This window comes from Gopherus flavomarginatus, chromosome 1, assembly GCF_025201925.1.
Source record: "Gopherus flavomarginatus isolate rGopFla2 chromosome 1, rGopFla2.mat.asm, whole genome shotgun sequence".
In the NCBI taxonomy this organism is placed as follows: domain Eukaryota; kingdom Metazoa; phylum Chordata; order Testudines; family Testudinidae; genus Gopherus; species Gopherus flavomarginatus.
In genome coordinates this window covers 52,507,861-52,579,949 of record NC_066617.1, presented here as the reverse complement: position 1 = coordinate 52,579,949, position 72,089 = coordinate 52,507,861, and the positions used below count along the sequence as shown (strand labels likewise).

At 40.3% G+C, this 72,089-nt stretch overlaps 1 protein-coding gene across 2 annotated transcripts; it reads right to left on the bottom strand.

The window, feature by feature from the left end:
• Positions 1-28,661: 28,661 nt before the first annotated feature.
• PPP1R3A (protein phosphatase 1 regulatory subunit 3A) lies at positions 28,662-68,685 on the bottom strand. Of its 2 annotated transcripts, none has more exons than XM_050936090.1 (4): positions 67,868-68,685; positions 34,943-35,001; positions 34,697-34,833; positions 28,662-32,486 (listed from the first exon to the last, which is right to left on the bottom strand). In XM_050936090.1, exons 1-4 carry the CDS (start codon positions 68,659-68,661, stop codon positions 29,571-29,573), a joined length of 3,906 nt encoding a protein of 1,301 aa, XP_050792047.1. In that variant the 5' UTR covers positions 68,662-68,685; the 3' UTR covers positions 28,662-29,570. The 2 variants fall into 2 exon arrangements, with proteins under 2 accessions (XP_050792047.1, XP_050792048.1); XM_050936091.1 differs by lacking the exon at positions 67,868-68,685 and adding an exon at positions 49,002-49,060.
• Positions 68,686-72,089: the final 3,404 nt, after the last annotated feature.

Sequence of the window (72,089 nt, the reverse complement as noted above, 5' to 3'; positions counted from 1 at the left end):
AGAGAACAGAAAAAAAAATTCTCTCTGGCTCTGTTTAAAACTACCCTTTCTCTCTGCATAAAAGCCCTAGCAGAGAAAAAGAAAATAATATTCCTACTGGCTTCTGGATTCGTTTCTTTCCACACCTCTGCCACTCATGTCATAACTCTCCTGCTCAGATCTGAACCTTAGAGTTCAGAACATGAGAAGCTAGCATGAGACCTCCAAAGCTTAATTACCAGCTCAGATCTGACATCGCTGCCACCAGCCAGAAGATTCCAGTGTCTGGCTCACTCTAGTCTCCCCAAAACCTTCCCTGGGGGACCCCAAGACTCAGATTCCTTGAGTCTCACAACAAAGGGGAATAAACCATTTCCCTTCCCCCTCTTCCCCTCCAGGTGTTCCCTCCCTGGGTTCCTGGAGAGATATACAGATTCAAGCTCCGTGAATCTAAACAAAGGGATTCCACCCTCTTTACCTCCTCCCAGATTTCCCCGCCCTGGAGACCCTAAGATACTCCCTGCTTCAAGTCCTTGAAACACAAGTACCGAGAGATCTAATCTCTCTCCCCCCTCACCGCCTCCCAAGGCTTGCCACCCCAGGCATGTGCTTGCTCTGCCAGGTTGAAGTGAATGGCTAGAAAACACTTTGTAAATAATGTTAACCATAAGGCATGCCTCTCTTTGCAGAACCAGAGGGTAAAATTGTCAGTGGAAAAATATGGAATATGGAAATCTTTCAAAAAAACTTTTAATGTTGCAACAAATTAAATGTTCTCTATTTTCATTATGAAGTTAGCAAAGAACCACTGTCTCCCTCTTCTAGTTCAGACCAAAAACCTCTGGGTCTGATTTAGCACTGTGGTGTTCCAGTTTTACGCCGCTGAAATTCACAGAGTTACAGCAGCATAAAAATGGAGTGGAGAATCAGGCTTTATGGCTCTTATTTTACCTTGCATAGGGAACTCTCAGCCTCCTGCTCAGCATTCCAGCAGAGGGAGGAGATTTGCTCTTCATGGGAGAGGTGGGGTGAGGTAAGGGGAGAGCATATGAGGTGCATTTCTCATTTCTGAAATAAAACAGGAAAATCCTGTCATATTTTTACCATTGTATTGCAGGTGAAAACCATTCTGACCCTCAATGACATTTGTGATGGCAATAGGTGTGAATTGATACTCCGTCTCTTAGTGTTTTCTATACAGTCCACCAGGACCCATTGCAGGGATCAGAGGACTGGGGTATTGTGCTCATGGCCCTGAGGAGTTGGGACACTGCATTCTGTATTGCTTCCAACTGACCCCCAGTCACAATGAATTACAGTAGTCTCCAGGCTGCTGGTGACAAAGAACTGGGTAATTGTGACCAAATCCTTAATGGAGAGGAATGGGCAAAACAGGCACTTCTCATATTCAAGTAGTTCAAAGGCTGAGCCCAAAGAACCCCTGGAGATTACTCATGCCATTCATAAGAACAATCCCAGCAAGGGAGGGTATATGCTAAAATACATTAAAGGAGGCTATGCTAAAATACACAGCTCATGCCCTCTGATCCTACGCCCAGCCCCAGAGTGCCCTCTCTATAGCTTTGGTCATAGAGGATGTGCAGAGCTTAGATTCAACAAATTTGGGGGGAATGTGCAAAAGCTGTGTCCCACAGTCTATCTTCCAAAACCTCTGGCTTTCAGACATGTGCATACATACAGCCCAAAGCCTGAATTTGACTCTGGATAAATAATGAGACTTTAAACCTAAATAACAGAAAAGGTAAGTATGGATTTACACTACTCATTTTATATATATTGATTGTGCTACATCTGCTATCTTCAGACTTCAAATGAAGCATCATGTTGAGTCCAGGATCTCCCCTTCAGGACTGGATAAGGAAATTAGGTTGGCTATAGGATAAAATGCAAGTTGGCAAATACCAAGAATATATTTTAAACACACTAAACAAAAAAAAAGTCAGAAGAAAACAAAGTTCTGTAATGTAAATCATACAGGTGTGTACATAACTATTATTGACAAAATATCTTTGTAATTATATTACTCAGTACAGAAGTATTTAATATTAATTTAGTTGTAACTAAACATTGTTATTCAAATGTGAAGATTCTTATTAATGGAGAGCTATATCTATTTACTTGTCCAGCTAGTCTAGATCCTTAGATTGTATGTACATTATTTACTGGCATCTTTCATTCTGGTATGTAATTTGCATATTCTACACAGTTAACTATGCACCCTGTGTACTACAATTATGTAAGGCTCTGGCTGGAAACACTTACGCACGTGGATAACTTTATACTCTATTGAATACATTGGAACTATTCATTTGTGTGTAGATATTCACAAGCGTGTTTGCAAGATTAGGACCTGAGACTGAATCTTGTTGGTTTAAATAAAATTAAAATATAATTTAGTGAGTATTTTAACCAAGGCATAGAAGGAAATAAGGACCTCATCTACTTGTGCAGCCCATGGCAGAGCCCAACTCATTTACTGCTCCACCATTCTGCACTCTAGATGTTTTCCCTTGGGAGCAACTTGGCAAGGGGACATGGTAAAGAATAGGCAGAGTCATGGCTCCTCTTCCCAGTGTACCAATCAGAGAGCTCTGGCTAGCCTCACAGGAGGAGTGTGCTGCACCCCAAAAAGGGGTATTGCATGTTACATGCCTTCCCTACCCTCAGGACAGCTGGAAAGCACTGTTCATGTCTGAGGCACAATATCTCAGGTGTTTCAACTGGTGCAGTATGGATTCCACAACCCTCCTTACTTCAGGTATAAATCAGGCCCTGACTATGAAATGATAATCAGAACTATTATCTTGGTGCTTTCTTTCCAATTTAGTAGCCAACATTTGTATTCCCCATGTTATGGGACAGAATGTGGGATGGCGAATGTTAATGACATTTGATTTAGCTGTGTGCCTGAAGCCACGTTGCTTGGCACATCCATGATAAAAGTCACAGCCTGCCAAAAGTAGTATGTCAAGGGCATTCAGTATAGTTTGTCTACTTCAAACATAAAGCAGCAAAAGCAGTTTGACATTAGGCTCAAATGCCAACAACCGCAGACCTCAGATTTCACATTCATTATGCACTTCACTAAAAAGAACTGCTGGGATGAAACGATATCCAAATCTGATCCAGAGAGGAGAAAAAAATGGAGAGGAAGATTCCCACCAGCTTCTGTTCAGATCGAAGTGGGATGGGCCTATATATGGCCAGCCATGATGGAAAAATAGTGGGTCAGAGATTCATAAAGCACAGTAGAGTGCTTCATCTCTTAGGAGAACAATAAAATCCCTGATATGTGCCATATCGCTTCCCCAGGAAAAGGCAGAAAGTTGAGGAAAATATTTGTTATTAATAACACTTAAAAGAAAATTAAATAATGTATTTATTAACTTTCTGGAGATGTTGTAAGATCCATCTTTTATCCCAGGCACTGGGATGAAGGTTGCCTGAGAATTTAGGGGAACTTGTATATTATTCTGGAATTTTATTTGCCATTTGGACCGTCACAGGTGTAAGATTTTATGTGAGGATGTAGAGATTTGTCTTTATAGCTATAATACTGATGAGAGTGTAATTTTAACTGTTATACAGTTGCAGATAGGATGCGTGCCTGTTGAACTGTAAACATTTTAACATGGATAAATAATTTCAAAACTGTTAGTTCCCCAAAATGTGACATCTAAGGCCTCTGTTCTGCAAACACATATTTACTTAATTTTACCCATTTGATTACCCCACTAACTTCAATAGAATTAGTCATATGAGTAAAATTAAGCATCTGCATAAGTGCTTGTAGACTTAAGTCTAAGGCTGGGGACTACGTAGAAAAATAAAATACAATAGAGATTATAAAATGATCTAGTTTAATACATGTGAACAATAGGAAGGTATAAATAACTTGACGTGAAGATCTTCAATAAATTTAAATGACCCAATTCAACTACCTTTACTCACAAGTTTATTATTAGTATTATTACTGTATTTATTATTTTTATTAGAGTAGTGTGTAGACACCCAAGCCAAGGCCATGCCCTGTTATGCTAGAGACAAGATAGGTGAGGTAATATCTTTTATTGGACTGTCTATTGGTGGAAGGCACAAGCTTTCAGGCTTCACAGAACAATCCCTCAGGTCTGGCGATGGTAACTAGAGTGGCCAAACTAAACACCACAGAAGTTGATCCAGTAAAAAGATATTACCTCATTACCTTGTCTCTCGCATATCTTGGGACCAACTAGGCTACAACCGCACTGCAAACTCCTTTGTGCTAGTCATTTTATAAACAACATTATAAGAGATGGTCCTTACCCAACAGAGCTTATACTTTAAATAACTCAGTAGAAGTCTGCTCGTGTGTATATGGTACTACCATTGGGAGTAAGGGGGACAGAATATGGCCTCAAAATGAGGGGGAAACAACTTCCTTCATTGAAGTAACGGCTGAGAATCCTCACTTCCTCCCTATATGAGAGGGAAAGAAACTGTAATATTTAAGTTTAACGCTAGAGCTGTTCAGTTTGTTTCAACTACATTTTTCTCACCAAAAACTGGCTTTTTCATAAAAATTGAAATATCAGTGCAATATGTCCATTTTCAACAAATTTTTGAGACTTTCATAAAAAAGATTTTGTTTATTTTTGTTTTTTCAGCAACAGAACACCAAAAAATTTCAACTAACAACCAAAACCTTTTCCAGTTTTTACAGTCATTTTGACTGAAATATTCCATTTGTTGAAAACCAAAAAAATGTTCAGGCTTTGATTTATTTATAAAACCTTGGGAAAAAATGATGAAAACATTTTCATTTTTATGAAAATTGTTCACAGGATCCAAAAAAATTCCCAACCAGCTTTATTTAACACTGCTTGAGTTATACACATAACATAGTTTGTCTCATCGGGGTAATAGTTATAAAGATTGCGCAGAGTCACCTCCTAAGTTTCAATTATATAAGTACTCAAGAGGACTGGCTACTTAGCTGTGGAACTGGAGCGTATACTGAATTCACACTGTACCATCTATGTACAATTTATAAATTTCAGTTTCATTTTATGAACTCAGTGTATGTTTGTGTCATCAACTGTCTAGCATCACACTTCTTGTGTTAAAAAGAAGGGGCATGGCACCTGGGTGTCTGCCTCTGAATGAGATGATCATTAAGGACCATCAACAACTGAGTAAACCCTGCTCTAGCAGAACAGTGGTTATGCTCAAGACTGTGGCCAAATAACCCAGTATTTCAAGTCTGGACTTCAGGTGGGTGGTAATGAAGAAACAGAGTACTTGGCAGGGGACTCTGATTGGCTATGATGGGCTTGAGGCTGACCATAAGCATCACACGGTAGAGGGACTGGAAGGAATAAAAGAACCAGGTAGGCATGGAACAGCTTGCTCTTTCACTAACTGGAACACAATATTAAGCCAGTGCTGGAGGAGTGAGGTCCAGAAGAGGTTACCTGGAACCCTGAAAGGACATTGCCAAAATCACAAAGAATACGCAAGAGTGGTGAGAAAACTGAGGCAGGGAAGAATTGTATACAGTGTGTCTCTTATTTTGCATGGATGTTTATCCCTTGTGCTGTCTAAATATAAAGAGCAATGAGTTTAAAAATTCCTCTGCAAGATCTGCATCTTACTGGCTTCAACTATGATGTGTCCCTGAAGGGTTAAACTAAACCAAAGTACTCAGGTAGGTAAAGCTTGGGGGTGATTGTGCTTAAGCTATTGGTCACCCTTGAGGGATTCAGCATGGGTCCTGGGACCTGCAGCACCTGGACCACTTTTGAGACGAGGTGCCAGACAGAGAGGCTATACCTGAGGAGTAAGCCTAGATGCCGAAGAAAGAGGCAGTGCCTGAAGCTGTTTCAGTTCCTGGGATGCTTAAAAGCAACAGACCCAGTGTGTGGGTCTAAACACAGCAGCCTGGTGAGTTCCCAGCAGGAAAAGATTGAAGTGGTTATAACGAATCAGTTATCTGCTGAAGGTTCATCACCATGAGGAATTTTGTGAATGTTCTACAGGTATAAGTACAACTTTTATAGTGTAAGAATATTTTTTTTCAGTACAGCTAGGCAGTTATCTGATTATGTGACCACAGATCAAAACAAAATCTATGAAAAATACTGGTTTTCAGTAATATGCAACAGTACTATAGGCAAATGTATTGCAGTAACCAGAATCTAACTAAACTTTCCCAAAACACAATTACGCTTAATGGCTCTTATCCTGAGCCATTAAAGGAAAAGGGGGCTTTGCCATTGACTCCAATGAGAGGCAAATATGAGGATTCCAAGAACATCATTTCAACATCCCACATCAAAGTTTAGTTCACCATAAATCTTATTAAGGCTGAAACAATCTAAAAAACACAGTAAATATAAGTCCCTGTTTTCCCCCCTTGCTTGTTTGGTTATGCAACTCTAGCAAATAATCTGACAACACAAATATAAACCCTTTTAAATGTTGAAAGTGTCCTGATTACAAACGTATTAAATCTGTGTCCCTTTCCATAGGAACTTTGGTCTTGACAGGGACTAAAATGACGCTAAACCTCATCAGCTTTTTCAGTCAGATTTATACAGACCCTGCTGTGTGGCATCTACCACTAAGCTGACATGCCGAAACAGTGGCTAAACAAAGAAGAAACCATTGTAAATGTATTTATTTTCTAAATCTGCATAAAATGAGTATTTCAGGGATGTACCATTCAACCTCTGACTTTAAAGTTTTGTTACCCATAATCAGTCTTAAAAGTGGAGCATAATCACCAAATAGAAAAATTAGTAAAATTTTCATAATTCACTATGTAAAGCTGGTAAATTAACTGTTAATATCTTTTTTAAAAAACATTTTTGAATTTCCCCATAGCAATAAAATACAAATATGAATACTTTTTTCAGAGAAAATTAATGTACCTTGGGGACCAAATTACCCCCAGCTGCTGTTTTGCAAACCACGTTGTGTGGCAGCCTCCCCTACTTAGACATGCTAGAACAGTGCATGAACAAAGAGCAACTCTGGTACATGCATACATTTTTCCAAATTTACATAAAATTAGAATTTCCAGAATGTGTAATGTGCCAGCCATCTCAAAGTGTTGTTAGTTCAATTCTTCCTTGAACTGGTTGGGGCACTATTGATTATTGGGTTAAAAAAATGTTAGATTTTCCTACCATGCACACTGCAATTCAGAAAATGTCTCTAATATTTAAAATAATTGATTCAGTGTGGCATTTAGAAACATTAGGCATGTATTGTTTTACTCAGAAATTAATTTCTTCATCAGTTGTTTTGCATAGTGCTTTTCATTCCTTAAAAATGTTTAATATAGGAAGCCAGTCAGATTCTCTAACACAGATAGCTGCACAATCTGTTTCACTGACCACGATGGCATGCCTAGAGTATTTCCATCCAGAGAGGTGTCAGCTGTTTAATCACATTACCTGACTCTCTCTTCAGTTTCTCTGGGTTAGGGGCATTTCAGACATGAAGAACATAATGCTATTGTGAATGTTAGTTCGTGTCAGAATTTTAGATTACTTTTCAATATCTAGAAATGAAACCTACTGTATGATTTACTGTAGGTCTGGCCTAATGAGTGCTACTGGCAATGCTCATCTTCATTGCTGTTATTTTTAAGACAGACGCAGAAAGCGGGATTAGAGAAAGAAAGTATTTCTCTGCATTAAAAGTAGGGTAAGCTACTATTCTAAATAAAAAAATATACCAAATAAAAAAATCCAAATAAACATGATAGGCTAAAATAATCTGTTACACCAGTGTAAATCTGGAATAACTCAGTAGATATGACTTAAATCTTACTCACAGCTCAGCTGCACTACATACTGTCTGCTTTATTAGTGTATAATACAAGATTTGCTATAAAATCTTTCTATTTTCATTAATTTAAAGGAAATGACCCAAACAACGTAGATTTTCTGTGTCTTCTGTGAGAACTTTCTGTCCAGGAAATAACACTGTGTATTGGAAATAGACACTTGAAAATCTGCTCACTTTGTTAATATTTGCATGCAAAAATCTTGAGATAAGAAACCTGAATCTTTTGCAATTTTTTAAATTTGCACCAAAGAAATTTTTTACTATTTTTGTGATGGAAATGGCTACCCTTCTTATATAAAGAAGACGGTATTCCCATTCTAGTTTGGACCAAAAACCCATGGGCTTGATTTATCTTTGAAAACTCGTGGTGATTAGGAGAGCTCTCAGATGACTGGAAAAAAAGGCAAATATAGTGCCTATCTTTAAAAAAGGGAAGAAGGAGAATCTGGGGAACTACAGACCAGTCAGCCTCACCTCAGTCCCTGGAAAAATCATGGAGCAGATCCTCAAGGAATCCATTTTGAAGCACTAGGAGGTAAGGAAGGTGATCAGGAACAGTCAGCATGGATTCACCAAGGGTAAGTCATGCCTGACCAACCTGATTGCCTTCTATGATGAGATAACGGGCTCTGTGGATATGGGGAAAGTGGTGAATGTGATCTACCTTGACTTTAGCAAAGCTTTTGATATGGTCTCCCACAGTATTATTGCCAGCAAGTTAAAAAGGTATGGATTGGATGAATGGATAGAAAGCTGGCTGGATCGTCGGGCTCAATGTGTAGTGATCAACAGCTCCGTGTCTAGTTGGCAGCCGGTATCAAGTGGAATGTCCCACAGGTCTGTCCTGGGGCCAGTTTTGTTCAACATCTTCATTAATGATCTTGACGGATTACACCCTCAGCAAGTTTGCGGATGACACCAAGCTGGGGAGAGAGGCAGATACGCTGGAGTGCAACGATAGGGCCCAGAGTGACCTAGACAAATTGGAGGATTGAGCCAAAAGAAATCTGACGATGTTCAACAAGGACAAGTACAGAATCCTGCACTTAGGAAGGAAGAATACTATGCACCCCTACAGACTGGGGACTGACTGGCTAAGTGGCAATTCTGCAGAAAAGGACATAGGGATTATAGTGGACGAGAAGTTGGATATGAGTCAACAATGTGCCCTTGTTGCCAAGAAGGCTAATAGCATATTGGGCTGCATTATTAGGAGCACTGCCAGCAGATCAAGGGAAGTGATTATTCCCATCTATTCAGCACTGGTGAGGCCATATCTGGAGTATTGCATTCAGTTTTGGGCCCCCAACTACAGAAAGGATGTGGACAAATTGGAGAGTCCAGGGGAGAGCAATGAAGATGATTATGGGGCTGGAGCACATGACTTATGAGGCGAGGCTGAGGGAACTGGGCTTATTTAGTCTGCAGAAAAGAAGAGTGAGGGGGGAGTTGATAGCAGCCTTCAACTACCTGAAGAGGGTTTCCAAAGAGGGTGGAGCGAGGCTGTTCTCAGTGGTGGCAGATGACAGAACAAGAAGCAATGGTCTCAAGTTGCAGTGGGAGAGATCTAGGTTGGATGTTAGGAAAAACTATTTCACTAGGAGGGTGGTAAAGCACTGGAATAGGTTACCCTAGGGAGGTGGTGGAACCTCCATCCTTAGAGGTTTTTAAGGCCCGGCCTGACAAAGCCCTGGCTGGGATGATTTAGTTGATGTTGGTCCTGCTTTGAGCAGGGGGTTGGACTATATGATCTCCTGAGGTCTCTTCCAATCCTAATCTTCTATGATTCTATGATTCACCATTGTGTTATTCCATTTTTATTCCAGGGTAACTGCACTGATACAATTTGAAATTTCAACATACAAAAAATTTCATTCAGCTCTTTTGATTGGTTAAAAAAATTGGAGGGACTTTTCAAAAAAAATGTCATAAAATTTTCCCATTTATTAATTTCTTGACATTCCCAGCTCCTGGTAGTTTAGTGGGGTTTTCCACAGCAACCTTTTAATTGTTTGTCTTCCTGGGAGTTATTTATAAGACTCAAAATCCTGTATATCATTAGATGACTTTGTTTAAACCAGGTTTCAAAGGAAGAGAGGTAGCGTGACAGTTTCCACCATGTCTCCCAAGTAATTTGGTAGGTTCTTCCGTTTTTCAGTCCCAAGCCAGTACATACTATGGGTCTAGCTCTTGAGTATGTTTCATCTGATGGAAAATATTTGTTATGATCTGTAAAAATTATTTTTTTCAGTTTTGCTTAAACTATGATGCCCTTTATTTGGGATTTTGGGAAAACCGATTTTTTCCCAGATCAAATTTTCCAAACTGGAAGACATTTTTCATTTTTTATCAGACTTTTTTTTCCTGAATCTTACAACAAAACCAAAATCAATTTTCTGTAGATTTTAATTTTCAGTTGTTTCGCTCCTACTCCTCAGTATGCTTCTTACCAAGTCTTCTTTAGCAAATAAGAACTAAGATGTACATGCATGTTCTCTCTCACAACAAAAACTTTTGTTTTCACTTTTGCATTAACAAACTTTCCTTTTAGTTAATAGCACCCAAACTACCACTGAAATGAAAGATTCTGGGATCTCTGTTTATCCCTTTTTCTCAACTAGTCTCAACCTAACTGGTGGGGGAGGGGATAACATTTTTCAGAAGACATTCTAGTAATATATAGGGTATATACTGAGCAATTATTATACATAATTTCCTCACTCATGTGTGAAACCCTATAACTCACTAATGAGATCACTGCTTGTGAATTAGTAAGGCCTCTCCCTGCATATGGGTTAATCATATTTTATTGCCAATTGCATTTATCCCCTATTCATCTGTATTCATGCATGCTTTTTTATCTGTACATACTGTATTTATATTTTATGTACAGTTTATTATTTTGCTGCATTATAAAACTAAACCTACATCAATATTTTGGGGGATTTTTGATATATAGTATGTATCATCAGAATGCTGCTGCTAGTGCATTTATGCAAAACATGTTTAAAGATAACCTACAATACAAATAATCATTTTCTTTTCTTAAGCAATATTTAATGAATGCCTCCACTAGTCAGGGTAAGTGGGGTAGGTACAATCAGCACATAAACAATTACATTTACTTTTATTTTACTTTTTAAAGTCCCAAAAAGTCATAACGACAAGCCCCAGCTCAGTTGTAATGTTTTACAATGTATAATTTTGTATCATTACATGACAATTACCAAGAAATTCTGCTGTATTGTAGAACTAGTGCATAAGTTATTCTGTAAAGTGATTTATTTTCATACTCAGAACTATATATTCCATTCCCCAGCATAAACTAGTTATAGACAACAGGTAATGAGATGAGGCACGAAACACTTTGACAGTATTCTAATTCAGTGTAATGCAATACAACTTCCATGCTCACACTACAGCAGAAGTATGATGTTATAATAAGTTTTTAATGGTAGAGGATTTTTTAAATTAAGAGCTGGGGGAACGATGACAAGTGTGGAGGAGCACACGGTTTGGCTGAAGACATCCCTTAGGGATGAATTTATTAAAGGAGGAACTCTTGATCCTAGTAAAGAGGATAGAAAAGAAGTTGGTAAAGTACGGGTTGGAGATAGTGAGGAACAGTGAAATGTAAAAGGGTCCCATTTAAATATAACACATGAAGACAAGCAACTGAATATTGATAAAATGTAGACGTGCTTATATACAAATGCTAGAAGTCTAAATAATAAAATGGATAACAGTCTTCTTAGCATATGTGCAGTGTGCCCCAGTTAGCACATGGCCAGGATTCATCATTGAATTTGGTCCGCTGGTTAGATCACTAGCTACCCTGCCCAGGCTGGGTACTGACGGGAAGTGTGACATGAACCCTGTCCATGCCCCTGCCATGGACTAGAGTGCCTGGTATTAAATGAGGATATTGATATAATAGGCATCACAGAAACTTGGTGGAATGAGGATAATCAATGGTACACAGTAATATCAAGTACAACATATATAGGAATGACAGAGTATGTCGTACTGGTGTGGGAGTGGCACTGTATGTGAAAGAAAAAAAATAGAGTCAGAAATAAAGTAAAAATCTCAAATGAATCAAACTGTACTATGGAATCTCTAAGGATAAAAATTCCATCCTTGGACAATAAGAGTATAGCAATAGGAATATACTACCGACCACCTGACTAGCATGGTGATGGTGATTGTGAAATGCTCAGAGAGAATAGAAAGGATGCAAAGGCAGTGAACCCAATAATAATGGAGGGATTTCAACTGTCCTCGTATTGTCTGGGTATATGTCATCTCAGGAACAGATGCAGAAATAAAATTCCTAGACACCATTATTGACTGTTTTTTGGAGCAACTTTTCCTGGAACCCACAAGGAGAGAGGCAATTCTTGTTTTAGTCCTAAATGGAGCAGAAGATCTGGTCCAAGAGGTGAATATAGCTGAACCAGTCAGTAATAGCCACCATAATGTAATTGGGGGAAAAATGCCAGAGAACCCCACCACAGTAGCATTTATTTTCAGGAAGGGGAGCTACACAAAAATGAGGAGGCTAGTTAAACAGAAATAGGGTGAAATGTCTGCAAACGACGTAGAAACGTTTTTTAATAATGGAAGCTCAAATGAAATGTACACCCCAAATTAAAAAAAAACAACCACCAGCAAGTGGAACAAAAATTGTCACCATGGCTAAACAGCAGAGTAAAAGAGGCATTTAGGGGCAAAAATGCATGCTTTTTAAACTGGAAGTTAAATCCTAGTGAGGAAAATAAAAAGTAGCATAAATTCTGGCAAGTGAAATGTAAAAGTATATTAAGACAGGCCAAGAAAAAAGTTTGATGAGCAACTAGCTAAGACATAAAAACTAGCAGCATTTTTTAAAGTACAGTCAGTCAATCGGGCCAATGGTTGATCAAGTGGTAAAGGAGCACTCAAAGAAGACAAGGCCATTGTGGAGAAGTTAAATGAATTCTTTGCATCAGTCTCCACTGCAGAGGATATGGGGAAGAGCCCCACAATTGAGCCTTTTATTTTTAGGTGTCAAACCTGAGAAACTGTCCCAGATTGCAGTGTCAGTAGAGGAGTTGTAGGAACAAATTGATAAATTAAAGAGTAATAGATGTATTCACCCAAGCAGGGCCAGCTCCAGGTTTTCTGCCATCCCAAGTGGCAAAAAAAAATTAAATTAAATTAAAAAAAAGCTGCAGCAGCACGATTGCATCGCTCCGCTCTTTGGCGGCAATTCAGCAGCAAGTCCTTCGCTCCGAGAGGGACTGAGGAACCTGCCGCTGAATTGCCACCGAAGACCCGGACGTGGCGCCCCTGTCATAGTACAATTCCCAAATCTGGACCTTAGCGTCCAAAATATGGGTACTAGCATGAATTCCCCTAAGTTTAATTACCAGCTTAGATCTGCCACCAATCAGGATTCTGAGTACCTGATAAACTCTGGTCTCCCCAAACCTTCCCTGGGGACCCCAAGACCCAAATTCTTTGAGTCTCACAACAAAGGGAAATAAACCATTCCCTCTCCACTCTTTACCTCCTCCCAGCTCTTTCCCGCCCTGGGTACACTAGGAGATCACCGTGATTCAATTCCTTGAATCACCACATAGAGAGGAATGATATCTTCCCCCAGAGGCAATCCAGATTCAAGCTCCGTGAATCTAAAACAAAGGGATTCCACCCTTCCCCCTCCTTCTCCTTCCCTGTTAAGTACAGACTCAATTCCCTTGAGCCTCAACAAGGGGAAAAAAATCAGGCAGGTCTTAAAAGCAAAACTTTTAATAAAAAGAAAGAAAAAATAAAAAGGTCTATCTCTGCAATTTAGATGGTAAAAAGTTACAGGGTTTTTCAGCTTATAGACAATAGAAAGAAAGCTTTCTCCAGCAGAATTACAATTTAAAGTACTTTCACCCGAATACACATTAAAACTCTACCAGCCAGATACACAGTTGCAAATACAGAAAAACAATTAAAAAGACTAAACTGTCTTTCTACTTTTGTACTTACAAAATTGGAACAGAAGATTAGAGAGCCTGTAGGTATGTGTGGTCACTCTCAGAGTCTAGAGAGAACAAAGCAAAACCCAAAAACTACAAACAAAGGCTTCCCTCCACCGGGATTTGAAAGTATCTTGTCTCCTGATTGGTCCTCTGGTCAGGTGTTGCAGGTCACTGTTGGTTACCCTTTACAGGTGAAAGAGACATTAACCCTTAGCTATCTTTTTATGACAGCCCCAACAGCGGCTGGAGTGCCTCCCCTTGGTATTGGCTGCCCCAAGCACCTGCTTCTTCAGCTGATGCCTGGAGCCGGCCATGCACCCAAGAGTTTTGAAGAAATTCAGATATGAAATTATAGAACACCTAACTGTGCTATGTAACCTATAGCTTAAATCAGCTTCTGTACCAAATGAGTGGAGGGTAGCTAATGCCTATTTTTTTTAAAGGCCCAAAGGCAATCTTGGCAATTATAGACGAGTAAGCCTAACTTGAGTAGGGTAGAAATAAAAGGTCAGTTTCCACAATGGAGAGAGGTAAATAGTGGGGTCCATTGAGACTCTGTACTGGAACCTGTGCTGTTCCACAAATTCATAAATGATCTGGAAAAGGGAGTGAACCATGAGATGGCAACATTTGCAGATGACACAAACAATTGCTCAAGATAGTTAAGTCCAAAACAGACTGTGAAGAGTTACAAAGGAATTCGACTAAACTGGGTGATTGGGTGACAAAACAGCAGATGAAATTCAGTGTAGGCAAGTGCAAAGTAAAGCTCCTTGGAAAACATAATCCTAGCTATACATATAAAATAATGGGGTCTAAATTAGCTGTTACCACACAAGAAAGAGATCTTGGAGTCATTGTGGATAGTTCTCTGAAAACATCCCTTAATGTGCAGCAGCTGTCAAAAAAGCGAACAGAATGTTAGCACCATTAGGAAAGAGATGGATAATAAAACATAAAACATAATAATGTCACTATATAAATCCATGGTATGTCCACACCTTGAATGCCGTGGGCAGTTCTGATTGCCCCATCTCAAAAAAGACATATTAGAATTGTAAAAGATGCAAAGAAGGGCAATGGAAATGAATAGGGCGTATGGAATAGCTTCCATTCAAGGAGAAATAGACTGTTCACTTTAGAAAAGAGAGGAATGGGAGGGAGGTCTGATAGAAGTCTATAAAATCATGAATGGTGTGCAGAAAGGGAAGTATTATTTGGCTCTTTGTATGAAATATGAATTTGAATGAATAAATTAATTATAATTGTAATTAAATTAATATGAAATTTAATACTCAGCAAGTTTAAAACCAACAAAAGGAAGTACTTCTTCACACAATACACAGCCAAACTGTGGAACCTGTTTGCAGGGGAGGTTATGAAGGCCAAATTAATGACTGGGTTCAAAAAATAATTAGATACGTTCATGGATGATAGGTCCAGAAATGGCTATTAGCCAATATGGTCAGGGATGCAGCCCCATACTCTCGGTATCCCTAAACCTCTAACTGCCAGAAGCTGGGACTGGACAACAGGGGATGGATTACTCAAAATCACTCTGTTCTCTTCATTCCTCTTGAAGTATCTGGCACCGGCCTTCTTCGGAATCAGGATACTGGTGAGATAGACCATTTAGCTGACTGACTCAGTGTGGCTGTTCTTGTGGTCTCACGTTTTTGTAAACGTTGGCACCATACCTCCAGAGAAGATGCCAGTCATTATGGAACATGACTTATCACCCTGCAAATGCATTCTTCTGACCTGCCATTCCTTCACTGCCAGGGAACAAAGTAGAGCACAAACATTGTTCGTGACTGTACACATTTACATATGCTATTTCACTATATTTACATCTGTGTTCCACATTTCCTTAATCCCGTTCCATATAGTTGTATGATACTAAACAGCTGGCTTGATAATCACTGGAAACTCTTTCTCAGAGAAAAATGGTCTCTGCATTATCATTTCAATTTGCAACAAGCCCTTAAACCACAGAGTGTTGCTAAGATGCGAATGAAGCATAGGCTGCAAATGAGGCTCTGCACCAGTGCAGGTTCCCCCCTTGATAGATACAGTTGCAAGATGAAGTCATGAGGTACCAAGCCATAGAACAACTATCATTATCCTAGAGCAGTGTGTCTCACCTGGTAAGTCATGACCACCTGTGGACAAGAAAAGCAATCAGGGAAGTAATAAGGGGTTGGAAAATTCATTATAATTCTAATGCAAAGAAAATAAAATTTCCTGAATAAATTCTGAGTGGCCAAAACATTTATGAGGCTAAATATAGTAGCAGTTGTAGTAGCTCTAACCCTTTCATATCTGAATAAGCAATCTTCTGCCAGTGTAGCTCCTCCACACTCGACCCATACATCCTTACCGTCCAAATATTCTCTGTCAATCTCTAGGAACACATATACATACATACATTATATGGGGTCATTCTTACCACTGATTCATTATCTTACTTATATAATAAATGTAAGAGGATTACAAAACATTTTGATTTCAAATAAGAGATTGCCATGTTGACAGGGCGAAGAACTCTGGCCCTGAACAGAAAATAGATTATTAATGTTTCTGAAAAATATAGCACCTCAAGTCAAGTCAGTTGCCAGGAAAGCAATTAATAAAGAGCAAGACTAACAATATATTTTTGTTCTCAATGTTCACAAAAATGTCCTATATAGATATAGAATCAATCCTGCCATTGCCTTTCATTTCACAAGGCCCTGATGGAGAGAAGATGAATTGATTTAAGAGTGGTTTCCTATACAGTGGAAGTCTTGCACCGTAATCCATTAACGTCAAAGCAAAGGGATGCTACTGCAATGTATTAACTGAACAAGGAATGCTAGAAAGACTTCTCAAGTACCACTCACTATGGCGGATGTTACTAGCTTTAGATCCAAATGTAACAACATTTCACACAAATCAGATGCACCTATTGTAAGCTATTTACATCAGAAATTTAGAATGATTAAACATAGAAAATGCTGTTTAGTCTGAAGACATTTAGAAATATCTTATTAAGCCGTTGCATAACTTGTTTTTCTGTCGCTAAGGCTATGTCTATGCTACCATTTATGTTGGTGTAACTTATGTCACTCAGGGGTTTGAATAAGCCACCCCCTTGAGCAACATAAGTTACCCCAATCTAAGCCCCAGTGTGGACAGCGCTATGTCAGTGTTGCTCATTGGGGGTGGCTTAATTAAGTCAACAGGAGAGCTCTCTCCTCTCAGCTTTGAACAGCTACACTACAGTGCTTAAGGAGGTGCAGCTACATCAGTGCAGCTATGCCACTGTAAGTGCTCTAGTAGAGCCAGAACCTTTGTTTGCAGTTTTATATTACCTTGCATTCCCACACTGAGGTGTTGGCAAGACATGATTTAGGCCATGTCTACACTACCATTTACGTTAGCAAAGCTTATGTTGCTCAGGGGTGTGAGAAACACACACACACACACACACACACACCAAGCAACAAAAGTTTTGCCAGCATACGTGGTAGTGTGCACAGCACTGGGTCAGCGGGAGAGCTTCTCCTGATGACCTTCCTACTGCCGCTTATAGAAGTGGTTTTATTATGTCAGTACAGCTATGCCACTGTAAGCTCACTAGTGTAGACATGGCCTCGATCCTATTAACATTTTCCTTCTTGCACCATCAAAGGAAAGATTTCTGCTACCAGCTTTTCAATTGCTAATTTCATGTGAAATATGGGATCCCTATATCAATGGGTCTACTCACAGAGTAGTGTACTAATCAATCTTGGCATAGGTGGCAGCATTTGACCCTAAATTAACTTTTCTTCTTAAAGTAGATCTTGAAATGAAATGCATGGACACAAGTCATATTTATAGCGTTCATTCTAGCAGGACTTATTCGGTTCAAATTTGGTACCCCAAAAAGAAATTATTCTGAGTAACGATTGAATGATTGGATCCTGGCAAATTTTAAAGTTGTTTTAGAATAACAAACAGCAACTCTATTGGTTTTGCCCAGACAAACACAATAACAAATAGAATCAGGCCCTATTTGATAACCTGAGAGTACATTGCTGTTTAGTTGAGTGGAATGCCTGCTCTTAGGAATTCAAAGGACTCCGAATGTTAGTGTAGAAAAGGATGAGTACAATGCAAAGATGAAAGCTTCAATTACAGATGAGAAGGGAGTAAAGTGACCAGATGTCCCAATTTTATAGGGACAGTCCTGATTTTCGGGGCTTTTTCTTATATAGATACCTATTACCCCCCCCCTTCCCGATTTTTCACATTTGCTCTCTGGTCACCCTAGAAGGAGAGGAACTGAACAGTTACATAATGTCTAGTAGCATAAATTGAACAGCACCAATGTCCTCTTTGCTGAAATGCACTGCTGACAGAACACAAAAACCACAGGATCAAAAATGCTGGGCAATGAAACAAAGCCATTCATTGCTGTCAAACAGTTCTCAGCAGTTTTTGATTAATTGTTTTGATGCACTAACTATTCTTTTACTTGCATTGCATGTTTATTTTTGAAATCCATTGACAAAATGGATATTTTTTGTTATGAAGCAATACCAGTCTAATGTAATAATAACCTAAAAGCAGAAAGAACTCAGGTCCTAAAGGCAGAGAACTACAGATTACTAGGGGGAAAAATACTGCTAGTGTCCAAACCACAGATTACATGAGGATAGGTTTAATGAACACTGAATTTTTCCCATTAGAAATTTGCTTAATTTTTCAACAAGATTGTTTCTGTACTTTTGCCAGCTTTCATAAGCTGCATGGGAAAGAAAAACATATTTTGGTACTATGGGGCAGCAAAATGAATGAGTGGCTTGACCCCAGGTTTTTTTTAATGAGTATTTATCAATTCAGACAATAGCATAAAGACGTAAATGATGGAAAATTCACTTACAAACTTTGTCCATGTCTTTTGGTTTGTTGCTTAAAATGGATTAAGACTAATGGGATTGAAACTGTGAAGGAAATATACAAAAAGCTAATAAACGTGCATCAGTTAAAACAAAAGGCATTTTAATAGTCTTCTGTGTAGGCTATTTTTACAGTCTGAGCTCTGGCACACACATTCTATTTTAAAATGTTGAATTTTAATAAATTCACATAAAAATCCTAAATGCTCAATTTACAAATCCAAACAAAGGGGTTTTTTTGTTTTTTTTTCACTGACCACTTCGCCAACCCAATGAGTTTAGTTTATTCCATTGCAAGTTGTATTCTTTCTGTCTAATACAGTACATTGGCACCAGCATTAATCTTCTATCCATATATCTCTAGCTGGCATTTTTAAATGTGGCCATCACTATAGCATCCAGATAGAATATCTGATAGTTTTGTTAAAGATTCATGTTGGTGATAGGACACAGCTTGCGGTTCTACAGCTACATTGGTTCTACAGAGCTGACTAATAAAACATTGTTTTTCTCACTATGTTATGAGTCAGAAGGTACATCTTGCAGCAACAAGATGACATTTTTACAGAGTGAGCTTTCTGGACAATACTAAATTCAAAAATAATTTGTGGCCTAAAACTAACAATAAATGGATGTTCAAAATGAAAGCTCATATTCAGCTGCCATCTCCATGCCAATTCAGCTGTGACTTCTTATGGATTCTGCAACGATTATGATGTGCAAGATCATAGTCACTTTGAGGACCATTGTACAAACCATTCCAACCTCTGCCACTGACTGATATATCTTAATAGTTTTTTGCACAAATAAAGCACTTCACAAACGTTATTTAGGGCTTGATTCTGATTTTTCTTACACTGCCTTTTTTTACTAGTTACCACCATTGACGCCAATAGAGTTACTCATGATTTACACTGGTGTGACGTTAGGATCAAGTCTTTCCTATGCCAAGTGTCATTGGTCCATATTCTGTGCTCCCTTATAGCCCACACTAATCCACTTCTTCTTTCATATGGCTTGGGTAAGTATCAACAATTGCAAATTAATATCTAGATTTGTTAGCCAGCACATTGCTGCAGCAGTGAGGTGGTGAATGTCTTTCAGGCTGTGACCCACTGATTCCAATGTGGCTGCATTGTATGTAAGCCATCACAACCAATATTCCGAAAAGTAGCTACTGAGAAGGTACCTTTGCCTCATCCTTCATCTCCTTAATTCAAAAACATGAATTTTCAAATAAAATTGGCTATTTATTTTTTGTGAACATCTAGTCTCATTAAAATGTCTAAAATTCACATAGTAAATTTCATTGAAATAGGAAAACTTTTTGAATATTTTGCAGTCCTGCATTTGTTGATCTGTGTGACACAGTTACCTCTAGCTTTAAAGAAAACTAGAACCCATTTTGCTCAGTACAGCAATATAAAACTCCGACAAGTATGAAGCATTTCTCATTTTGAATATATTTGAAAATAAATTATTAATCTTGTTTATTATGGTAGTGCCTTAGGACCAATCTTTGTGCTAAGCACTGTAAATTTTGGTAGACAATCTCTGTCCCAAAGAACTTACAATCTAAACAGACTAGTGTGACAGTGTCTTACATGTTGTCTTTGCCCCACGCTGGAGGCAATGGCACCCTGACACCCCTACTGCTTAAGGAAGGGCTACCAACAAGACTTAGTCCTCCAGAGGCTAGAAGGACCAGGCGACACTGACAATTGGGAGCCAGCAGGCCTTTTAAGAAGGCTTGCCTGCTTTCTCTCAGAGGCAATACTGGGTGAGACAGGGACAGGAGAGCTCTCCCTTAGGTAATAGCCCAGAATTGGATCAGGCCCTGGGCTTAAAGCACTGTGACCAAGCAGTTGCCTTTTATGTTTGTTTGTTTAAAGGTGAAAACAGCCAAATTCTGAGTTTTATTATTTAAGTCTTTAAAATACTAATGCTGAGCATATGGCACAAGCTGCCACCCCTTGGAAATGTAGTCAGGGAATGCATGCAGTGTCATGTTTGACCCAATCAGGGTGTGAGGGGGCAGCCATAGCTGGGACAAGAAAACAGACACAGTGTAGGGGAAAGAAAGTAGAACACACAACCAGAAAAATCAGTGTGATAGTGGCAAGCATCGTGTTGTGGTTGTTTTGGATGGGGTTTAACTGGCAGGGGATACGCTAAATGGAATGAAAAGGGAAAGGGAAAAGGGAACAGTCAGAGGGACAGGTGTGGAGTGAAGATGAGGTGAAAAGACTCTGAGAAAGGAGAGGGGTAAGCAAACAGACGAACAGTATAGTGCAGAGAATATCCAGTCAGAACTGTAGACAATTAACTGATCTCATCAGTGTCTTTGGGTCCCTCCTTTGGCTGTTTCTGCAGCTGTTTCTGCCAGCGTGAGTCTCTGGCTGGCTCTTTCTCTGAAGTTTCTTTCCCTGATTCCACATGGCTGCAAAGAGCAAGGATACAACATGGGTCTTAGTGCGCAGAGGGGAAATCTCCCCTGCACAGTTCTGGGCCTGGAGGATTTTGGAGTGGGGGAAGGGTTTCCCCAGCTGGGCTCCATTTTATCCCTCCCCCCCCTCAGTTCAGCAGTCTCTGCTTTCTTTGCTTTTGCAGCTGCTCCTACTGGCTTGAGTCTCTGGTTAAGTTGTAACTATCATTTATTCTTTGTGTGTTCAGATTGTTTATTCGTTTTTCAAACAACACTGTAACGGAGTGTAGAGACCCTTTGAGGCCTGCAAAGGGACCTCTGCTGGGCCAGTATTATCTCATTCTAGGTTATTCTCTAAAAATGTGTGGGGCACAGTCGTTGATGAGGAAGAAATAGTTTTGGGGTGGCAGACTGGAGTTTTTAAAGAAGCCCATGCTATTGGTCTCACCTTTAGGGTCAGAGTTCCACAAGTAGGATGGATGGGAACTTGCCTCATTGATGAGGGATCAAGAGGGCTCTTTGTGGCTCCATTGCCAGTCCATCAGAGTTTCCCCTTATAGGGCTTGTATACTTTCTTAACACAAATATCTCTTCTCTAATGTCTCTCTATTCCATGTGGCATATAGGGCCTTCACCACTGCCCTCCATCTTTGTCAGTCTCCTGCTGCAGTCTTAGCTTCTTCCCATGTCATTTTGACAGCTTTCCCATTCTGCTTCTGCTGCACTTCTCCATGTTATCTTAGTCTACTTCATCCCCTCTTCCCCTGGGGATTCCAGTCCAACTCCTGCCTTGTTACATTATTTGGCTCTTTCTTCCATGTCATGTTGTAATTTCTAATCTTTTCAGTTTTTGTTTCATTTTGCGCCAGATTTTTTTGTTTGTGATTCCCCCCCCCACATTGTGATTCCCCCCCCCCCAATGTGTTGGGCCCTCTAGTTGTTAATGTAAGACAAATAACAACAATAATAATAATAATACATTTGAAGGCTGTTAGCTCTGAACTGAGTCCTTACTACTGTTATGCTACAAGATTGTTTTTTCTTGGAGTTTGCATTAAAAATACATAAGAAATTTTGGGCCAGATCCTCCCCTGGTGTAACTCAGCATAGCTCCATTAAAGTCAATTAAGCTCATCTGAATTACACCAACTGAAGACCAGGCATCCCCACCCTCAACGCTTATTCCTTTGCATTGCAATTTTGATTCTTAAAAATCATCTTATTGGATAAGGATAGTGAGAAGGACTTTCCCATGACAATAAGATCACTGTACACATTTGAAAGCTATAATAAAAAAGAATCTTCATAAAGGATCAGATGAATGCCAAAATTTTTATTGCCATCTATTAGTCAAAAGTACAGCCATATTCTCAGGCAATGCAACATGGTTAAACTGTGTTTTTTAAAATTAGAATTAATGGCATTATAGTTTTCATTCATTGCAGTTATAATTGGTATATACTGAATTTTTAGGGTCTTGAGTTTTGTAGGATTAAAAGGAAGTTACAGTCATTACATGACAAGCCACAATATCACCGTATGCAGTATCAGACAAGAAAAAATCATTCTGGTTGCTTCCTACATGATATGTCTGCATTAAAAGTTGATGTACAGCTACAGGTGTAAGTTTGACCAGATCAGCTAGTCTTAAAGGTCATGGCAGCAGTTGCTAGTGTTGAATTTCTTGCACTTTATGCCTTGTAATGTTTGATCATTTCATGCTAATGTATTGCTTTATCTAAACATGTCTTTGCACCACGAACTTCCACATTATTGAAAGAATAAAGCGATATGCTGCTATACTTGCAGTTTACTGTATATCTTAGCATGGGATTTAAGGTAAAGGTCAGTGCTTCAGCACAGATGTGGTAGAGTAGTTAATAACTGTCACATCAATTGGATATGTGAAGTGTGGAAGTAATATCCCAAACTAAAACTGGCTTTTAGCATGAAGTGCCACAGACTCTGTTGTGTTTACAGCAATACACCTACTGTAGATGTTCTAGGGGCTTGTCTACACATGCATTAGTCTCCACTAAAGGGGTGTAAATTCCAGTGCACACTAGCATATTGTGCACTAGTTGGTCCCTTATAGATCCTGCTGGCATGGACTAAAAGTTTCTTAGTGCGTTTTCATGCAGCATTAATGCATGCAATGAACCTTTTACACTAGGTGCTTCTTCACTACATACTCCTTTTAAAGGCATTGTAGAGTACATACAGTACCAGGGCCAGTTCCAGGGGTTTTGCTACCCCAAGCCGAATTGCCACCGAAGAGCTGGACCTGCTGCCCCTTCCTCTTGGCTGCCCCAAGCACCTGCTTGCTGCACTGGTGCCTGGAGCCAGCCCTGTACACTACATGCACCTCTAGCACAGGTACAAATAGCAGTGTAGGTGGTGAGGCACTGCATAGGTGAGTAGACTAGAAACATGCCTGAACTCTTTGGGTATGTACCCCACACAGCTCTTTACTTGCCCAAGCAGCGCCTTCCCTGTCTACACAGCTATTTTTAATAAAGTAGTGTCCTGCTGCCTCCACTTTGCTGTAGTCTTTTCTTACTGCAAGGAAAGGGTCCAGCAGCCAGGAAAGGCTCCAGCAGCTCCCTGCTACCAGAGCATTTCACTGATTCATGTAACTACGCATTTCAGTGTAGATGCAGACTGCATTTCACTGCAGTGTGTAGCTACACAAGCCCTACATGCTGCCACAAGTGGTGGGCAGTGTAGATGAACCCTTAGTGCATGCCAATTGGATTCACAACACACTACTGCACACTAGAATTTACCCTCCTGTAGTGCAGACTAAAGCACCATGTAAACAAGCCCTAAGAGAAAGTGAAGCATATCTTTTACCCCAGAGACTACAGTCCTTCATCATCTGCTTTCTGCTACTGGTGCTTTTATTGTTGTTAATATCATCTGTAGGGAAAAATAAAAGTCTTGGTTGGCATTGTGCCCTGTTCCAGAGTGGGGTGTGTTTTTTAGAGAGCTGTGATGTGTTGATCACAAGATCAACCTGAATTTGGAGTAAGATAATATCCCCTTTTAGCCACTATTTAAGTTCTAACACACACATATACACATCCATGCTGCTCTTGCTCTTCCTCCCTCTCTTTCTCTCTCTGTTTTAAGGAACTTTCTAAAAATTCTGCTAAAATTCAACAAAAAATTTTCCCCAATATAAAAAGGATTCTGCTCTAAAAATATATCACATCACGGTGTGACAGAGCATTTTGCATTTTAGAGGCTCCGTTCGTATTCTTTTATTAATCGGGACAGACATATATACTGGATAAAGCTTTATAGATATAAAGTGACAGACATATTAAATAACAGCCGTTAATCAACCAGTATGGTCTCCTAACTAAAGCAGCCCATTAAACTCAAAGGGCCAGATCCTGACCCCGTTCCATGAAACTAAGAGGTGTGTAAGCCACTTGCTTCTGTGATTGTTGACTAGCTTCATGGAGGCATAGCAGAGGATGCCAAGCAGCTCCTTAGCCACACAATATAGTAGAGCCTCAGAGGAGGATTACCCTGGGAGTGGGGCCATACTTGTCCCTTAGCTGAGAAGTTCTCAGTCCCCCATGGCCATATATTGCAGTGAAGGGCAGAGTATCTTATCCTGATCTTCCTCTGCTTTAGGGTACTTCTAGCAGTGCAAAGTTGATGTAGAACCAGCCACAAAAGGATCCCTCCAGGGGAGAGGTAATCTTCAGGTGATACAGAGTCACCATAGTTGCTTCTTGTGGCAGGTGCTCCCCAGTAGTCGCTGGGAGCCATAATGACCTCCTGCAGCCACTGACAGTTGGCACAAATTGGAGCAGCCCTCAGATTGCTCTAAGTGATTTGAGGGAACCAAATAACCCAGAATGACTTCAGAAAGCACACACACACCATGTGCTTCTTGGTTACAGCTGAGAATTATGGCCTCTGGTTTCATCTCAGTAGCACAGGCCTGGATAGCCAGCCACTGAAGTAAACTCAAGGCCACTGGAAGATGGGGGCCCCTCAGGAATTTTGTAGTGTTCTGTGAATACTGGCTGGGCCACAGAGTTATTGCCGGGTTCCCTGCCTATAGAACATTAAGGTCAGGATGTTAACTGAGAAGATCTGTACAGTAATTCCACTAGCTGGAAACTGATAAAAGTGTTCAGGTGCATTAGTGTCTCTTTTAATTTCTGCTATTTTAATCTATATACACAATCTTGTCTGAACCATTAAATAGTCATGTAATTAGATAAGGATGTTAAGAAGTCTTGCAAATGACTATTTTGTGGGAAACATTTTCTTGGTACCAATATGCTCCTCCTATCACCCCTCTCTCACACTGTTGCAACACAACACATACCACCAATTCACACATAACCTTGTTTATCAGTTGATTCCATGTCCCTCTTCACCCAGCCCATTCCATCCCCCTCTCAGCTCAGAACTTTTCCAATCTCCGCAACTGTCTCCAACCCAACCGACTCAGAACCAACCCCATTCAGCAGACACGCACATACTCGCTTGTGTCTTCGGCTGAAAATCCACCTCTTTTGATATAAACATCTCCTTTGCTCTGAACTAACTGCCTCAGCTCTGAAACTTCCCCCGCACAATACTCCAAAGCACAGAACACCATCCTGACTCCCCTTCCTCCCTATTGCCACCTTTCAGTTCCCCTGCCCCAATACTCCAGGCTCAGCAAGCCATTGTTAAGCTTAGAACCCGCCGTCCCAACATACACCACAACCAGATTCAGAACCCTGCTGCCCATCCACCCATGCAGAAGCTCCTCACTTGTTTCTGGGCTTGGAAAAACAAGGGCAGAGGCAGGAGGGCACATCTGTAGACAGTCCTAGCTCTACCTCTAGTGATGAACAAAAAGAGCCCCTCAGAAGCCTGCCATCTCTGTTCTGTCCTTCCTTTCTCTGCTGCCTGTGGTCTGTATGCTGCACAGACAGAAGGCCAACAGTGGCAACCAGCAATACTTCAGCCACATAGCACGTGTTTGTGACCTTACTGGTGGTTTTAAGCCTCACTGTCATCTAATAACCATCTTCCCAGACACAAACCTTCCTTGAGTTTCTTCAGAATTTTAGTTGAAAGTTACTTGTAGACAGGAGGAAATGCTGAAATACAAAAACTGTATAGCTTAGACAGCAGCCATGCGATATTCCCTAATTTGTACCCTTGATATAGTAAAGAAAGACTTTCTTTTTAATTAAATGTGATTTAGTCTCTATGTTAGATCAGTACTGGGCTTCTCATAGTGACAAGGTTGCAAGCTGTATAGAACCATGCCATCTGTTTTGTTTAGTATGCAGAAGTGGCTATTACTGGCTAACCAGATTCATGCTGTGAGAACTACTGGACAGGTTAAAAGTGATTTTTAAAAAAAATGCTTAAGCCAATTAACCATTTCTTCTTGAAAATAACTAAAAACACAAAGATGAATATTTTCCCAATGTTATAAGAGCAGTATTTTCAGACTACAAAGAAAGGTAAGAGGATTTTTAAAAGGTATATCAAATGTTAAATAAAAAAAGATAAAATGAGTAGCTTTGTTGTTTTAAGCACATAAGTAAAAGTTCAGGCACCTGTGTTCACAGAGCAATCTAGAGCTATGTTTTGCAATCATAAGATATGATATGCTGACTAAACATCGTAAATATAGAATACAGAAATCCCATTTCAAATCTGAGAAATGCTAACAGTATTCCACTTGTATTTGGATTAACTATGCTCACTCTAACATTCAAATATTTACTCTAAATTTCAACTCAGAATATTTGTACATGTTAAAATGGCAAAGTTTGAGATTCCTAACCTACTGGACACAGGGATGAATGGAACACAGCTATTGGGAGCTAGCTTACAGTGTATATTTACTATATGAAGGGACAGAAAAAAATTAGATATAATTGAGATGATCTTCAGCTATTTGTTTAAACTACATTATAACAGAACAGATTAGAAGGATGCTGATTTTTTTCTTTTGAATGTATATTCATAAAAAATGTATCATACTGGTGTAGCCCAAATAAATACATATTTATTCGGCTCATCTGTAGTTTGCGTGTACCTATACTCTCCCATGGGCTTTCCCTAGTTTTGCCTGGCTATTGCTCAAAGACTGATCGAGATGAAGTGTCCTGATGTTCTTCCACCCTTAATCTTGGGCCCACCATTTACCCCTCCCTTCCTTTCTCACTGTGACAGAACAGATGAATCAAGACCAAGCAAAGAACACAAAACAAAGTTTTGAGTTCAAATAAATGAAGGAAGCCACATGTGACCACTAAATTAAATACATATGGCTTCCCACACCAAAGTGTCCCTATTGTTCTAGCATGGACCAGTTGCTAGTTCAGTCCAACAAAGAGCAAGAGGTTCCTCCAGGTCTCATGCCTCTTGCAGTCCCTCAAGATTCAGGGATCACCTTACCGGAGCTAGCCACATTTCCTTTCATGACTTGATTCCCTGGCTGTCCTTCCAGTAAGGACTGTGTTACTACAAGTTCCCCTAGCAACTGTTCAAAGCCTCTAAGCACCTACTAACATCACCCAGTTCAGGACTGCAGTCAACAGTAGTCCATATATTCAACCACTAGTAGATACATCAGCAGTAGGTCATCAACACCATTCCATACCCACCGAATAGATCACCTCCATGATGCTCCAAAGGTTCACCCTCCTGGAGAACAGGAAAGTCAAGGTCACTCCTGTAGCAAGGTCTCCTAACATTCTGTTACTAGTAAGTGAACTTTTAAAAAATTGTTTCAGTGCTTAACTAATGATTGAAACAAGTGATTAACCTGACCATTATTTAGCTTCAGCCACATTTTGCACTGAAGCCTTTTGCAGCCTCTACAATGGCCCAGGTCTTCAGCTATGCAGAGCTGAGGTGAGAGGAACCTATATGTCTCAAAGCCACTTTTGCCCTTTCTCAATCTCTGGGGTCCCAGTAACATTACACAGCCTCAGGGCTATTCCACAGTACACTTGGTTGCAATGACTCCCCACAGGCTTTTCTGCAGCTAGAAATTACTGGATTGCTGCATGCTCTGGCCACTCCCTTTCCTCCCTTGACATGCTCCTGGCATGCCTGTACGCTGGACAAGAATGTCTTTGAAGCAGTGAACCTCCCAGCTCGCCCCTTATGGAGGCAAGGATTATGTCCCATGTTTTCCTTCTGGGTTTATTTTATTGTGCTCTAATGAGACCTATCAGAGGGGTAGCCATGTTAGTCTGGATCTGTAAAAGCAGCAAAGAATCCTGTGGCACCTTATAGACTAACAGACGTTTTGGAGCATGAGCACTTCTTGACATGCATCTGAAGAAGTGAGTATTCACCCACGAAAGCTCATGCTCCAAAACGTCTGTTAGTCTATAAGGTGCCACAGGATTCTTTGCTGCTTAGTTAGCTTATAAAAAAAGGCCACTTAACCCAATTCTGAACACGCCACACACAATCAAATCACTCACTCTTTTTTATTTATTTAATGCTTTGAAGATATGAATGCCTTTCTTAAACAACACTGATGAAAAACATCATTCAAAAGGTCTATCTGGAATAATTTTGAATTCAATTAAATTTTTCAGTCATGTTACACAGTTTTCATTTACAAAAAATATATAAATATTATTTGAAGACAACCCATCTATAAATGTTTGTGCACATAAATGATAACAGTCTCATAGCTGTATTCTTCAGCTCGGTAGTATGAAAGCCACTAATATATTCTGCTGAAGTATTACGTACACAAAGTTACATAATGTTACGGGAGTCTGAGCTTGACATTTTCAGATATGGATATTATTATTGCACTAACTTAAAACAATGAAATAAAAAACCGAAAGAACTGTTCAATCTACCAACAGATTTCATCTCCCAAAATGTGTTGGTTAATTACAGTAGTAGATCACCAATTGCAAAATCAATATTAAAGTCATATTACTTAGTCATAATGCCATTCCCCTGTTATCTACTGTATAAAACCTTAGAAAAACTCAGAAAAAAATATGAAGCTTTACTGCAAGAGAAATTAATGCAAGAAATGGTGTTTTTAAGTACTGGAGAGATATGAAGCATTGCAACCTCACAACCTGCTAAGGAGCAACATCTGCACTTAATTTTAACTTGATGTGTTTCAGATCTCATATTCATATAGATATTTAATGATCCAACCATAATGTTCCTATATAGAATAATTATATGAAGGAGCAAACTTCAGCTGTATTCCTTTTAAACAGATGCTTCAAGAGAAAACTTGCTCTGGTTCTAACAATGAATATTTCCTTTTAACAATTAAAATGCTTTAGGGTGGGGGAAAGTAATCAACCTCAAACCTTAAGTACAGTATGTAGACAATGAAACTTAATGTTACTCCTTTTTGACAGACTCCTTGTGTCTTCCTCCCTCCCAGTATAGCCAATACAAGGAAAACAGATAGAGTGCAAAGCAAACCGTTATATCATAGTGGTAGATTGTTACAACAAATACAACAAACAGGAGGAAATAAAAGATTCTGTAACTAATATGCTTTAAAACTAGAGACTCACTAGGTAAACTATGTGCTTCGCTTTTCTGGTCAGAAATATCTGAAGAATCAGAAATGTGCTGGTTTTCGTGCTCTGAGTCATCAGGCCAGTTTAATATTTTTCCCTCAGTTATTAAACCTTCAGATTTAGAGCTTGTCTCTTCTATTTCTTCAGTAGGCTCACTAATTAAAATCATTGGCCCTAATGACTCCTTTTGTCTGAACTCTATTTGATGGAAACACTGGCCTATATTCCTTTCTCTTTCATCACTTGAAGTCAACATGTTTTTATTAATACATGTCATTTCGCTTGGTAGGTTGAAATAATATCCTGACTCAGCAGAAATATTGGCAATGGAGTTGAATGCAGGGGCTGTATATGGATGTTCTGTATTTTCTACCTCAGCAGTAACCACCTCAATAGACTCTTCAGAAGTTGTCGCTGGAGAGCTTTCATAATGACAACTGGGCACAATATTTGTATCAGAGGGTGGTGGTTTTGTTTCACCTTTGGCATCTGAATGGAAAAGTGTTCCCAAAATGGTTTTTTCCTTATATTCTTCAGCTTCATCACTGTAGAGACGCTGCTCGGGATTTGTGGGAGCTTTCAGTGATTCTTCTGAATATAAATCCTGCTCCAAACCTTCTTTTCCTTCTATAGCAGAAGCCCGTAATGTTTTCTCTACAGGTGGATTATTTCCAATGTCATGTTCTGCTTTGGAAACTTTTTCCTTGGTATTGCATACAGACATCATTTCGCCTTGCAGTGTTTCACGTACGTGTGCATTATAAATATCTAAAACTGATTCCTTTTCAAATTCGGTGTCATATAATACACCCACTGTATTGCGTTGACAAAGAGTATAATGTGAACCATCATTTCTCCCTTCATGTGTATCAAACGCTGTTTCCTTTTCCTCTGTGGGCCTGTCACTTACTGCAGTCTCTTGAGGTAGCTTAGCAATTACTGCTTTTTCACTAGCAGACATTTTTTCTGAAACACTTTCTGATGTTGTTTTAATTATATAAGCTGTACCTGCTTCTGCTTCCTCTGTATTACCATGTTCAGCTACAGAAGACTTTTCACACCTCACTGTCTCTTGGCAGGTAAACAATTCTTCTGTGGGAGTAACATTCAAATACCTTGTCTTATTCCTCATTCCAAACATGATTTCACCATCTTTAATCTGTTCTGTTCTATTTATCTCACTCTCTCTTTCTACTGTTTGGCTTCCTGAAACACTCCAATTTTCACACACTACCCTGCTCTGATCATCTGTAACCATGCTGTCTGATTTCTCAATTTGAAGTTGACAAGCATCTGTCTCCAAAATATTTTTGTTTGTTGGGAAATTATCTTGGCTGTACATTCGTTCCTCAAAAAGCTTATGATCATTCTCCTTAGTATCAAGCGTATCCTCTGGGTTCAGTAACATAATACTTGTAGCTCTTGCTTTGCCAGTTGCCACTGCAAAGACTGGGTAACAAGTAGGGAAAGTAGTCATTTTGCTCTGAGTGGCATCAGTGTACCTACTGTCTGTTTTCCCCAAGTTATCACTTAACTCACTATATTCCTCTTTCCTTTGTTTGCCTTCAACAGAGCTTGTGATTTCTTTTCCTCGACTTCTATTGTCAGAGCTTCCCCTATCTTTTAGCCAAGTAAACTCTTTGAATTCATGAGTGTCTTCAGCTCTTCTTTCATCAGCTACATGGGAAATCATCCGGTCTTCTGCTTGTGAAGGCTTGGCTTCATGTTTATTATCTGACGCTGATGGCAATGTTGTGGTTTTTGTGTCAGTAATATATTTTCCCTGAACACTAAAAAGTTTCGGAGCTATGGTGTCAACACTCTCCTGCTCTTTAGTTAGTCCTAACTCATTTAACTTGATTTCTTCCTCCTCTTTTCCTATATCAGTGTTATAGTCTTTCTTTGATACTTTCACCACAACTTCTTTTTCTGTATACGGGCTTTTTGAGCAATCTATTGAGATATCAGAATGTGCAAAAGCCTCAGCATATATATCTCCTCTTAAATGTACCTGATCTTTGCTTAAAATCATCCCCCCCTTTTCTTCATATTTGTCACTGTCTGGCAATACTGAAGCTAGCTTTAGGTGAGATGTTTGCAGAATGTGTCGCTCTGGAGCTGGATTAGCATTGTCTTCCAGTGCTTCAGTTACGCATGTATTTAATTGCATTGATTCATCATGCTCTGAAGAAATTGTTTCTGGTCTCATTTCACAGGCCTCTTTGTAGATATCAGCATCATCGTCACTGATGAATAACCGCTCCATCATTTCGCTTCCTGAGGCACTATCTGTTTCACCTTTTGAAATATCTACATGGCTCATTCCTTGTCTGCTTAAGACAGTGTCTTTAATATGGATAGTCACATTTTGCATTGTTCCAGGCAAATATTCCTGTGATAACAGCGTTTCACTGGTACCAATGCATTCCAAAGGCTGCTTACTATTGTTTACAGTGCCTGCAGTAAGTTCCTCTGCTAATGGCTGACTATAATCATATCTTATGGAATACTTTTTGTTATCATGTAATTCTTCTCCTAGCTCTTCTAAAGTATTTTCTGAAGGGGAACTGATAGGCACAGGCTGCCTGAGCAAGTCAGTGCCTGTTTCCATAAGTGTTAGCTTATTCTCCAGTCCCTGGGCTTCATTTGGAAAATTAACTGGCTCTGTTGTGTATAAATTCCTTTCATCTCTGGAAAAAGTACTTCTAGTTCTTGTGAACTGCTGACTTAGCTGAAACAATAGAATAGAAAAGAATGATTAGAATGAGCTCTGCAAAAATATTCAAAATGAATGAGGCAGGCTTTCATTATGGAAAATTTTGTTTTCAGTTTCAAAGCTTTTATGGAAACATGTTCCGAACAATTTGCAAGATTTGCATTGTATGTAGTTTTTAACATATGTAATGAGCTTTATACTGAGTCTGAAAGGAGCAGGACATCAATAGTATTCAGAACGCTGTTTCTTTATTCATGAATTCAGTAAGCTGCAAGTGTATTTTATACAAATGAAACCTAAATGGGAGGCTAATCAATTCTTTGCACGTTCAGTTCTAAGGTTGTGGGGTTTTGTTTGTTTGTTTGTTTGCTTGTTTGGGTTGTTTTGTTTTGTTTTGTTTGTAGTGAGAGCTTTGATACAGCACATCAAAGCCTGGTCACATTCAGTATTGTCCAGTAAAACAAAGACATGTTGCACACTGACAAATACAGTTAGAATTATCTTTGCTTCATTGCAGGCTTCAAACCAGAATGTTTTTAGACAATTTGGTAAGGCTGATGTTGGAAATGAGATTAGTGAAGTAAAAGGCCAGAAACTAATCATTCTCCTTCCCCCACCTCCCAAATATCATATTGTATTATTCAGCTGTGCCTGCTTGTCATTGCAGTCTCTCCTCACTTTCAGATACTCACACTGATAGCTCCATGCTGATCAATTAGAGGATAGCTTCTTGGGTACCTCTTGTTACATTTACACTTGCTGTAGATATCCCCATTACAATTTCTCTTATTAATATGTTTTCTGCAAAGCCACTGCAAACTATTAATAGTAAAACGTCACTCAAAGAAAAGTGAGGGAGCTAATGTCTCTGCAAATTCTGTTTTAATGACCCTCTGCCAACTGGTGCTCAAATGTATTTGAGCTCTACGGTGATGCCAACTGTCAGGATTTAACAGTGAGATGCCTGTGGTTTTTTTTGCTTCTCATAACTGACATTTGCATGATCTCAATAATTATATGCAAATCTTACGATTTCCCCTTCTTCTCACATAAGGCTTATGTTACTTGTCAACTGCACAGCTGTCTTGTGAGGCAATGCCTGTGGGTTTCAAAGATTTGGTCGTATTTCCATCTATTATAGATCTTCATTGTTTATTTCATTAAAGAATGCATAGTACAAATTAACATATAAATTACAGCTTCTCTCTTCATTTATTGTATGAACAATCTCTGTAATTTATAAACTAACTGTTATATTTGAACCTGCTCGTTGTAATAGGGTAAATGGAGAAAAAATATGTGATTTTTAGGGTCTTTTTAAAAATTATGTTTTGGTTTTTTTTTTAAATAAGGAGATGTTGATTTTTCAGGCAGTAAGAGCTCGCACAATAGGTGACAACTTTGAACTTTCTTAAAGTTAGAGCTAAGAAAATTTCATAGTTAAGTGTGAGGAAATAATTCTCCTCCCTATCAAAAAGACTGAGTGGCACTTCTCTTCCTCTCTGGTCTGATTCAGCATTCACATTTTCACAGGCAATAAACTAAGATTATAAATCTATGTACCCAAAAAACATAAGCTCAGAACAGACACTGAAAATAATAGATGGCTATATGTGTCTCATTTACTACCATTTCTTCCTTCATGGTGCAAAATGCAAGCCAAATCATAAAAATCCCCAAACAGACTGAATGTTCACTGAATGTGAAATTTATAATGACAAATTTAATACTAAATACAGGTCTAAAAAAGTCTTCTGTAGTAGTTATATAATTTTTCCTTTTAAAATTATAGAAATTGGAATTTTGTTCATGTAGTGCATTACATAGTTAATCTCTGAAACATCTGTAAGGCTCACAGTACCATAAATACAGGAATTTTACCAAATGTTAAGTGTTTATGTTAAGTGTACACTCATCACAGAGACTAGGAAGTGAGATCCTTGAGAAGTTACTGTTCTGATTCTTTGAAACTGTCACTTAGATCCTCTGGTAAGGAAGTAAGAAAGAGAAGTTATTAATTTAAGACCATAAGAACTTAATGAAATTTACTGAAATCACCTTCTATTGTTGATTCAGAGGGAGATACAATGAAAATACAGACCATGGTTTTACATTTGTAAATTAGTACATCAGTCAGTTCTGTTAAAAGGGGCTTTTTCACCACCTTTGATGTGTAAATGGATTCATATCATCTAACACCATGGATATAATTGTATAACACTTACCAGCAACTCTAATTCTTTTTCATTATCTTCCTTATTATCTTCACTGCATTCAACATTTATATCTTTTTCATTTTCATGACGCAGTTCAATGTCTTTGTCCTTCTCATGTGAATAAACAATTTGGGGGATGTTTGCCTCTGAAGAGTTAACAAAAATATACTTTAACAGCCATTGGACTGTTTGTTAAATTATCTATTTTAATTAACATGTGCAATAAGGAAGAACTAATTAAAGTAGCTGTTGTACCTGAAGTCCTTGAATTATTCCATATGTCTTCATCAGATAGCGCCAATATTTCTTCTTTGCTGTTAAATGCAAAAGAAACTTAATGTGTTATTCTGCAACAATTATTGTTCCAAATCCTTTTAGACCTAAACCTAAAGACAGCTAGATAATGATGCAAAATCTTTTATGTGATTTTAAATTTGGCAGAAATATAACCTTGCTGATCACAATTTTATAAAAGAATTTTTTTTGTGATGATGTGACATTAACCCTTGTTGAGAGAAGGAATTGATTGAGACATGCTAGTGAATGAAATTTACTGAAATCACCTTCTATTGTTGATTCAGAGAGAGATACAATGAAAGCACATAAAGATAAATGCCAAGTGCCCACTTCAATGGGTGTTGATGGCACTTAGGATCAGGCCCTTGTAGGGACGTAATCTCAGAAAACAAAACAGACAGGACTAATGTAAATTATTATAGCAGTTGTGGATTCCATCTCCATGAGACAGAATATTTTTATGTTGGTCTCAGTGATTAAGTTTTGTGAATTGCAAGACCAGTTGTGGGTACCAGAAATGGCTTTCTAATATTTTTCAATTAACTTTTTTTCTGTTCCATTTTATACAAACGTCATTCAGTTGAACTCATATAACATTACTTCTGTCACCAAAAAAATCCTCATTTCAGAGAGAGGATGATAAATTTATACTATTTTAAAAGAATTTAGACATTTCCTGTCATCACCTTTTCACAAAATCCTGCCTTTACTCCTCTAGGAACATAGGAATTAACATAATAGAAATGTAGGACTGGAAGAGACCTTGATAGGTGATCTAGTCTAGTCCCCTGCACTGAGGGAGGACTAAGTAGCATCTAGACCATCCATGAGAGGAGTTTGTCTAATATCTGCTTAAAAATCTCCAATGATGGACATTGCACAATCTCCCTAGGTAATTTGTTCCAGTGCTTAACTTCCTTTACTGTTAGAAAGTTTTTCCTAATGTCTAACCTGTATCTTCCTTTCTGCAATTTAAACCCATTGCTTCTTGTCCTCAGTGGTTAAGCCCATTACTTCCTGTCCTCAGTGGTTAAGAACAATTAATTTATCACCCTCTTCTTTATAATAACCCTTTATGTACTTGAAGACTGTTATCATGTCTCCCCTCATTCTTCTCTTCTGCAAACTAAACAAACCTGTTTTTTTCTACCTTTCCTCAGAGATCTTGTTTTCTAGATCTTTAATAATTTTTATTGCTCTTCTCTGGACTTTCTCCAATTTGTCCAAGTCTTTCCCGAAGTGTGGCACCAAGAACTGGACACAATACTCTAGATGAGGCCTAATCAATGTAAGCAGAGTCAGGATGAGCGCTATCCTGACATCTGGTGGTGAATTGTAGGGAGTGTGAAAAGAATTTCAAGAATTTCAAAGAGTGCGGAAAGAGATTTCGAATATTTGCATTGGCATCCACCCCCCACTTAGCATAAGCCCACAGCAGACTGGGATGGTTATTTCAACAGCTCTGGGAACCCCAATTTCTTTGTTATTGGGGCAGGAAGAAAAAAAAAGTTTCTCACCCTGATTGTGTGAATGAGGAGCTGTGGGACTGCTTTGTGACAGAGATAACTCAACCTCAATTGGGTGGTACTTGCTAAACATGAGACATGGATTCCAAAACCCCATGAATTGAGAGAGGTTGGGGACTGGTGTGTGTACCTGATGGTATGGGCCCCTTCTGAGGGCCTAGAACATCAATTGCACATCCTCCTCTCTCCAATGTTAAAGAGTAGAGCTAATTTTGATTCCATTAGGAGTCCATCTAGAGACTGCTGAGCTGAATTCACATTGAGCCAATGGTGCACCAGCACCAGGGCTCCCCTACTAAGAGCTGAAATCACTGAGTGCTGTGTTAACCAGTGGGGGAGCCTGAAGACCGATTGTTAAGCGGCTGGCAGAGTGGAGCAGTTTGCAGTGTGTTGGAGCAGCCTATGGAACAGTGAGTGGAGTGAAGTGGTTTGCAGGGACAGCTGGAGGAGCGGCACAGCTGGTATGGTGGAGCGGGTTGTGGTGAAGGCTGCAGCAGAACTCCACGGAGAGGCAGAGCAGTTGGCCCTGGCCCACATGAGGTGCCCCTTAACATCCTGTGTGGACTCCCCCCCCACCTTTCCACCCAGGCTGGGGTGGGGTAAAACTCTGCAGATAAACTCTTGAATTCTGGGGTGGCACTGACCAGAGACTTTTGGGTCGTTGGACTTTGGGGTAATTGGACTTAAGACTCTAAGGGGAAAAGGACATTGCCAAATGTACTTGGAGGTGGGTTTTGTTTATGGTTTGTGTTATAATCCTGTTTGTGGTGTTTCTCCAATGGGATGCAGCATTGTTTCCTTCCTTTATTAAAAGGATTTTGCTACACTCAGACTCCGTGCTTGGGAGAGGAGAAGTATTGCCTCCTAGAGGCGCCCAGGAGGGTGTGGTATGTAAGTGTCCCAGGTCACTGGGTGGGGGCTCTAGCCGGTTATGCATGGTGTTATTAAAACGGAACCCCTGGATACTGAACCTGGCCCTTGTTGCTGCCAACTCAGAGGGGCAGAAGGGTTACATCAGTGCTCAGTAGAATGGAAGAATTACTTCTCATGTCTTTTCTTACAACACTCCTGCTAATACAGCTTGGAATGATGTTCCTTTGTTTTGCAACAGCTTTACATTGTTGACTCATATAATCCCAGATCCTTTTCTGCAGTACTTCTTCCTAGGCAGTCTTTTCCCATTTTGTATATGTGCAACTGATTAGTCCCTCCTAAGTGTAGTACTTTGCATTTGTCCTAATTGAATTTCATGCTATTTACTTCAAACCATTTCTTCAGCTTGCCCAGATCATTTTAAATTTTTTAATGCTATCCTCCAAAGCACTTACAACCCCTCCAAGCTTGGTATCATCTGCAACCTTTATAAGCATACTCTCTCTGCCATTATCTAAATCATTGATCAAGATATTAAACTGAACCAGACCCAGGACCGATTCCTGCAGGATCTCACTCACTTCCAGCTTGACTGTGAACCACTGATAGCTACAATCTGAGTATTGTTTTCCAACCAGTTGTTCACCCACCTTATAGTAGGTTCATCTACGTTATATTTCCCTATTTGGTTTATGAGGTCATGTGAGGCAAGTTGAGGTATATCACATCTACTACTTCACCCCTTTCACAAGGCTTGTTACATTGTCAAAGAAGGATATTACGTTGATTTGACATGATTTCTTTTTGACAAATCTATGTTGACTGTTATGTATCACCTTTTTTTCTTCAAGATGCTTACAAATTGATTGTTTGATTATTTGTTCCATTGTCTTTCTGGTTACTGAAGTTAAGATGACTGGTCTATAGTTCCTTGGGTTGCCTTGAGTCCCCATTTTATAGATAAGTACTATATTTGCCCTTTTCCAGTTCTCCACAAGTTCTCAAAGATAATTGTTAGCAGTTTAGTGATGTTTTCAGTTAGTTCCTTAAGTATTATAGGATGTATTTCATCAGGTGTTGCCAACCTAAAGACATCTTGTTTGTCTAAGTAATTCTTAATTTGTTCTTTCTCTACTTTAGCCTCAGAACCTACCCCAGTTACACTGATGTTCATGTGCCATTTTGGACTGTATGAAGGATCAGAGCATTTAAGATATTAATAATCTGGAGACAATCCTGTTAAATAAGAAACTGAATCACAGAGAATTTAATGGCCATGTTTTCAGCCATCCCTCTACTGAGCCTCCACTTATGTACAATCCACAAGCAGACACACACAGACAGACTGCCACACTTTGAAGAATGAAACACCTCAAAACACATTCAAACATTTGTAATACTGTGCCTGCAAATGTTTAAGTGCACAACCACAAACTACATAAATAGTGTTTGTGGAGGGCAAATTCTAATACCTGGATGTATTCAAAGAACCCAAAATAATAATAAAACAAAACTTTCAAGAAATAGAAATATTTCATTTTGAAATGGTGGAAACAAAACATTTCAACTTTTTCAAACCATATTTCCTCCTGGGGTGAGGGGGCACAAAACTATATGCTGAATTTGACCCAAATTTGCAAATAGTTTTGGTGCTGCAAAAAAAATTCATTTTTCAGCCAATGTACTGACATCTGTGACAAACCTGAGGAAAGAACCAAGATATTCTGTCTTTTTCTCCTATGCCTTATCCACAAGAACCTATCATACAAATAATATGTTTTTTAAATGTTAATTTTCTAAAGTCAGATGGCTGGGACAATCTGAATTCTGGCATTTCCTAACTTTTGAGTGCTTGACTTTCAACCTTAATGTTGAAGCAATGTTTTGAAGTAGTTTTGTATGTAATTTTCTAGGTTTAAAAAAAATCTGAAAAAAACAAAAATTCCATTATGTGAAGTATTATGATATGGGTCATCAAATGGGTTTGAAACCAAGCTCTTTAGATTCACAACACAGACCTCTCCACTTGAATTAAAAGAACAACCCATAGCAGTAACAGGCTGTTATACTCTTTGTGGCTCTAAGAGACCAGAGGAAACATAACACACGCTTTGTTTACATGTTTAACAGGACAAAACTACCTATTCTTCCTAACTTTCTTCTGAGAAACGGATGGATTGCTTTTGCTGAAATTATTTTAAAAGGCAGAGAGCAAACATGGAAATCTTCAGACAAAATGGTTAAAGATTGGCAAAGTTATAAGCAGCTGAAAACAGGAACTTATAATGGAAAGTGTAAGGCAACATTACTCAAGGATCGCTACAAACTTCACATACAGTATATATTAAAAAAAACTCTAAAATTCCCCAGTTATTCACTGAATATATACAAACCTAAATGCTAAATAAGTACATTGGAAAACCAAACTACTTGAAATCCAAACTCTAGTCTTCCTTCCTTTACATGTGACAACTTAATTCGGGGTTCTATGTTTCTCCTGCGATACATGTAAGGACTTCAATTAATACCTAAAGCATATAAATCATTACTTAGGTAACATCTACACTACAGCCCCGTCGATTTAGTGGGTCTAGTGAAGATCTGCCAAATTGACAGCAGATCACTCTCCAGTCGACCCCTGCACTCTACCCTCAATGAGAAGAGTAAGATAAGTCAAAGGGAGAGTTTCTCCCCTCAATCCCCAAGGTGTAGACCCTGCGGTAAATCGACCTAAGGTATATTGACTCCAGCTACATTATTCATGTAGCTGGAGTTGCATAGCATGGGTCAACTTACCGCAGTATTGTAGACATAGCCTGAGTCTGCCATGCCTCCAGCCTTCTTTCAAGTTCATCCTTAAACTATACTTCTTCTAAAAAGCCTACAAATATTAGTAATCTCCAGGGAGAAATGGTAATTAAATGGGAGAAAATGTCTATTACCAAGAAGAGATATTAAACATCACCATTTGGTCTCACTGCTTTTCATTGCATCCATTTCCCCTTCCACTATTTGTACATTATTTATCTAGACTGTAAGCCCATCAAGTTATCAACCAATACTTCAAACTCACCTGGAAAGTGCCTAGCTCACTTTGGGGTTATATAAACAATATAAAATATAAATAAAATAAATAAATAATGAAGCTCCTCTTTTATATATTAATGATCTCATTGGTATTGCAGGAGACTCACAGGACTTTACATGCATCTCCTCTGTCTTGGCAGCCACAAAGCCTCTGTTCACTTTCAAAATAGACTCATAGTCCCTAAGGCCAGAAAGGACCATCACGATCATGTAGTTGGACTCCTGCACATTTCAAGCCACAGACCCTCACCCACCCACTCCTGTAATAGGCCCACAATTCTGGCTGAGTTCCTGAAGTCCTCAAATCACAATTTAAAGACCTCAAGTTACAGAACTCTCACCATTTACACTAGTTTAAACATGCAAATAAACCATGTCCCATGCTGCAGAGGAAGGTGGGAAAAAACCTCTACCAATCTAACTCGGTGGAAAATTCCATCCTGATCCCAAATATGATGGTAAATTGAACCCTGAGCATTCCAGCAAGACCCAACAGCTAGACACCTGGGGAAGAATTCTCTGTAGTAACTCAGAGCCTCCCACTTGTTCTCTCCTTGTTTTCTTCTTATTTATAAGGTTATAGAACCTTTTATTGTTGTTTTTAATTTCCTTTTCAAGATCCAACTCTGCATGGCTTTTGGCAGTTCTCAATTTTCCCCTACAGTCTCTGATCTCCAAGAGGTAACTTTCCTTTCTGATCCATCTGATCTCCCATTCCTTGTAGGCTTTCTGCTTTCTCTTAACAACCTGTTTGAGATGCTTGCTCATCCAGCTTGGCCTGCAACTCTGCCCTACGATTTTCCCCCCTTGCTTGAAACGCAGGCTTCAGATAGTTTCTGCAACGTCGACTTAAATAATTACAAGCCTGCTCCACATTCAAATCTGTGAGTTCTTTGGTTCAGTCCACTTCACTAACTAATTCCCTTAATTTTTAAAAAAATTGCCCTCTTGAAATCAAGGACACTAGTTGCAGATCTATTTTTGTTTATTCTTCTGTTTAGTTTAAACTGAATTAGCTCATGATCACTTGAACCAAGGTTGTCCCCTACAACCAGTTCTTCTAAGAGGTCCTTATCACTCACCAATCCCGAATCTAAAATGGCATAATTCCTTGTAGGTTCAGTGACTATTTGGTATTCCTTTTAATCAACACATGTTTAGATAATGATATGGAGCCAGAAAAGGCCAGGAGAATACCCAAGTGGAGTTTCCACTCAGGGAAGTCTTTGGGGCAGCATGGAAGGGTAGGTGTCTTGGAGTATGTCTACACTGCATTTTAGAACATGCAGCAGCATGTCTCAGAGCCCCATGGGCTTGCACTATGGTGCTAAAAGCAGCTGAGTAGCTATTTAGGCTTGGGCTCTGAAACCTACCCTTCTCCCCAGGGTTCAGAGCCTGACCTCCAGCCTGAACATTTATACAGCTATTTTTAGAGCCATAACCTGAGCCCCACAAGCCCAAGTCAGTAGCCCTGGGCTCTAAGACTCACTGTCACAGGTTTTAAAAAGCAGTGTAAATGTACTCCACAGATCTTGGGTGTCTATGTGGGTAGGTTATCTCAGTCATGTGAATGCAGATGCATTCTGTGTTGGGGAGTGTATCCTACCCAAGCTCTGAAAGGGTGATGTGGGCCTGAGACAGCAATTAACATACCAGGGTGCACCTGGACCAAGAGCCAGGCTTAATAGAGCATGAAGCCCAGCTGGGGAGGGGCAGGGAGAGAACTACAAACAGAGGAAGTTGGGAGCAGAAGAGATCTGGAATTTCACAGGAGAGTGTCATTAGCCCAACCCTTTATAACAGCATCATAAACGACCTTCCAAAGATGATGAATACAGGCACAGGCATCACATTATTTGCTGGTGATTCTGCTATAGGGACCAAAAGCAGAAATCTTGAAATGTCACCAAAAGAATCAATAAGGCACTTCAGAGGAGTACAGAATGAGGAAACAAGTAGGGCTGCAAGTTCCCCATTGACAAACTAAGGGAATGATCTTCACCACACGGAAGACTTAAAAAAAGTAAAATTATAAATACAGCAGTTAAGTATAGTGAAAAAGAAACAAACTCATAGGTGTGATATTTGATAACAAGCTCGTCTGGAGGGACCATACTGAAAATATTATAGACAAGTGAAAAGGAAGACTCAGCTTACTTATAAGCAAATATGGAAGCTCCAGGGGAGCAGATAAGAAAATGGTGATAACACTATTTGGAGGGCTAATCAGATATATTACTGAGTATGGCTGGCAGGTCTTTAGTTCAGCATAGAAAACAAATCTGAGAAAACTAGACTGTATCCAAGCACTGGCATTGCAGATAGCATGTGGTGCCTTCATTATTATGACTCTGTGTGTGATGAAGTTAGCCACCAGAGAAATGCTTATCACTCTTAGAATGAAGTCCCTAGACGTAACCTTTTGGGCCAAACCACTAGGTAACAGTGAAGATAATAAAACTAAGCTAAATATGCTGATTGTTGCATACTAAGTGGAAACCAAATAGGACAGAAACTCAAAATTCCTCATGTAAGTAAGGTAAAGAACTGGATAAAGGATCTCAGTGAAAAGAAAGGCTTAAAAGAAGCCAAAATCTATAGTTATGGGAAAATACTCTATCACTGGAAAACAATCCCCTCAAGACAGACATGAAATTATATAATAAACAAAAGCAAAAGAATGATAAATCAATATACCTGTGAGAAGTGGGTATGCTATTGCCAAATGTATTCTGACAGCTCCAAAGAGGAAGGAATGAGTAGAGTGGGAACAGCTTTCTGTGTGCCCACATTTAGGATTAACAAAACCGTAAGACTAACTATCTTTATCTCTGTCTTTACAGCTGAGCTAACAGGGACACTGCTAGCACTAACTTGGCATTTAGATGTGCAGCCAGCTGCCGTGGCCATCCTGTCTGATTCCTTATCAATGTTGCAGATACTATACAATGGCAAGTCTGACAGCAGAAATGATATACTTAATGAAATATTACTGCTAACAACTGAATTAGCACAACTGGATATGACCATAGCAATAGAATGGATCCCTGCACATGTAGGGATAGCTGGCAACAAATTGGCAGACAAACAAGCTAAAAATGCTATTAAGCATGAACAAGTTGACCTAGAGATCCCCTTAAGCAAACTGGAATTTAAACACTTAATCAAAAATAAGCTAAGGAAGGAATGGCAAAAACTGTGGGCACTTGAAACAAAGGGGAAAAAATTTCATGAAGTATTCCCAGTAGTTGAAATAGTTGATATAATCCAAGACCCAGAGAGAAAGAGTAAAGTACCTCTATTTGGAATTGTAACAGGTCATTGTACATTAAATAGTAATCTATTTCTAATAAACAAACAAGGATGGACTATATGAAACATGAAAGGTTCAGGAACTGACAGATCATCTATTATGGTATTGTAAAGATTGTACCAGTGAAAGGAGATACTTCTGAGCAGGGGGTTGGACTAGATGACCTCCTAAGGTCCCTTCCAACCCTGATATTCTGTGAGCATGGCTATATGGAAAACTCAGAAGCCTCAGAAACACAATTTTCTTTGCAACACCTATCCAGAATATAAGAAAAATAGGGCACAATTGAAAAAGCAATTCTGCAATTCTGTGAATCGTGACAGGTTATGACTTAAAGTCTAACTACAAAGTCCAGGGAATGGCAGTCATAGACTCAGGAATTGAGTATGCTGTGCCACAAAACCCAGGAAAAAAAAGGAGGGGGATGCAGGGAGAATATCTGCAGTCACTTTCTGGGATGACAGAGAGACACCGAGAGGGACAAGAAGGAAGCCCAGGGGGACACTAAACTCTGTGATCTTCTCCTGAGTATGGAAGCCTGGGAGAAGGCCAGAAGAGAGGTAAAGCAGCTACTGGGTGCAATGAAGGCTCCAGTGGTACACCCTGGAAAAAGGGCCTTGTCCAGACTTCCAGGGAGAGAGCTCTGGGGAATGTTCAGTGGAAGACCAGCAAGAGGAATTGAAGAAGCATGAAAGGCCAAGCCCAAGGAAAATGGCTTGAGTTTGTACATTTTGTTTTGTTGAGGGATTCAATAAGAGGGCCCTGAAAATCCCAGCCCTGACAGAAGGGTGACCCTAGAGAGGTTGTGGGGCAAAAAGTTCTGAGAAAGACTGAATAGGAAGACTCCTAGGGAGGCAGCAGTGAGGAGTTGGATGGAGCAGCCCATGGCTGCTAGTTGTATGGTCTCTGGACTGTAACCCAGTGTAGTGGAAGGGCCCATCCCCTTCCCCCATTTCATTTTAAGAGCTTGGCTACTTGAAGAGACACACTATCAATGGCTGACTAACTCCTTCCATGGTTGCTACTCTAAATAGCATTAAATCCTATTTGATTATAGGATATAATGCAACAGAGAGCAGCTGCCCCCTCCTTCTCTTCTCGTGCCCTTTGCCTACCCGCAAATTCCATGGAGTTCTGGCAGATGAACTATCCTGGGGTTATCGAAAAGATGCCAATGATGGTGCAGAATTAGCACTCTCACATAGAGTACAGCTCGGTCCCCTCTGCTGGTATGAGGGGAAGGGACAATCTAGCTCTTAAACAGCAAAACACAACTTAGTTTCCAATGGAGATACACATTTGGAATGCAAATCTTGGATTTTCAAAGAGTTTCATCCTGACTATCCTTGGGTTTTGAATTTTCATTGAGAGTACTTAGCACTACCCAAATGGGAAACCCCCTGAATTTTTTGGCCACTATGACAAACAGCTAAACATCTCAAGGAGTATGGGTTACAGAAAATTCTGCCTTTGTGAGTTCAGCGTTTTTTCTTTCTTAAAATGAATGAAGTAGATCTCTAATGAAGTATATCAGGATCTTAAGGCACACCACCGTATATACAAAAGATGCTTATGAGCATATGATTCATCCCTCAGTTGGCTCTTCCAAAGTTGTGCTGAAAGGATTTACAGGGGAACACACTCGCTTAATTTACAATAAGATTAACAATAACAAAATATGACTATGCAAAATGTTAATGTTCCTGAACTGAGATGACACCTGACTATATCTGAAGATTTACATGTCATGCAATACCTGCAGGGAGATTATAGTGCACAATTCTCTATTCTTTGATTTTCATCTTGATTTCTGGATCACAGAATAATCCAGTACTTGATTTCTGATCTCTGCTGCCATTTCCCCCTATAGTTATGTATATATCTGAATGGATAGTTATGCTTTCTGTGTGTTCTAATGTAACTCCTTTAATACAATCTATTAGAGTTACCTTCAAAGACCATCCAGAAGATTCAGCTAGTGCAAAGCGTGGTTGCCTGCCTCTTAAATGGTGCAGGTCAATATGAACATATAATGCTTGTGATTTGTTTGTTGCACTGTCACATATCTGCTTCCAGGTACAATTCAATATTTAATATCTATAATATCCTGACTGTCTTAAGAACTAGATATTTCAGAGGCCCTCCCTTTACTGGAGTCTAATAGAAATTTTATTCTTCTAGGATGCTGTAGGGCACTATTAAGGTCTAGGATTGGGGACATCGGGCAGTGTGTTCTGTATAAATATGCTACTAGTAACTCCCAGGATAAATTTTCTCCAGTGCACAGTTCACCATGGCCCAACACCTGAAAACTTTAGAAAGCAGTGCAAGTTGCATTTGTTTGCTCTGATTTCTTAGGTTTGGGCCGACAGCCAGAGGCTATTAATCTCTGCAATGGGTAGTATTGGTAGAGGTTGTAGTGGTTTTAATTTACACAAATAGTTGGCAGAAGTTTGTAGTGGTTTTAATGTATACAAATAGTTGGCAGAAGTTGTGTCTGTATGCTTGTACGCCATGCTCCCACCAATCACAATGAGAAGTGTGATAGTCATAAATGTTATATCTTATACCTTTCTAAATTTAGATTTGTTTTATGGAACTCAGAGACCAGGCTCCAGCCTGAGCTCAGACATCTACAATGCAATTCGATAGCCCTGCAGCCTGAGCTGCACAAGCCCAAGTCATTGGCTACAGGCCAGCCACAGGTTTTTATTGCAGGGTAGACATAAGCTTTGACACAAGCATTAGGAGAGCCCATTAATAGAGTAGCTGTTAACTTGTTTTAGTAAAGGTTTAATATTCCTAAAAAAAAGCCTCTAATTACTAGGTAAAGTAAAAGAAGTACAGAAAATCTTTAGATTTGGCTGGCATACTACTTAAGAAAACAACCACAGTCTCAGATGGTATGCATACTCCTGAACAAAAATGGGAACCAGGAAGACAAGAAGTAAACCGGCATAGCTAAACGGCAAGAATCAAGAGGTTATTCGAGCCAAACAGAAATCCTTCAAAATTTGGAAACCCTACCTGAGTGCAACCAGCAAAAGCAGCATATATTACAGTAGGCAATATGTCAGAAGGAATTTGAGAGCTACAATGGAATTTGAAGCGCAAATAGCTAAAATTATTAAAACAAACAAGAAATTACTTAAGTATGTCAGAAGCAGGAAGCCTGCAAAAGAAATGGTGGGTGTTCCAGGGGCTGGAAGTTAAGGACATTGCTGAGAAACTAAATAATCTCTTTGCATCAGTCTTTACCACAGAGGGCACTGGGGAGATGCTTACCCTGATGTGCTTTTCTCATTAACTGGTAGCACTAGAATAAGGATTTTCTGAGGGGGACATATACCCCCTGCAGGGTTTCTTGTATCTTCCTCTGAAGCTTTCTATCCACAGTGAGGGACTGAGTTCCCAGTGGGGGGTCCTTTTGGGGGGATTCTGGCTCCTGGGGGCTCTTGGTGGGAGGAACCCTCTGGGTAAGTAATGCTTATATTTAAAAAGGGCTCTCAAGGTGATCCCGGCAATTACAGACAGTAAGTCTAATGTCAGTACCAGGCAAATTAGTCAAAACAATAGTAAAGAATAAAATTGTCAGACACAGAAAAACATAAATTGTTGGGCAAAAGTCAACATGGTTTCTGTAAAGGGAAATCATGTCTTACTAATCTTTTAGAGTTCTTTGAAAGGGTCAACAAATGTGGACAAGGGGGATCCAGTGGACATAGCATACTTAGATTTCCGGAAAGCCTTTGACAAGGTCCCTCACCAAAGGCTCTTACATAAATTAAGTTGACATGGGATAAGAGGGAAGATCCTTTAATGGATTGAGACCTGGTTAAAAGACAGGGAACAAAGGACAGGAATAAATGCAATCCTATTCAACTTATTCATAAATGATCTGGAGAAAGGGGTAAACAGTGAAGTTGCAAAATTTGCAGATGATACTAAGCTGTTCAAGATAGTTAAGACCAAAGCAGACTGTGAAGAACTTCAAAAAGATCTCACAAAACAAAGTGATTGGGCAACAAAATGGCAAATGAAATTTAATGTGGATAAATGTAAAGTAACGCACATTGGAAAAAATAACCCCAACTACACATATAATATGATAGGGGCTAATTTAGCTACAACTAATCAGGAAAAAGATCTTGGAGTCATCATGGATAGTTCTCTGAAGACATCCACACAGTGTGCAGCAGCAGTCAAAAAAGCAAACAGCAAGCGGGTGGTGAAGCCCAGCAATGGGTTACCCAGGAAGGTGGTGGAATCTCCTTCCCTAGAGGTTCTTAAGGTCAGGCTTGAGAAAGCCCTAGCTGGGATGATTTAGTTGGGAATTGGTCCTGCTTTGAGCAGGGGTTGGACTAGATGACCTCCTGAGGTCCCTTCCAACCCTGATATTCTATGATTTTATGGTGCTGTTCACTGATCAAGACAGTATAATGGCAAGACTCAGAATTGTCAATTTGCTGATGGCAATTAAGCACTAAATTAAAAGTAGATTTCACTGATGAATGGGGCACATTAATTTTTCCTGGTCTAATTTTTAGGCCCTACCCTCCAAATGGGTCCCCAAGTAAGCAAACACCAAAGCCTGTATAGAACCCTGTTGAGTTCAGTGGGGCTGCAACCAGGTGCTGGGATCTGTCCATGCAAGATTGGGGCCTGCTGGTCTGCATTAAATGGATGCAGTTTTTCTTTAATAAGAAATTGCTATGTTAACCGCGACTGTTAACTAATGCAATCTTAAACAGCTGCACTGACCACAAAATTCAGGAATAGGAATTTTAAACAGAAATATCTTTACTTTCACTAAGCGCTTTGCAGATGTGGGGCTTTTTCCAGCTCCCACTGAAGCTAGTGAGAATCTTTCCATTGGCGTCAGTGGGCTTGGAATAAGGCTTACAGTCTGCAACATACTTGATCCTGGAGTGATAGCAGAGGAAAACACAAAATGCTAAAACAATAGATTTGTGAGACTTCAAGGTCACTTTTAGAGATGGCTTAGCAGATCCTCCCTCCCCGCCCCCACTAAATGTTTCTCCTAGCACTTCCTGTATCGATCATACCATTAGAATTGACTGAGAGGTATTAGCTGATGAAAAGAGCATCATAGTTAGACGATGCCACTGAAACAAGATTAGAACAAATAAAAACTCTCCTAGATCTAGAAACCAAGATCTAGAGAGGCTAGAGAAAACAGAGATCAAATCTCACTCACCACCTAAAACAGGAGGAGTCCGCCAGTTTCCCCATCCTGGAATTTCTCTCTCTATATAAATATATACTAGAAATTGTAATTAATGTACATGAAGCTGTAAATGTATATGTAATTAAGGACCTACTGAACTTGTGATATTGCGGAATATTATGCTTCCACTGTAATTTTGACATCGGGAGTCCTGCCACGCGTGGGGCTGACAGTAGGAGCCCCATGCAACCAACAGTGTGAGCCCCTGCTGCCAGCCGCAGGCCCCTGCTCTCAGCCTCGGGCAACCAACAGCAGAAAATCGTTGAAAAGTAATCATGGACTTTATTACCACAATTAATAAGGTCCATTATTACTTTTCCACAATTTTCCTTGGCTTCTCTGCACCTCAGCTGCAATTTTTTGACTATCATCTCACAATTTAAGTAGGGCCTCATATATAATTACAATTGTATAGCATCCACTTTTCACTACAACTCTTATACGGTGCATCTTGTAGGGTGCATAGAGGGTGAACCAATGGTACTAATGCTTCAATAAAAATATAAAACATTCATTAATCCATCCCACTGTTACAGCTTTCAAAATATCACATCATTCAACTCTCACATCAGAACCAGCAAATAGGTTGTATTAAAGAAATTCAGAATCCACAAATAGGAAAAAAATTCCCATGAAAATATACAATAACAGTAGTACTGTAGGAAGACACGAAGTATACATACAATTCCAAAGAGAACCCCAGTATATATGAACATAAGTATGATCTCTCAGGCCAAATTCAGTTTTATCAACATTTCTTGAAACAGTCAGTTTACCTGAAAATCTCTGATTAATTTTTAAATTATTTTCATATTTTTAAATTAGTATAACATTTCAGTAAACTTGGGCCTAACGTAGTGAAAGAAACTAAGGGAAAAAAACAGAAATATTAGGTAAAACTAATCTTAAAGCAAGCAAGAAAGAAGAGGTCTAGGAGTAGTATTATATGAATGGCAATATACAGGACCAGGGGGTTGATTCTGATCTCATTTACCTTGGTGTAACACTACTGCTTACACCTAATTTACACAAATGTATTTTACATCAGAATCATGTCTCCTGTCTTCCTCCCTTTGTACAGCACCTAGCACAATGGGATCCTGACTGTAACTGGGGCATTTGGGTGTCCTTGAAGAACACATATTTATACTTTAATTTCCTTACTGTAATGGAATTCCTCATATATCAGATTATTTTTTGTTATTTGTAATCCTTATAGTATGTTATGATAATATGGATTTAGCCTGTAATGACTAAAAATAAATGGATCCCTTGCATGCGCTCTGCCTTCATAGGGCCCTAATCCAATATTCCTTCCACTGACAAATCTCCTATTGATTTAAAAAGAGGTTTTGCTTGAGCAAGGAGTCTGGAATCAATGTAATAGTTTATATAGTCGACTATATAGACTTTTAATTCAATAGGTTGCACAGAGTGGATCTCATTTTTAAGCACCATTGAACTCTTGGGGTTTTTCTACACTTGACGTGCTACAGCTCCACAGTGTAGACATCTCCCCCTCATCTTAAGTAACTCATCTCCACAAGAAGGGTTAGCTAGCTCAAAGGAAGAATTATTCCATTGACGTAGTACTGTCTATACAGAGGGTTTTGTCATACCCCTGGGCGACATAGTTTGGTAGACCTAACTTTCTAGTGTAGACCATCCCTATACCGGCATATTTGAAAATTAGTTATTTGTGGGAGGGGAGTCATTAACTCCTGGGATTAGTAATGGGTATTGTGCCTTTCATCTATTGGTTGTTGGCACTGATATCTTCCACTACCAACCCCCAAATACACTCCAGGTCAGAAGTCACCAGGAATAGTTGTCATTTGATGGCTGATCAGTGACCTGTGTAAAACAGAGGATAAAGCCAAGTTATAAAGTGTTGAGAACACAGATTTACAATCCACACGCTGCAAGATGTCTTATTATGCATGGACCCCACACTCCTATAAATATTGGCCCACATACTTTTGGCAGCCAAAGAGTGCACAACTCAGGAAGGGGAAGTGCAATGCTGGCTTTAAGCCAAGGCTGGTTGTGCCCTGGGCATAAGTTAGGGCAGCCTGAATGCTACCCTGACTTGTGTCAGCTGCCATTGGTCCCAAGGAGATGATAGAGAAGCTGAGAATAACTCGGGCACAGGGAAGCCCTGTCCATGCCCCTTTAATCCCTCCTATACTGATAGCCAGGGTACAGCATAGGAAACAGTATGCCACAAGCTGTTCTGGAGCGTTCCTGACATGGTCAGCACAACGTGACTGCCCCACAGTGCAGCATTTGGCCCATTACCTATAAATGCTTGAAAACACCTCCTAGAGGGATCCAGAACAGCTGTAAGGCAGCATAAACCCATCGTTCTACCATAACGGGATATCCCTATGAAGAAAGTTTGGCAGGGGAACTTTGCAGCCATTTGTGTGTCTTGTAGCTGAGTTCTGCAGCATTCTAGCCATCAGGAGCACGGAGGGATGGGGTTTGTCTAGTGGGCCAATGAACTGCATGGATCACAAACATGGATATATGGAAGCACTGATCTACAGCTTCTGTATTTGACCATTCCATGTGGCACTGCCCACACTGCAGAGGCATAGAGGCTACTGCAGGATGGGGTTGTAGAGCTCATTCAGCAGTTCCACCCACAAAATCCCCTTCCCCAAGCTACGGGTTCTTTTCAAACATTGCACCCTAGTAAGCGGACAGGTGGACATTCAGTATAAAGGTAAAGAGGGAAATAATTGTTACTGCAGGAATCAGTGTATATTTCTGATTTACTTACCTCTAAATTTTGCCTAAAATAAAACTGATTATTGCTTGTATGAACTGTATGCTCCCATTTGGAGCTGACATTAATGAATGCAAGGCCCTTTTCTCTCTGTTTGCAACATCAAATTAATTAGCTCCATTCTGACATTGGTATTTTTTTCCCATGCAGTTTAGGGCTTTAGCATTTTTCTTCCTTTTTCCAAAGGGCATCTTTAGTGCTTTTTATCTACCATAAGAAGAATGCATCACTTCTGTGTTTCAAGACTAAGACTATCTATTATAAAAAAGGATTGTGATGTGACGACTTGGGCCTGTGCTGGCAAAATGCTTTTCAATTGTTATACTACATGGCAAATTGCCCAAACAATTGCTGTAAATGCATGAGCCATAAACTCTACTGCCAAGGACACTGGTAGGTTAGCTCCAATAAAAGAAACAATTAGAGTCTTGAGGTGAAAACAACAGAGATGAGGTGACAGTTATCCAAAAGGCAGAATATCTAATTTAATTATATAAATATAGGTTTGTGGATAACACTGATACTTTTAATGTGTTCAGGATTTATCAAGTGGAATAGAATATTTTATAGTTTCAAAATGGGACCATATTTTTGGAAGGGTTTTTTATGTGATGTCTGATTAGGCTGACCACATTTCTCTATGCTGAATATGGGATACCTGGTAAAATTACTCGTATTCGAGCAAGTTCAATGGCAATCAATCAGAACTATGTTGCACAAACATTCAAATTAACATCAAGCTGACTGAGCCCCTGTTAAAAAGAAATACTATGTAGTTGGATTCTTTTTCTTTACCTTCTTAGCTTTAAGGGTTTAGGGTTCACATGGGAAAAAGGTGACATAAAACCACTACCCCTCACACACACACAGGGAGAGATCACACACACACACACACACACACACTCCCAGAGCTCTCTCTCAAACGGTGAGGGTGACTGACCAACCCCACCCTCCCTGCCCGACTCTCTCAGCCCTCCATGCCTGGCTGGGCTCCTGGAACATACTCACCTCTCCTGGTACCCTGCGCCGTGTCTTAGCAAGGCAACACGTGAGGGGCACACACGGTCACATTCTCCCCTCCCCAGATTTCTGCCAGGGTTCACACCAGAATGTGGCCAGCAGCAGCCTTTTGGCACTGTGCAGGAGGGAAGGGAAAGGAGATGCTTCCAGCTATAGCAGTGGATGTGGGCGGAGAGGGATGAACTCTGTGTCTTTGGAGAGTTCATCTCTTCTCTCCCCCCTCCCCCTGTGTGACTGGAAGCAGCTTTCTTCACACCTCCACAGTGTCAAAAGCAGGAGCGGCTCCAGGCACCAGCACACCAAGTGCGTGCTTGGGGTGGCAAGACACTGGGGGCGCTCTGCCGGTCACTGCGAGGGCGGCAGGCAGGCTGCCTTTGGCGGCTTGCCTGTGGAGGGTCCGCTGGTCCTGCAGCTTCAGTGGACGTCCCGCAGGCATTCCTGCAGAGGGTCTGTTGGTCCCGCGGCTTCAGTGGACCTACCGCAGGTGTGCCTGCGGAGGGTCCACTGGTCCTGCAGCTTCGGCGGACCTCCCGCAGGCATGCCTGCGGGAGGTCCGCCAAAGCCACGGGACCAGAGGACCCTCCGCAGGCAAGCAGCCGAAGGCAGCCTGCCTGCCATCCTTGGGGTGACAAAATGCCTAGAGCTGCCCCTGGCCACCGACATAACCCAGCCACCTCCGTCTACAGCACAGGCAGGAGTAGGTTAAGCCCTCAGGATGCTTTGTTCACCAGGATCCAGGGAACCTGACTGCAGGGGCTTCAGTGAACCCAGCCAGAGAGGTGGCTTAGCAAGGGAAAGTGCCTACAGGACGAAGCAGCCCTGCGCTCCCTGGGGCAGAAACCAGGGTGGATGGGGATGGGTGAAGAGGGCACTAAGCCACCCCGGGGGTTGTTATGGAGCCTGCAGGTTCAGGACACTAACAGGCTGGAAATCTCTCTCCCCCCTCCCTCTCCAGCCACTTCAGAGCTTAGCTGAGAGGCAGAGAGGCTTCCCAGGGGCTTGGCTCCTCCTGGCCAGCACCCCAGGCCAGAGGGTCTTGGGCTTTCCTAGTGCGTCAGCCCAGCTAGAGGCAGTGGGAGAAGGAAGGAGCCTGCTGGCCAGGCTGTTGGTGAGCTGGGTGCTCCGACCAGGGCTGGTTCTCTGCACAGCATTGGGAGTGGAACGCGCCCTACTGGCGGGGGTGGGGGAAGCAAAGAGGAGCAGTGGGGCAGTGGGAGCCAAGGATCAAAGCAGGGAGAGGATAGCAAGACGGGGAGCACATAAAGGGCCAATAGGTGAGCAGCAGAGGTGACACATTACTGGCCACTGCCTGGCGCCTGCCCGCACTCACCAGCCATGCAGCACGCAACCAGCGCCATCTGGAAATGAGATGGGGGCTGGGGCCTGCTGGCCGAGAGTCAGCACACAATGGGGGCTGCACTGACGGAGCAGCAGGGGGAGCGGCCGCCCCGCCATGCTGCATGTTCGCCCTGCCACCAGCATTGCACATCCATCCCCATTGTTGACAATTGGACGCGGGTGGCTGGAAAGCAGGGATCTGGCCAGCAGCAGGACCTGCCAGCACTGATGGTCGGGAGACAGAAAATATGGGACAATTTGCCTGTGTTTTAGAAAAAGTCGGGACACCGGCAGGAAGACTTAAATACAGGATGGTCCCTTGAAAAATGGGTCTCTGGGCACCCTATGTCTGATGTATTTGTGAACAACTCTTGAAAACGTGCTCCCATTATACTAACTCTGCCCCAATTATTAACCTCCTATTCATTTTTTATCTTTTTTAGCATATTGTTGTTCTGGGTCAGATTTGACCAAAATATTTTCTCTTGAGAACCTTATAAATGCTTAGGCCTGGTCTATACTGCAGGGGGGAGGGAAGAGATACGCAACTTCAGCTATGGGAATAGCACAGCTGAAGCCAACGTATCTTATTTTGACTTACCTCCCATCCTCATGGCGTGGGATCTAGGGCTGTGGCTCCCCCGTCGACTCCGCTTCCGCCTCTCCCTGGTGGAGTTCCGGAGTCTATGGGAGCGCGTTCGGGGATCGCTTTATCGCGTCTAGATGAGACGCAATAAATCAACCCCGACAGATTGATCGCTATCCACCGATCCGGCGGGTAGTGTGGACGTACCTTTAGAGTATTACAGCAATCATTATTTCAATTTCAGTCTCCACACTTTGCTGCTTTATCATCATCATTAGAAAAGTGTCATCCTTCAGCAGCTCCTGCTGAGACAGTCTTAAACTCAGAGAAGGTAGCAGACAAGAGACACTTTTCTTTATATGAGACTGTATATAAAGGTATTGATGCAAATTTGCTAGAAATTAAGGGAGGACACCCTTCTTTGGAAATCACTTTCTCTTTCTTTCTACACAGGCATTGTTGCTAGGAAGCAAAGTTAATGTTTTCTGTGTTTGTACCTTTTAAGCTGCTATTAAATGTATTCCAGGTAAATATCTTGTAATTTTTTTATAAGACTCTAAGAAAAATGGAAAATTGGGAAATACAACAGCATATTACCTTTAATATAAACAAGAACAAGGTAAGGCATATTTGTACATTGATAGTTTCTGCATTAGTTCTTACTTCTCAAGAAAAGATCTAGAAATTATAGTAGAAAGTTTAGTGAACCCACCTGCTCAATGCACAGCATCAGCCAAAATGATTAGCTTTAGCTGTGTTAAAAAGTAATACAGTGTTAAAAGGTAAATATTTTGTGCCATTAGTGGAGATTCTATGACACTGAAGTCATATGTAAAATTTGATACCTTATTGCAAGGTTGCTTTTCCAGAGACTTATTGTAGTACTAGGATTTTATGTTTTATGTCTTTTGTATAATTTAGAATGAAGGCTAAAGAATAACAACGTAGGGTGTATTAAATGTATTGATGTATGATATGATTTGACCATATTCCGCCAGCTACCCTTTCTGAAAGCAGAAAGCAATGGCCTAGTGTGCCATTGGTAAAGATGCATTAGCCAGAATCTTATGTCTGAAACTGATTTCAAGGCAGTAATAAACCTTTAGGGTCACCACTTTGTTGTAGGTTTAGCATTTTGAAATAAGTAAAAGAATGCAATTATTGTTTTCTCCTGCATTGCAATTTGATGTTCCTGTTCAAATGCTTTGTGTAAATCAATCCTATTTTGTGTGTGAATGAGGAATGTGTGTGTTAGAAGATAAGTATGAAGGCCATCACTGGACCAGATGTTCTAGGAAGGAATTGAGGACTGAAGTAAAGGTGCCAGGAGATTGCAACACGCCCCTAATGAGATGTCAAAGGAGAGCTGATTGACGACAGTAAAAGATGTGGAAGGTGTCCACCAATGGGGACAAGATAGCTGTGATCAAAACCAGCATGAGTAACTCCCTGAGAGACTGAGGAAAGAACAAGATAAAGGATGAGAACAATTTAAAAAAACAAGCACTCGTCAAACGACAATTGATTACAACATGATGGTGCAAAACTCATTGGTCCTAATGAAGGAAAATCACTATGTAAACAGGGTGCTTTGCCATGAAACTTTGGCTTTGTCCTGCCAAGACTTCCTCAAATCATCATGTCATGAAGAACAGAACCCGGCTCCTCTCTACCTGTGATCAATCTAGCTGGTCTCTAGATTGATCCAGACTCTTGACTGGTAACTATAAGATCGATTGACAGCCCAGCGTGTGTGTGTGTGTGATTGAATGCATATGCTAATTGTTGTATCTCCAATAAACATGGCATATTGCCTTTTCCCCTGAAAAAGATCATGTTTGCTTCGTATATGCATAACATTATTATATGACCTTCAACTACCAATAGTCTCAGAGGGGCCTCAGTCTAATTCTTACTGGACATATATCACCAAACAAACAGAACAACTGCCACTAATTAGCTTCCATGTTGACAGTCATAGCATAGAGGACAAGGATTGAACGGGTATGGAGACTTAATGACTTATCATCAAAGGACTAAGTCAGGGTGGAGATACACTGGTAAGGCAGTGAGAGGATGCTTGCATTGCTTTCAGTTCTGTGAATAGAGGACTTCAGTATCCAGGACAGTTGATTCGGTATCTTTCACAGGCATTAAATCTTCACAAAAATCAATCAAACAAGGTACACAATGATAGGAAGTCTACAGCTGACTGTTCCCATATGTAGAATGAGTAAATTATAAGATTATATAAACCATTTTGAATGTGTTTCCCACTTTTGGTTGCCTCATCTCAAACTAGGAAGTGAAACCAGAAAAGGTCCATAAAAGGGCAAAAATATTATTATTGGTTTTCAAACAAGGAGAGATTAGAAAGGATGTCTGGTAGCAAATAACTAGGTGGAGATACTGCATGTAAAGGAATATACAAAAATGATAAATAATATCATGAGGGCCAATTGATCCAGGGAGCAACTGTGAGGGTATTGAATGTTTTTTGCTGAATAGATAATACCCAATAGGGTTCAGGCAATGTTTGTAATAAACCTATTTTTGATTAAGATTATTTGGGATAGTGCTTCCTGGGGGATTATTGCTTCCAATTGCTAATATTTTCTTCTTTTTTTGTCTTAGTTTATGATGGAAATGCGAAGATAGATGGCACAGAACAAAGTGCCTTGACCAGGTCTGGGGATACAAATAATTATAGCCCTAAAGCAAATATAGTCCCTGGAAATAAGGTTTTATTTTCTAGCTCATTATAAAAGAGCTTGAGTTTAAGTGGCAATCCTGTGCAATCTATAACATTTAGTATATATCTACAAAGTCACGAAGGTTTCTAAGTTGGCGACTTTGGTACCATCAAATCCAAACCTGAATCCTAGCCTGGAACTAGTCTCAGACCTAAATTTTTAACCTTAGCATGGTCCATCTCTAATTTCTATGGCTTATTATAGAGTTATGATGCTTTTGAAAAGCAGTGTATTGCTCATATCTTGAATGAAGCTAGATTAGCCATATATATGATAACTCTTTATCTTACCAGATATCACTGTAGCACAGTCATAGAGCATTAAGATATGGAGCATTATGGAGATAGCTGCATAGGAATAATATAAAGAACCTAATCCTGAAGACATTACCCCACTCTTTGGTACACAGAACTCTCAGAAACCAACTTCAGTCACTCATACCATGGGCTAACTTCTGCAGAGACAAGGTCTGCATGGTGGGCAAGGGGAATACTGAAAAATAGACAGGCGTAACAGAGCTGCTGGGGATTGTGTTAAGGAATCTTGTAAATTATCAGTACTATTTCCTGTTACCAGTGTGCCTGTCCCCAGTCCATCTGTTGAAGATGTGTGCTCACCCCTTGTATAGCTGCAGAGAGGGAGAAAGTTGAGTCAGTGGTTAAATTTCAGGGGTGTTGTTAGTTTTTTAAACTTGGTATGAGAGTGAAAAAGTTGTCTCTTTCCCAGATCACTGAATGAGGTAGTGGACCTCTGGAGGGAGTACGGGCCCAACCTCAAATTGCTGTTGTGGCAAGAGATTGGGGAGGGGTGTGAGGGTCCCATTCTCTTATCCTTCCTGAATGCCATTGTGGAGTTTTTATCCTCTTATCCATCAGGTTCCTTCACCTCTATCACGTTAAATCTATTTTGGAAAAGTCAGACAGGGAGAAGGTTTCAGGCTACATGACCTCCTTTAAAGCATTTCCTGCACTGTTAACTAGAAAAATACAATAGCCCTCTGATATGTCAGGAGAGGTATTTTAAAAGGTTTTTAGCTTTCTCAGTCATTTCTAGAGCTCTGTGTGTTGCTCGAAAGCTTGTTTCTCTCTCACCAACAGAAGCTGGTCCAATAAAAGATATTACCTCACCCACTTTATCTCTGCAGTATACCAAGCCACTTCTGTAAGAAGGTGACAGGTGCCATAAAGAAACCATAGATAGATATATGGCAGTGAGGTGAGACAGAGAGACAGATAGTGTCCTTATGAAGGAGTCAGAACTGGTGACCATATAAAGCCCTATTCTGCCGCTTGTGAGTGGGGACTACCTGAAGACAGTTCCCTGACTTTAGCACATGGGAGGCTTAGAAAGCTTGCATGCAGTAGAAACTTGGAAGCAGGTATGGGTTGAACAGGGCTCTGAATGTGCACAAAAATACCAAGATATGATCAATACCAAGGAATGATTTTTATCTTTCTTGCATCACTAGAATTAAAAAAAGAAGGCAAATATGAGATATCTATCAATATATCTATTAAAAAAGCTAGGAGACCAAGGAGATTTGTGCCATTTATTCTCTTATGCTAATAGAAAATAAGAACAGGAGAGTTTAATACACTTATTTTCAGGAACTCTGCCACAAGGACATCCAAATACCTGCCTATGCACCCAACAGCCTGTGTAGGAAATGGGAGCGGAGGTTCTGACTCTTGTGTCTAATTCACAAGAAGTCCTAGTGGTGCAGGGCAGCATCACATGCAGCAGTCTGGTACAGTACTCTTTGCTGCTGCTGTCGGCAGGCACCAGGAACAAATAAGTTGTCATTAGAGTTGGTGGGCAGGGCCACACGGGGGGGGGGGAGAAGTGAGGCAATTTGCCCCAGACCTTGGGCCCCGCAGGGCCCCCGCGAGCCCTGGCCCAGCAGCGGTCCAGGTCTTCCATGGTGGGGGGCCCTTCAGTGCTGCGAAAGAGGTGGAGCAACTGAAGGGCCCCCTGCTGCGGAAATGCCGCCAAAGACCCGGACCGCTGTTGGGTGAGTACAAGCGCCTCAGCTCTCCCGCTTTGCCACAGGCCCCCTGAATCCTCTGGGAGGCCCTGTTGGTGGGGAGTTTTTCAAGAAAAAGCTTTTCTTTTTTTCCCCATTGCAAAAAGGTGATTTGTCAAAACTTAAACTGTTTGTGGGAAAATGCCTGTTTCAACAAACTTCTCATCTCAAAGAAATTTTGGAAAGAAAAGATTCAGAATTGTCAAAACATCCCATTGTGAAATTTTCAAAATGAAAAAAAAAACAGTGTTGGGTTTTTTGTTTTGTTTAGGTTCATGATGAGTATTCATTTTGAAATTTACCAAATACATAATATATATATGATCGAAATCAAAACAAAATGTTGTCTTGCCCCCAATTTTATTTTATTTTTTGGGTGGAGGAGGGGCGGGAGTTGTTGATTCACTAACATTTTTTAGATTTTGCTTTGTCATCCCAATTCAGGAAAGGAAAAAACTTTCCAGGACAAGAAACCTGTTTCTTGCCCTGCTCTAGTCACAAAGTCAGCTGGTTCTTGCAGCTAAGGACATACACCAGCTAGTGATATCTAGAAAACCATGCCCCTATTGGGCATTGACATGTTAGCCAGCAACATCACCCAACATTTTCTTGTGTGCCACTGAAGGATTATGGACTATATAGCCACTCCTAGGACAGACATGGCTGCTTGTTCTCATTATTGTAGCTGTCTTTTCCCTTCCCTCATCCCAGGACCTGGACCGTATTTAGCTGTTAAAGTGCCTATTTTATTTATTTTTCCCTTCTTCTATTTGGCAGGGGAATCCAAGTTTTATGTTTAAAAATTATATGTGGTTAGCCTTCAGTAATTATTTCAGAGCAATTGAAATCTATTGTCTTCAGCTGCAAAGCCAGAAGGCTGTGGCTGGATCATGATTTAAAATTCTTCATCAGAATAAACAGCTAGAGTGACTCTAGTAACAAACCCGCTAATTAAATCTGTCTCTCATGCTGTCAGGCTGTGTTTCATGTAAACAAATTTTAGGCACTTTAAATGTTTACTCATAGATACAGAAAAATATAACTTGTGAAGTGGACACTTCCCAGCTGACAGCTGGAATGAGACCATAAAACAGTTCACTGAACAGCCACCAGGTTACTAACAATTTTTGGTCAATACTGAACTAGGCTGGATTTGAAATAATGACAACTTCCTAGTTTTTTGAGACTGTATTTAAAGAACATTTATGAACCGCACAAGAATGGTTGGTCAAAGACAATACTGAAATGTTCATTATCATGTTAATTCAGTGGGCAAATGGACTTTGACAGACAATTGAGACAATGAACAATGGAGTACAACCATTCATTTCAGCAGTATATTTCCAGTTGTCCTAAAATCCTTAAGCAGTGGCATGAAAGACTGCAGACACAGGCCCTAGTTCTGCAAACACTTACACACATGAGAAGTCTCGTGAAGTTCAAAGGGACTAAACAGATAAATAAAGTTGCTCTTGTGGATGTTGCAGGATCAGGCCCATAGTTATTATAAATGTCAATATAGTGAAATCACCTAAAGAAGCCAATGAAGTTATAGTGGCTGCAGAAGAGTCTCACACACTTAAACAGTTCAGCATGCCTAAATGTAAAAGTAAAGATAAATAATGTACAAAGAACTAAGTTAGGTGATTTGGCCACTGAAGTAATAAAATCAGTATGATTGAGAAAAGATAGTCAAATTGCAAAACACCTGTCTTTTTTAATCAAGTTTCACACAAGCAAGCTTTGCCATGACCAATATTCCTCATACTTTACAGTACCAATTACCCAACCTTAAAAAGAAAGTCTATCCTGATGAAGATGGTGTTGTCATTACGGAAGCAGACCAAAAATAGGTTTACAATTATATATGAAAATGAATAGCAGTCAGTACTGTAGCCCTTACGGCATGTTGTTTATTTTGTTGGTTCATTACATTTATTTTTCTATCCCCTGACTTCAGTTTTGAATATGCTGCAAACTTTTATAATGACAATGCCTAATTTCAAAATAAAAGTTGTCGGGGTGGACATAAGCAGCGAGTTATATGGGCCCATGGTATCTGTGCTCGAACCAATATTTAAGAACATTGGCCAGGCTCCACCAATGTATGGGCTTACCGCACTTTGGGGGGCCCCACACTTCAGGGGGATGCGGGGTCCAGGGCAGCCTGGGTAGTTAGCAAGGGGCTTGGTGCCAGCAGCAGTGAGTGACCCAGACCCAGCCCGCCCTGCTTTAATCCGCTCCGCCAGCTCCCATCATCACTTGGAGGAGGGGGCAGAAGCCGGAAAGAGATGGGGTAGGGGTGGGGGCTTGGGGGAAGGGGTGGAATGGAGGTGAGGAGGGGGCAGAGCAGGGGTCGCTTGCAGCTGCAGATGCCAGGCCCCCTGCTAATCCCTCAGGCTGCCCTGGACCCCGCATCCTCCTGAAGCACAAGGCCCCACAAAGCATAGAGCCCGGAGCAGTTACCCTAGTCCATCCTATGGACAGAACAGCTCTAGGTCCAGGGCAGTCTGGAGGGTTAGCAGGGGGCCTGGTGCCAGCAGCAGCGAGTGACCCGGCCCCAGCCTGCCCCTGCTCTGCCCTCTCCCCATCCCCATTCTACCCATTCCCCCAAGATCCTGCCCCACCTCTTTCCGGCTTCCACCTCCTACCCCAAGCGATGCCGTGAGCCGTTGAGGTAGAGTGGAATGGGGCAGGCTAGGTCTGGGTTGCTCACTTCTGCTGGTACCATTAACCCCATAGGACACCCTGGACCCTACATCCCCTTGAAGTGTGAGCCCCCCAAAATACAAGGCCCAGGGCAGTTGCCCCAGTCTGTCCTATGGACAAGTTGGCTCTGCTTGGACCCATTCTGGGCCCCACCAAAAATTATAAAAACCTGACACGCATGGGGGTAGAAGCTGCAAGTTTTGGCAGGTAGGCATCTGGACATTGGTAGTTTTGGTACTTGAAAAGGCTTAGGAACCTATTTGGGACAGTGGTGTAGGCATGTTAAATAGATTTTTCTGCCAAAATGAACATCTCTCAGATATATTGTTTCAGGCTGTCTGCAGACTCAGGCAGACGGCACTCCAGTGTTTTGCACTTGTTTCACATCTTCAAGATTTTCTTCAAAACCATGAGAGCTAGAAATAACATTTTTTTTCAAACGAAACCTTGGATTCATGAGCACAATTGTGTGGCAAGTAGTGAATTTCACAGCCAGGGCATGATGGAACTGTAGGTTTTGACTATCATAGACTTTAATGGGGGCAAGACTGGGCTCCGGGAGCATATTATCATCACTCTTATTGGCGGCATGACCACTCTAGCTGTGAGAACTGCCCTCCACAGATTTTGACCTGTAGCGGTAGGAAGAATATAGAGAGCAAGCTGGGAACATCAGGGCTGGCTTGACAACAGCGGTAATGCTGCTCTTTCAGCTGGCTCCTTGTGAATGGACAGCCTGCTCTAACAGCAGTAGGGAACAGCTGCTCTCATGATAAGAAATGTGAATATAGTCATTTCCTAATAATAGTGATGAGCTTTAGTCAAATCCCCATGTCTGTATGTTGACCAAGGTGTACACTTACGATTTAAGGTTCTCCATAACAACCTTGAGATTAAACAGCTGTACACAAAGCAGGAAGGGGGTGTTTTAATACCTTTTTCACTCACTGTTTCCCTCTTTCTGATTGTGATGTACAATAATCAAAAGCAAAGATTAAAAAGAAAACATAATTTAAACACCTTCTTTTTGATATGGGATCTTGTCGTTCTACCAACGCTCTTGGAGTAAACATGCTCCAGAGTAGTTTTCAGGTAGTTCCAGCCTTGATTCTCCACTCCCTCCCAGCCACACTCAGATGGGGAGGCAAAGACACAGGGAATTGGTTGGAGTTTATTGTTTTAGGACTGTCTGACCCTGGCACAGGCTAGGGCTGCAAAGAAACAACATTGGCCCTCAGGGACCATATGCCATCAGAGGATTGGGCATCAGGGAGCTTTACCATGTTATGTCCCCCAAATGCCTTCTTCTTTCACTTCCGCCAGGAGAGGGGAGCAGCTGGAGCAGAAGCCAGCAGAACAGGTTCTGCTAGCTGCCCAGCAGACAGTTGTGCAGGAAGACTCATCACCAGCTATCAACAGCAGCTTTAAGGCCACTCTGCACTTATGCAACTCAAAATGGACAAAATGGACCATCAAATCTGACCCTTTAAGCTTTCACCTATTCACTACATATAACATAACCTTCATCCTAGACTTTGTCCTTATTTTTGTTTCTGTTTCAAACTAGCATCACTTCAGACAGTCCACAGAGAAAAGTCAATTGATGTATTAACTCTTGAAGAATGCTACAATAAAGCAATTAAGAATATACTTCTAGGAAAGAAAGCACAAGACCGACCAACCAGCTTACTGAACTGCACCATCAATTTAGAAAGTACCATTTTGGGGAAAGAGCGAGAGAAGCAAGTGGGTGATATCTCTAGCAGTTATGATAAAAATGACAGTATCCACCAGCTATTTCAAAGAGGGTAGGGAGCCAAATGTGCACACACTGCCATCATGAATTACACTGCACTCATGCTTACACATACTCCAAATATTTCCATATCTGTTTCTTGGCATAATATTTATGCCAATCAGCCACATCTCTCATATGCTTGCTACCACCATTCCAATGACTTCAGGCAAATAATGACCAAAGACAGTATTAGCATCAATCCACAATAAAATCATGTACGAAACTCCAGGACCAAGGGCCATAGTTCAGATTAGTTGTCTGTGCCTTGTTGAAATATAATACAAATTGTGCCTTACTGAAAGTGTTTCCACAGCTCATCAGATACTTGCTGCTATGTATAACAGACATTTTTCTTAGGTACAGTTTAATGGAACTAGCAGGAAATCAACTTCTATTTAAGAAATATGAAGTTAAGATACCCGAGTGAGAGGCACAAATTGTCAATTTTCACTTCAACTATTGCTTATACAATGCTATATTTGTTAATCTGTTAGGATGCATGTGATTCAAATCATATGCATTTTCCAACTCTTCTCTTTTCTAAATGCTGACCTTCAAATGATTAAATGCTAGAATGTAATTAGTTTGAGTTTAATATTCTTTTTCTCTTTCTGTGACTTGTATACTTACGGGACTTTGTAAGGCAAATGCACAATCTCAAACAGGCCAACAAATAAAAAGCAAATAACGTGCATTATAAAAACTCCTTTGAATGAGTTTTTGAACCATTCAAAACTCCACTGAATATAAATGATTTCTGAGGCTTGCAAAAGCATCCGATTATAGCAAGACATTTTTCTACATATTATACTGTCAATTCTGATACAGTTTTTGAAAGGTGTTATAAATCAGATATTAAAATTCATGTTTGATTGAATCTCAACATGGAAGGACACAGAGGAAGGCAAAAAAGTTTAGAACAGATCTGTTTAGCCATGTTTAAGTACAGAAGCGTGTGTGTGTGTTGGGTGGGGGACGACAGTATTGTGCCAGGATTTTCAAAAGCACTTGTGTGTTTCTGATAATCACACCCAGGTGCTTTTCAATTTTTATAAGTCTAGAGGTTCACTTTTCATTATGAAATTATGGTATGTTGAGCCCATGTTGGGGGGTCCAGTTTCTTAAAAATAATCATGTTGCAGGGCTCATTCCTACCCTGCTGCAGACAAATAGTCCTGACTCATGTGAGTAGTCCCATAGAGTGCCAAGATGGACGACTATTGTGTATCCTCAGTAACTTATTTCTGACAGTGCATGCTATCCTTTTCTTCTTATTCTCACAAGTAGTTCACACTGAAGTCACTGCATTAGGCAAGCAGGGTTCGGCCCACAGTGAATAAACCTATCTGGTTAAAAATCCCTTTCTTAAAAAGCTCTTAAATACTTATCTATCTGAAAGATGCATGATCCGTCAGGCAAATTATCAGTGTTTTGAGATGAGATTTAAAGACTTCTAAAATTTGTCCCTAACGTTAGGCATCTGTTAGTCCATATATAGGTACCTGAGTAAGTGCCCTGATTTTCAAAAATGTTGACTAGATGTTCTTATTGATTTGTCCTTGGTGTCTTTCTGATAGTAAAAAACACTCTAATCACATCAGATGCGATTTAACATTTAAAACTCTCTGTTTTCATGACTAGGTAGCAATAAACCTTAGCTATGGACGTACTGCATGCACTGCAAGTAATAGTGCTTTTGGAGCCAGAGAGCCCGAATCTGATCTTGCACCAGTGAACTCTGTAATTCTCCTGAAGTCCATGGATTCACACTGATGTGACATTAGATTCAGGCCCACATAGAATTTTGGAGACAGATTCTATAGATCCTTTGAGAGTGCTTTTATTTACACTAAGGCCTCTTTACGCTGCTCTGGTATTTAAAGTGGGTGTCAGTGAAATTTGCTGATGTCATGCAAAGGGACCTTCATGGGACTGAGGCAGCAGGACTTTTATTTATACTACCACAACAACATACATCCCCTGTGATTCTCTGCTGCATAGCATGGGAGGGAACAAATCCATGCGAAAATCATATGGGGCATTTTGGAGGGGAAGGTGGCTAAAGGGGATGCTACCCCCTTTCTTATTGTTCATTCTTCTGTCTGACCCCAGGTCAAGTCTTTAGCATATACAGGGATGACAGGGAGAGTCCATAGCATGGCATGCTTCTTTCCCACACCTTGATTCTAGGCAAGCCATAGGAGAACTGAGAGAATTAATGCCTGCAGCACCATTAAGTCCATTGCATGCTCTTCCATTCAGTTATTGCAAACAACTGGAAGTGGTAGATGCTCATCACAGCGGTTGGATAACAGAGATAGAAGAGGTATTGCCCTTCAAGTCTGGCAGCAATATGCAGGGTTAGGGTCCTCAACTGACTTCTTTCTTCCTGTACCTCCAGCCCCTGGTCCAGTTGGGGTACGGGTATCCTGCCCTTCACTTTTGCTCACACAGGGAAGTATAGGCCATATGCATTTAAAACCACAAAGGTAAAATAGCATTGTCTGAGAAGTTACATAGAAAATTAAGGCTGAAAATTCATCATTAATTCACCTGTTGTGCCTTGATATTGCAGAGAGAACTGTAGACAAAACATGGTCCTGATCCTGCTGTCCTCAGTCAAGCAACATTACCATTGATTTCTACTGGGATGGTGCCTGAGCAAAAACTGCAGGATTGAGCTTCATGGGCTTGATCATGCAATGGCAGTTTTGCAACTGACTTCAATGGGAGTGGGAACAGAGCCCATATATGTGCTGCTTTATTTATGTATAACAGGTTGAGTTAAATAGAAAATAGGAATCCAGAAGTTCAGATATATTCCTGAATTTCCTTGAGTTTGTGAGTTTAAGTCATAATTTAACCATTAACTTTTTGCTTTCTGGTTACTATAGTACATATCTGCAGACATTGTTTTAAAATAAACCAACAGACTTCCATGATAAGGCTTATTTTAATGTGCCTGTGTTTGGCTTTTTTTTTTTGTATTACACTGTTAATCTCCTTTGTATTCTTGCCTGTTTAGGATTTTTTTCAGTGCCCATAGAAACATCCATCACTGCTGGGAAGAAGATCTCACTACAGGCCACCTGCAGCACAGCCCAGCCAATGACAGAGAAGATTGTTCAAGCTGCTCTGAGTGAAACAAGTCCCCTCCCTGAGTTATAAACTTCCTGAACCACCATTACTGGTTTTTGTTTTTAGTAATGACATTTAGAAAATTCCATATGAATTCATAGTACACTATGGTGACATATATCATAAAAAATCTGGGGATATTTTTTGCTTTAGAAAGGTTTTTGATATGCCAAAGAACTGAATTTAAAATTTTTGGGACTATAAGCCCACCTCAGTGTGCAGCCAAATTCCCACTGAAGTTAATTGTAATTCCGTGCTGTAGAGATTAAAATCAGTGTTTACCCCTTAATTTTTATTATTTCATGTAGCTGCAGAATCCACATTTACCTTCCCAACCAACAGCAAATGTGGCATATTTAGTAATAATAACATTTGACCTCATGGCTTAACACAATTGTATTAAATAAATATGTGCTTTACTGAAAACAGTTCTTGAGCAGAATGGTTTTACTAATCCTGGACAACAAGTGGAAGCAAAGCTTAATGGTTGCAGTTAAAAAGTCAGCATTAACCAGCAGATACCAAAAAGTTACCAATTATTCGCTTTTCTCAAATATGGAAAAACTGGTGTCTCAGATACAACTGTGTGATTATTGTTGACAAAATGCTGACTTTTAAATAGTGACTCTTGTATTTGAGGACTTTGAAAACCAGTGAAAACTAGTAAGAAGTCACCTCACCTGCTTAGCGATGTCTTTAAGCAACCTTTGATGTATTTGTCAGTAGCCTCTTCGTGAGATGCATCATCCACCTCCTGCACAGTTTCTTTCTTATGACAGAGTAGTATGTAATTTTTGTCATCGTTGTTTGCCCAGAATGTACCAACAGATGTCTCATAACGTATACAGAACTCAACTTTAGCTCCATTTCTCTGATAAGGAGGAACCAATGAAATCTTAAAGAAGAACTGGTCAGTTTCACCATCACAAGAATTAGGCACATATTCTGCTAAGATGTCATAGTAAGTTAGCCAGTCATCCAGTGACATTCTCACGTATATCAACTTTTCAAAAGATACATTTAGAACTCGAATAATGCCCTTCATACATGTTATCCCAGGTAGGAATTCAATTGACTCTAGCAGTACTTTCTGTACACGCACTTTTTGCAAAAGGTCTTCTTGTGAGGCAGGTAATATAAACAGAGGAGAGAGAAAATATTCCTCCGCAGTTAAAACTTTAACTTCTAAGTCATCGTTTTGTGATGTGATTGGAACATCCCAGGTATTAAACTCTTTAACAGACACAAGATTAAAGCCGAATGCATCAGCAAATGAAACTTTTCTTGCAATGGCAGATGGAGGTTCTGGTTCCATATCTTCTGAAGAAGCAGAATTCCGCCTTCGGGGAAGGGGGGAGAAATGACGCTTAAGGGTACCTTCAATAGCTTCATCTTCTGAAAGAGAGTCATTTAAAGCAGGAACTTCTAATAAGTTATTCCTTCTAATCTGACTGGGTTCTTCAAAAGACTCCATTGAGCTCTCTGATATAAACTGAAAGAGAACTCTGCAACTAGAGGCAGCTGATATTTGAGACACTATGATTTAAAACAAGGATTAATGTTACAGTTGACATTGAAAGAAAAGGGAGTCAGGTCTATTAATAGGTGCAGTGGTGTGTAAACTATGTTGGACTCTTCTCCAAAGGCTTTAAATCTGATAGCATTAGTGTTACAATTTCAGACATAAGTTTTAAATAATTCATTGACTTTTTTTTTTTAAGGAAGTATCTACAGACAAAGCACAAAGGTAACATTTAAAAATCTGACTTCTTTGCATTGTCAAAATGTGATAATATAGATATTTTTATACAATGAATTAACATTGTAAAGCAAATATATAACATAGCACAAATGTAAAGCCATAAATGTCCCATTGGGATACATGTTCTGTCAACAAAATGTTTTCTTTACTGTGCATAATTTCGACTTTACTTCTTAAGGACATTATTTACATTGTGTCCAAATACAAAAATGCAAGGGACACAGAGAACCAAATTCTGTCCTGATTTTATACCATGCAAATTCACTGGGCCAGATTCTGGAGCTATGCCCATTTACACCAGGATCTTGTCATCAGAAACATTTGCTAGTTTTAATACAGCCATAATAATGAACATTCCAATGAACGTAGAATGTAGTTAAAAGTTTTAGTGATTAAACTGGAGATCAAGTTGTGAGGAATCACTGTAATTATGTCTGTTTATTCACTACTGGTTATGCAATAAGATCTTTTAGAGCTAAATTGTAGCTAGCCCTTATTCAGCTGCATGGATATGGAAACAGGGACCCCTGCCTCCTTATGCAGCTACCCAGAATCACCAACCTCATGCTGGCCAGCCAGGGAGGTGGAAGGAAGTGTGCTTCACCCCTTAAAGGGGTATTGCTCCCTCCACCTTTTCTGCAGAATGCCTCCCAGTGCTCCCACTGGAGTTAAATGGCCCTGCATCACCCTCAGCATGGGCTTGTGGCTAAATGCCAGAAATGAGCCATTAATCAATCAGCATTTGGATATCACTTTCAAGGCACTCTGTATGTAGAAACGTACAATGTTACACTGATCAGGAGGCAAAGCCATGACCTGGCAACACCACTGTTTCCCTATCATGTCTACTAACTGTCTTCCCCTATTGCCCCAATGTCACTCTCTTTCCCATGAGCCCCCTTTTCTGATGATACTGCCTCCCACTCTGTGAGTGAATCTCCATTCCTGTTTGCTATTTCTACACTATTCTCACCTCTGCCATTGTTTCATCCATTTCTGTTATGCCTTCCTACTCCTCTGTTGTCACTGTATCTCAGTTGATACATCCTCTTGTGACAGGGCACATATAAGCAGTGCTTTCCTTTATTAAAAAAAAAAAGTAAAGTTTTTTACCATAAATGCCCATCCCGCCAGATTATCACTACTGTAAACTGCAGAATTTGGGGCTATTGCTGTAGAATAATTTTTAATAAGGGGGCTACCATGCTCTGTAACAAGGAAGGAGATGCTGCTTAGAGAGCCTCTGCACACAAGAGAGGAGATCTGTGCAGCATAGGCCTTCAGAGAAGTGGTGACAGCGTGCCAAAGATAGAGAGGAGGGAGATCTCTGTTGGGAGCCTTTTGGGGTCCCACAGAAGCAGCCACCATCTTCTCTCCCTAGGTAAGTTCTCATGTGACAGCAGTTTCTCTTCTGCCCTTGCTTATGAGGAGCAAAAGCAGTGCATAGCTGCAGCAACCTATATCCTGGCAGCTACATGCCCTGGGCCATTTTGACTATATGCAATTTGGGTCATGTGAGGCCTGTGGTAAATTGTGGCTGTCTCACACCCTCTCTGCCCAGATAATCTAAGAAAATATTCCAATAGCAATGATATAAACCACTAGAGCTTACTTATAGCAGTACTACTGTAATGATTTGGTCCTTTTCTGTTACATTCTGCAATTTCCCCCTTTTGTTATGAAAGCCTTTTTGAAAGTTTCCAGAGACTCAGTAGATTGCAGACAGGGATTAATTCCCTGGTGAACTCTCTGGCAGGTCACACAGCTGGGAAGGGCTGGGCTAGTAAGGCAGAGCTCTTGAGTGAAGGCAATCAGGAGTTAAGGGCTTATCTGGTACCAGTGAGCCCTTTTAAAATTGGTTCACTCTTAGATAAAAAGGGAAGGACTGAGGTGAGTAAGCAGAAGGTTACCAAAAGCTGTGAAGGCTGAAACTATTGAAAGACTATAGGGAAGCCTGAGTAGAGATAGACTTGGGGGTGGGGGACTTAAGCCTATTAATTCAGAAAAAAATGCTCTGCCTGGGCCTGCTCCAATGCCCAAAGAGTAAATGGGAATCTTTACATAGACTTCAGTGGGCACTGTTAGACTGTCTTGGCCAACTCTGCCAGTGTAAAGCGTGTTACATCACAAGACAAGTAACTTTGCATTACAAGGAGCTTTAAGTAAAAAGCATCATCCTCATGTCTGGATTTCTATGCTCTTGTCAGCATAGGTCAGACTTTCATTTGCAATTAATATTTGTTCTCTTCAGTTCCTTCTGGAAAACAGAAATAGATATTGGAGGGCAAAACTTTTCCAAACCCAAATAACATCAGTCATGTCAGTGTTTTAACTGAATGGGATTAGTCTGTGGTTCTGAAACTCTACCCTACCACTTATGGAATTCATCCCCCAGTTGTTTCAAAACAATCCCTGCTTGGGGATTACTTTTAGTCTTGATTTAAAGAGAGACAGCACTTCTGAACTGAGGAGCAGTTTATTTCCCCTTTGGATTGCACCAAAGGTATTTTCAAACCATTTTCCTGGTGCAACTTGCCTGGGCTCTCCTTCTCTAGGGCTCCAGTTTCCCTTTTTTATTTACCTTTGCATATTATTAAATTCAAATGCTGAATTAAGCTTTAACCAGTTTCTGTATATTCTTGAATGCTAGTTAAGCAATATTCTAACCACTAAAAGCAATTGGGCCAGGAACGGGATCACTGTAAAAATTAACATGCCCCAGTAAAGCTTTCACAGCAGTACAGGGACCAGATTCTCCAGCACAACAAACAAAATGCAATGAGCATTCCAAGAGGGTCCTCATGGAAGCATCTTTATTAAAGCCATAAAAGAGGACTTCAGGCAAACTGACGATGAGCAGCAGGAACCCCCGTCAAATGGTATGTTCCCCAGTGGGCTAGAAAAATTGCGTTCATGTCAATCCAGTTCAACCCAGAGTATGAAGCCTAAGTAATAGGTGAAGTAGGGTGAGAATATAGGAATGGTTTCTCCATGAAGAACAGACTACCTCAGACAGTTGCTGGATGGTCATAAAAGCTGGAGGAGAGATGGTTAAAAGGCCAAAAAGGTTTAGAAAACAGGGTCTTGGCATACCCTGAGGAATATCCTGAAATCATTGTTTTTTTTAAGTCTGTGGTCTT

Excerpts from the sequence above, each read along its gene's own strand:
- PPP1R3A (XM_050936090.1), bottom strand. The coding sequence starts at position 68,661 with ATGGAGTCTTTTGAAGAACCCAGTCAGATTAGAAGGAATAACTTATTA. Across the intron at positions 34,834-34,942 it reads GAATAATTCAAGGACTTCAG|AGGCAAACATCCCCCAAATT; the intron begins GTACAACAGCTA and ends TTAACTCTTCAG. Across the intron at positions 32,487-34,696 it reads AAAAAGAATTAGAGTTGCTG|CTAAGTCAGCAGTTCACAAG; the intron begins GTAAGTGTTATA and ends CTATTGTTTCAG.